Source organism: Micromys minutus, assembly GCF_963924665.1.
Source record: "Micromys minutus genome assembly, chromosome: 1".
In the NCBI taxonomy this organism is placed as follows: Eukaryota; Metazoa; Chordata; class Mammalia; order Rodentia; family Muridae; genus Micromys; species Micromys minutus.
In genome coordinates, this window is record NC_137969.1 from 46,541,540 (window position 1) to 46,613,628 (window position 72,089).

Here is a 72,089-nt window from a genome sequence, read left to right on the forward strand (position 1 = left end):
TCACTCTGCTTCTGGCGAAACTTGTCTGTGTGCCTTGGGTGCTCAGGTCTCTCTGGATGGATATCATAACACCCTTCCACTATGTCTTGGAACAATGCCTTGCAGAGAACAGGCGATTGTGAGCATCTCATAAATACCAGACATTAAACACCACCCAGGGGCAGGAAAATGACTGAGCCAGGACTCCTAGGGAAAGTCCTTTGCGCTGGAAGTCTGTTCAGCAGAAGGACAACACATTATTGACATATGAAGAGCAGTGATCACCTCATGGAAATACCCTATTTCACCAGGGACCGAGATTTGAAGTCACTAACTTTATATCTAAATGTCATTTACCTCTTCAGTGTACCCAAGGCTCTGAGAAACAGAAGCACATGACTATGTGCTAGGGGATTCAATTCCTGTTTTCCCTTCCTGTTTGTTCTCAGCTAAAGCAAAAGAAGAAAAAAAGACACCTCAAGAAACTTCTTGGTATTATTATCTTAATACAAGTTACTACTGTATATATAGAAATGAGATTAAATGAAACAAGTAGGTTTTGGGTTGTTGTCATTAAATGACATTATTTTTAAAAAAGAAGTATTAACAGCGGGGCCCTAAATCTAAGTTTCTAAAGGCAGATCTCCTTTTGAGGGTAAGTGTAGTCTCATATCTTCCCCACTGATATGGTTGAAGGAATTTCCACCGTTGGCATCAGTCAGCTTATGTGTTTCATTCATCAACTCATTCTTTAATTCAATCAATATTTATCAAAACTGTGAGCCCTGTGATTGGACAATAGACACAAACTCTGTGCTCAGGGAGTGCTGTTTAATCTGATATCTACAATTCTATGTTGTAAAAACTGGATAAGCAAGGAACGGCAGGAACATAGGTACAGACCTTTATCTTAGGACATTGGACAGAGATGGCTCTAGAAAAGTATCATTTAAGGCATAATTCAAGTATAAGAAGAGGTTGTTCCACATTAAAGGAGGTCGAGGTCTAGGGGTGGAGAAGCAGGGAGAAAGAGGATGGAGAGGGATTATTCTCATAACGAACAGTTTAGTTACATAAAAATTAGTGCAATTTTCTTCCCTGCACCAAAATCAAACCCAGTGCTTTGTGAAAACCACACAAATGCTCTATAGCTGAACTACATCACCAGTGTGGGGGCCATTATTGTCTTCAGTTACAGATACTGCAGCTGAAGTGCCAAGAGGTGTAGTCACAGATAATTAGTAAAGAATTACTATTTTATGTTAGTAGAATATATATATATATATATATATATATATATATAATCAGTTGGTTAATTGGTATTCAGCTACTATAGAGTAGGGTCCATCTCAGCCTGTACCCATAATGGATATAATATTGTCTGCCATTATGCCTTTCCAAAATCTTCTTTCCCCAATGTCTGCAGCCCCTGAAGATAAGGGAAGCACCCTTTTAATATTCATGGGAAGTCTGGGTAGAAATGCCAACAGGAAACCTCTAATTCCTCCACCTGCTATCTTCTGTCAATCAGATTGTGAAAAAAAAACTATTGCTCTTCAGAGAGACAGTCATTCAAAAATGCAGGAGCAGGTACCTACAAGTTTTGAGGAACACTGACTGACAAGGTAATTTGGAGGGAGACTTTTAGAAGGGTCCAGACTACGTCCCATCAAGGGGAACAGACAACATGGAAGGGACCAACCAGTTCTATCCTCAGTCATCTTTTGTTGCCTGTAAAGATTTGTTGGAATCTCTGTATTTTTTTTTTATTTCTAAATGTTTCTTTAGCTCTGTAAAGCTAAGGATTAGAAGGCCCTCCTTTCAATCACTGACAACATAAGCGAAATTACTCAAGGTGACTCGAGGAGTCACAGCTTATTCAGAGGCACTTGGGCTGATGTGAGACAGAAGACAAACCCCACATGCATGCGAGCTGTGGGGCAGGGCTTGATGCTATACAATTTGCAAGCAAAGATGTCAAAGAGGTGACGTGTGCAGACAATTTGCTCAAGCATGGGGCATGCTGGTGACTTCTCATTACTGGACATTCTCTCAGGGGTAATTTCCCCCAGTTCAGTGAAACCCGTGGCAGAATCTTCCCCTAAAGAATAAAGATTTCAGGGGACCAGTCACTGGGTGAGTAGGGAGGACTTCCAGGTCAGAGAGAGGATTAGGGGAGGCAGGAGAAAGATACTTGGCTTTTGGGATAGGAGAGAGAATGGAGGCCAAAATGTAGGTAGTAGAGGCCCCCTTGTTCAGATGGCAGATCTGCTGGGATCCTCTAGCGGAGGATTTATAACTTAGAATAGCTTGCAAATTAAGATGCTAGTTGTTGAGCCAAGTGATTGAGTTACCTGTTGATTCTAAACTAAGACTGTGTGGTGTTTTCCTTGATGAGGCGACTCAACTGGGTTTCAGAGAGAAAGGTACAGCAACAAAGCATGGGTTTCTGAGAAATGCACCCCAATAGCCATGCAAATTTGGAAGTGTGGGGCTGGTGTGGCAGTGGCTGGCCATAGGAATTTAGCAAGCCATGTAGAAAGAAGTCAGATTTCAGAGTCAGCGTCTGCTGGGCTGAGAGCAGGCCCACCTGTCCACTAGCACCTTGCCAGTGGTAGTGTGGATTGCTTTTTTAAATATTTCCTTGAGTCAATGAGAAACAATGGATTCTTTCTAGAATAGAATATTTAGATTTGAGAAAGACCGCGTGTTACTACTCTTCCCAAAGCGTATGCTCACTTGTCCACTGTCTTTCCAGTTGACAAAATACTATCTTACCTGCCGAGACTGGCTAGATTAAGATGCCCATTTCCAAACATCTTGTAGTAACATGGATGGAAACATGGTTATGCACAACAGTAGTAGAGTTTATAGAATACACACACACACACACACACACACACACACACACACACCAGATTGGATAAAACTATCGATAACTATTGATTTTTAAAATCCCATTGTGTATGGGATTCTAGGTCAACATTTGGATAGATATTACAGCTGTACTGAGTATGTACAGACATTTTGTCATCACTATTGGCCGAACAGTACATAACAACTGTTCACATTGCACTGACATTATGTTATATATTATGAGTCATTGGAAGATATGCTGAAGTACAGTCATCTCTGTGTTCAGGAGGCTGAGCCCAGGGTCTCCCTGGACACTAAAACCCCAGAGTTTGTGTTTCTTATTCTTGTTTATACTTATATCTAGGGAATCTGTCTGCAAATCAGACACTACCTATCAGCTACCTCTCCTACTTGGTTTCCCATCCTGCTGCCAAAGACTAGCCAACAGTTCCATTAGTTCTTTCCCTAACACTTGAAACCCCTTCCACTTGGCTAGATGTGATTCCTCTTGAGCAAATGGACATTTGTCAATTGGGTCCATTCATCCAGCTTGTTAAATTCCTGTGTTGATATTCAGATGACTCAACACCGTGAAGATTTAAAAATGTCACTTATAAAATGATTAATCTTTTTCATTTGGACACAGGTTGTCTCTCCCCTTTGGGCACAAATTGTGGTCAGAAATAGAGCAGTTAGCAATGTGCCTTTATCCTTGTTTGTCTTTCTGTTGCTACTGGTCTACTTATTACAGTGGCTAGAAAGCCCATGCTTGGCCTCTGGCTGGGGAGTCATCGGGAGACTCACTGAGTGGAGGGAGAGGTGGACAGTACTAGATGAACCCAACTTGGGCAGGCATGTGGGCCTGCTTCACATGGAGCCTGTCACGAAGCCTTTCAGAGATTGCATTTAAGATTCACTCTAAAGTGGGCCTGTCAACTTACTGTAAACATTGATCTTTCCCTTCACCCAGGAGGCGGTTTGCTCTTCTCATGAGCACAGTGTGACGTTACCTTCTGCACCCCACAATCCATGGATGTTCAAAGCTCCTATATACAATGATATGATATTTAGACTCTGCAGAGCATCTCCTCTATGCCATATCATCTGTTTACTTACAAGGCCTAATGTGAGTGTCATATAAATGGTTGCAATACTGCTGTATTATTTAGAGAGTAATGACATGAAAGAAGTCTGTACACATCTAATATGGGCAGATTTTGCCAAATACATTTGATTTGAGCTTAGTTGAATGCATGGTTGTGAATTTTGTAGTTATGGATGGATGGTTGTATAGTAAAACTCCAAGAGACTGATTCAAAATAGCATGACAGAAGCTTTCTCTGCTGAAAGGCTCATATAATGAGGATCTCTCTCTCTCTCTCTCTCTCTCTCTCTCTCTCTCTCTCTCTCTCTCTCTCTCTCTTTCTCTCTCTCGCTCTCGCTCTCTCTCTCGCTCTCGCTCTCGCTCTCTCTCTCGCTCTCGCTCTCTCTCGCTCTCTTACAGTTGTAAGAGCTGCTTGAGCCTCTATCCTGGAGCTACTTCCTCACTTACAATTGTCTGTGTTTACAGCTTCACCCCTAACCTCTCTGTGTCTTGAGAGTTTCCAAATTTATTCTTCAATACAGACTTTTCTCAGTTTCTCAAACTACAAATGCCTACCTGGAATCTATTCTTGAGTTTCCAAATGTATTCTTTAATACAGACTTTTCTCAGTCTCTCAAACTACAAATGCCTACCTGGAATCTGTTCTTGGTATTACTTCCTACCCCATTTTTGGACAGGATCTCATGCTATAGCCCAGATGGTCCAGAATTTCTTCTTTACCCCAGGCTGATTTCACACTTGTGGTTGATCTCATGTTAGATGTGGCAATAGAATGGACTACATTTCCCAGCCTCCCTTGCAGTCATGAAAGGATAAGGAGATGTAAACAGAAGTAATCAAGCTGAGCTTCTGAGAAAAGCCCTTTAGAAAAAGACTGATGCAGGTAGAGTTTTTCCATCTTTGTGTCTTTTCTCTTCCTTCTACTTGGAATGTGAACACTAGTCATCTTGAGACTATTCAAAGAATCCAAAGAAGGAAGCTAGTGTGAAAGCAGTAGAGAGGAGGAGACAGCTTTGTTTCTATCTCTAGATAACTTTTAGGTTAAACCTGACATTTCTATCTTATTTATTCTTCCTTACATGTCCCTATTGGCTAATCACACTTTCTGACAGATAGAAGTGCCTCTTCCAGCCTTCTATCTGTATCTGGTACCAGACTCTGCCTGCATCCCACTCTCTACTTACTGACTCTTATCCCTTAACACTTAACTGCATTCTCTCCTGCCACTTAGTCTTCCCACACACCATTTCCAATGCCCAGATCCCAGTCATCTCCCCCTTGATCTACTTCTCGGGCCCATTAAACCTAGTACAGGCTCTCAAAACCTCTCCTCTGCCATAACCGTCTTTACAAACATTTTACATTTATTTGTGTTGTATCTGGACTCAGTATGCGTTGCTCTCACAATTTCTTATCTCCCCCTCCCCTTTTCTTTTTTCGATACAGGATCTTACACTGTAGTCAGGTTAGTCTAGAACGCACCTTGTAGCCCAGGCTATAGGCATTAGCCTCCTAGTCTCAAATCCTAAACTCAGTCCTGCCAGAGTCTTGGTACCACTGTTCTCTTCTGGCCAGAACTCTGTAGATCTTGGTAAGGCTGTCTACGAAGCCAGCAAGATTGCTATGAACACATCTCCAGTTTATGTACTGTAAAGATCATGGGCTGCATGTTAGTGAGCCTGAAATTCAAAATGTTTTCCTCTGCTTCACAGGCCTTGAGGAAGGGGCACATGTTTCTTTAGCAAATGGAGCAGGGTCCTTTGAATGGCACCTTTGGGTGCTCTTTAGCTGTGTTCATGCACCACAGAAAGTGAGTGGTGGTCCGTGATAGAGAGCCTCCTTTTCAGAGCTGGACAGGTTTCTTCTCTGCTGGCTGATGCGCCTGTGGTAACTCAAGCAAAGGTCAAACCAGTTAGCGCATCTGACAGGTAGAAGGAGAGAACTTGTCTTAAAAGCTGACTCTGGGCTTTGTCCTGTCCCAGTATTCTTTTGGTTCCATTCCTTCTTGACACCAAGCACTTCATTTTCCTGTAAGGAGATTCTGAATTCAGGGAGTTGAAAGCCTAGAGGAAGACAAAAACACAATGAGCGTCCTAGCAAGAAATGGTCACACAGTTGGGGCCAGGAAGGGGAGGTGGATGGGGTCCTGAGAACTCTTAGTGCAGTAGGAGTATGTGTGACAGTGTGTATATGTGTGTGTGTGAGAGTGTATGTGTGAGTGTGTCTGTGCATGAGTGTATGTGTGTGACTATATGTGTAAGTGTGTGTGTACAGGTAACTGTGTGTTTATATATGTGTATGCATGAATGTGTTTGAGTGTGTGAGTGTGTGTGTGAAAGAGAGAGAGAGAGAGAGAGAGAGAGAGAGATGGTGGGGGAGGGAGACACCTGTGGGCAATAAGGGGAGGGTATGGATCAGTGGTCACAGAAAGGGTGAAACCTAGTGGAATCTGGCCTGGCTCAAAGAATCATAGAGTCCTGGTGTCTACGTGTGACTAATTTATTCCCACAGGTGTTTCAAACAAGGCTTTTGGGGCTCTAAGGAAAGAAAGTCTGTTATTCGCCGCTGGGATGACTTTTGTAGACCCTTGTAGAAACTTACATTTCAGAGTCCAAGTAGAACACAACTTGTTGTGTGTTGAAGCGGGATCCTCTTGCTCTTGAACGCTCTCTTCTCCAGCTCAAAACGCACTCCCACCACACTGCGACGAAATGTTTACCAACATGCCACCGAGCATGGGCCACCTCTGCCGTTTTCAGACAACACAAGGCCCCTTGCAGAGGTTGACAGTGTGACAGAGTGCCAAGATGATCCTGCCTGAGGCAGCCACAAAAAGAGATCTTATTGACCCGCCTCTGCTCCCCCCCCCCATAGGAAATGCTCCCGAAACTGGGTTGAGGGAGTCCAGGGTGGACTTGGTCAGCCATGTCTACTGGCTGACCCTCTTCATGATCATATACTCTTGGCAGGTTCTGGACACCCAGGACCTCAACAGAGGACAGGCCCTAAGGCCATGCATGCGTCCTACGTCTGAGTCACTTCGGTGCTTCAGAGAGATGTTCTAGTCCATCTTGTATCTCTTAGAATCAGGCTTGGTGCCTAATTCATAGTCAGTCTCTTTCAAATCAGAATTGGTTGACTTCTGAATTAACTGAGCCCATGAAAGAGAACCCAGAAAGTCTACCCAGCTGGATCCCATCAGCTCTTACTTTGTAACTTTCCTTTCTGGAATTTCCTATTTACCCTAATAGGCTCAGCTCAGGCAAGCACTGGGAAAATTTCCCTAAAGCCTGGAGGGGTGTGGCACTTTCTTTGTTCTCCAAAGGTTTTGTGCTCGCCTCATCCACCATAAATGCCTGGCAGCCCAGGTCCCTGTACAGTGTTAGGCATGGGACAGGTTCCTACTTAGGATGTTCTCTGTGACACTGGAACAGAGAACATAAATCCCAGGAGACTGGGGAAGCCACACTTAACAAGCTCCTTTCATAGGTGACTCTTGGGGCCACCGACAGTCAGCCACTCCCAAATGAAGGGCAACACTTTCTTCAGCAGCAGGAAACTAAGAAGGAACAGTTCTCGCTCCCCATCTTTGACTCAGTGCAGGTCATCAACTTTTAAACATGTTTCTTTATCCTCCTACAAAGGAGGAGAGAAGTTGATTCCCAGAGGCAACATGGGTTGAGTCCAAGGGAAGAACAGAGAGAACCATTATAATGCAATTCTCTCTCTCTCTCTCTCTCTCTCTCTCTCTCTCTCTCTCTCTCTCTCTCTCTCTCTCTCTCTCTCTCTCTCTCTCTTTCCCTGGCTTCCTCAGTGCCTGTCTTCTACAAGTTTCCTCCTCTAGTCTTGTATTAATTAAACTTTTAGTATTGCTATGACCAAATATCCCGACAGAAGCATCTTCAAGAAGGAAGGGATTATTCTGGCTCATGGTTTGAGGAAATACATACAGTCAATCGATTCTCAGTTACCATGTCTCTGTTAAGATGCCAGGGAAGCAGGTTCTGTCTTCCACCTTGAGTCACTCAGCATGACCTGTTCTTGTTCATCATTTGCCAACTTAACTGACAGAAGTAAGGGGAGGGAGGGATAAATTTCCTCCTCTAAGTATTGCCACCCACCCTCCTCTTCCAGCTGTGAAGGCAAGCTCTGTCATTGTTCAGAGGAAAACCTGAAGACCAGATTAGTTAAGCGTCTTAAGGAACACACACACACACACACACCCTTAAAACACACAAGTTTTAGGGTCCATGTAGGATTCTTCCATTTTACAGTGAATTTGGGGAGGCTGGAGCTACAACACTCAGTTTCAGCGATGAAAAACTATTTATCTTAAAAATCTGTGTCTCTAGTTCTTATCAGCAACCTTTACAACCAGTTCCCTGATGGTAAGAAAGTGCCTGAGGTTGGGCACTCTATGGTTTACAATTTGGGAGGCTGAACGCACAAATAGCAGGACACCAGCTCTGACTACATTCTGCTCCACTCTGGACACCTCCACCCTGTGATCGGGAGGACTGTGTCAGAAACACGTGAGAGAGGGAGAAACCAAGTGGCAAGGTGGAAGCCAGTGAGCACCTCAAAGGTAGGGCTCCCTGTCACGTAGTAGCACTCTCCTGAGAGCTACCAGAATACTTCAGGGGCCAGAGCCCTCAGTGGACCACTTCCTTCCCAACAGGCAATGAGCACCGTATGCCTTAGAAACACCCCTTAACATGCCTCCACTTAGTACCTAGGCTCTAGAACGGGTCTGTCTGGGTACAATCAGACCACTTCTAGCATGGCAGCAGTAAATTTCAAACCCCAAAGAGGACTGCTGCAGAAGTTAGGGAGGAGAAGACAGCTTTGTCCCTGCATGTGGCAGCTGGGGTGGCCTGGGGCAGGCACCCAGAAAGAATTGAAGGAGCCCTTGCTGGAGTCAGCACAGGGACCAAATGGCCCAGGAGAGGAAAAGAGTGTCTTTTGTTGAGGGAGGAAGTGATGAATGTCTCAGCCACCACTGCCTCGGCAGATCAGATCTCCCATGGAGGAAACTCAGGAACCACAAGACAGCCACCACACTGGAGGCTCACTACGTGCCTTGCACCCAGTGTTCTCCTGTACCTCATGTGCGATGTTTCCGCCCCAGCAGACATTCCCTTGAGACAAGTGGAAAGCTAGCTTAAAAAAAAAATCTGGAAAGAATGAATACAGCAAAGCAAGAGCAGATGCCACCAGCCGAGCCAGAGGGGACACACTGAGCCCTGGACACAGGCTGGAAGAAGGGGCTTCCTGAGGAGGCCCTGCAGTGCTGACTTCTGAGAAGTAAGTGGTCGGCTGTGAGAAGGGCCACAGGGCAGGTATTGCCTTCAGCCCTAAATTACACACGGGCAATGTGGTACTCTGGCCAAACTTAACTTATAATCAGAGTGACCCCAGCAAGTCTCATATCCCTTCTTAACTTCCTGCGCCACAGTCTGCGTTGATGAAAGGTGGGATTGTTAACAATGGCGTGTAAACTAGTGCAGGTATAGAACACGGTCAGAAATCTCCCTGTGTGAGCACACTGGCTTCGATTTCTGCAGCTGACACCTATCCTCAAGCTGTTCCTACAGGGAGGGCTCCACCCTATCACTTAATACTTAAGTGAAAGGTTGATATAAAATAATGATTTTAATAATCTAGCCTGTTCCTCTCCAAATCTCCACCAAGAATATTACCGCTCCATGGGGCTGTGGCTTCTTGTTTTGTGTATCTCCTTGTCTGTTTTTGTTTTTGTTTTTGTTTTTCCTCCTCAGCCATGGTCCAGAAAGGATGTGGAAGCAAGCACTGTCCTTGGGGTAGGGTGGGGTGGAAAGGAAAATCTGATGGAGCCCCTGGTGACTCACAAGCTGCTCATGCTTAGACAGAGAACCCAAACCGGAGTCTTTTGGCCATGAAATGAAGCTGTTTCCACCTGGGGCAGATATGCCCCCCCCCTGAAAACCATGGTCTTGTCCTTTCTGTTCCCAGGTCATACAAATGCAGGCAGCATTGGCTCATCTGGTGGCAGTTGTAGCCTTTGGGGGAACCTGGCTAATTTGTCTTGTTTCTGGTTTTCTAAAGATCCTTCCTTCCATATTTGTGGAAAGCCATGGGGTGTGTTATTCTGAATGCCCCCAGGTGGGGACTGCTCAAGGTGAGAACCTTGCTGGAGGGACCTGGGGTAGACAGGAGAAGACAAGCTTCAGCTTAGGTTGTCACAAAGGCAGCACTAGAAGCCTTGGAGTCAATGACCACTTGGAATGAAGAACAGAGCCCACTTCTAGTCCCTGTAGACACTGCCAGACAGTGCTTGCCCTGGAATCGGGCAGTGGCTCTCAAGTTGGGGCAAATTCTACAGATGCTGTGGCTGCAAGCTGCAGCAGCCAAGCTGTCTGGCATCTGGGATGAGCCCAGGTGCCCTGGAGCCAGCCACCAGCTGAGCTATGGACTCCTTCCTCCTCTCTCTCCTTTTATGTACCTTTCCGTTTTTTACTCTCAAAGGTCCCACCAGTAGTAACGAATGCTGGATCTTAGCAGCCTGTCAGGCACATGCTCAGATCTCACCCTCAAACTTCTGCCTACAGTTGAGGCACACAGTTGTTTACAGAGTGCAGAAGCATTTTGCCCCGTGAAGCACCTCTTAATAAAGCTATGTAAAATCAGAGCCAGTATCTGACTGGGGACAGGGCTGTGTGGGGTCTGGACAGGAGGTGTGAGTCTCTGCTAGAAAAGACAGGAAGCTCGACCAGAGGCTTACAGCGAATGACTGGATTTGCACTCGAAAAGCATCTTTTAGCTCTGTGCTGAAGGGGCAGGCGTGGAAGCAGGGAGCGGCTGTTAGGCTTGGCTCCTAACAGTCTTAGGGAAAGGTCATGGTGGCTCCCAAAAGGTGCTGGAAGCTGAGAATGCAGTGTGTGTGTGTGTGTGTGTGTGTGTGTGTGTGAAAGAGAGAGAGAGATAGAGATAGATAGATAGATAGAGAGAGAGAGAGAGGGAGGGAGAGAGAGAGAGAGAGAGAGAGAGAGAGAGAGAGAGAGAGAGAGTGTTGGGGATGGGGGATGGGTTGATTTTTGGTACTAAATGGTACAGTCTCCATTTACCAGAATGGAGAAGGCTGTGAGAGAAACTCCTTTGGAACTGAAGCTGAGAGCTTGTTTTGATCTGTGAAGCTTGTGAGGTCTGAAGATGCATCTCCTAGGCAGGCCAGTGGTAGTTGTGTCTAGAAAGCAGGCTGGCTAGAGATGAAATCTAAGGTCACTGGCGTATTCGTGCAGTATAGTCCTGAGACTGACTAGGTGAGGCTTTGAGAGTACAGATCCAAGTTCAGGCCTAGGTCTGGCCCTTTGAACCTCAGGTACCAAAAAGGGCTACCTGGCAAAACCGGTGTTGTCAGAAGCAGCAGACACAGAGCTCTTCTGAATTTCCACCCCAGACCTCTTTACAAATTTTGCTCAGTCCACTTGATCTTAGCATCTTCGGTGATGCTATGTCCTGAACACTGGTTACAGATCAGCTGTTTGGCCAGGAATACCAGATTCCTACCAAAGGTCTGGCTACCCGTCCTGCTTTCCTGAGGAGCGCCTCGCCCTGCCTTCGGGGCCAGAAGAGTATAGTCACCGCCTATCTAGAGAGATTTAATCTTTGCTTCTCTAAGTGACTTTCAGCAACTGCCTCATCAGGGTGAGGGCAAGAGGGAGGGGGCTGGAAGCTGCAGTCTCTATAATCTACAGCAGAAGGGGCATGCCATTGCTTGTGCGACACTGTTAGAAGTGAGTCAGCAAGTGTAACTCTTCCAGGGGATTATACGGAGCGCGAAGACCAGGAAAGAGATCATTGCGCAAGTCTTGGAGATGGCCCGCACATTTTTACCTCTCCCCATATTGCTGCTGCTCTTCTGACCTGGTCCCTCACCACGTGCGTGTGTTTCTAAAACACCTACCATCGCTCAGTCTTTGAGGCCCCGAGTTCAGCTTTAAGGCATGTCCAGAAATCTCCTAATTTAAAGATAAATCTTCCACCTTGATCTGTGTGACCTTTGATCTCTCTTCCTTCCTTCCTCCCCGTTCTTCTTGAGAATGTGACCTTTTATTCCTTGCGCAGCTTCCTCCTCCACAGCGAGCTCCTAAATGCCAGGTCGTGTGGCTGCTGCTTTCTTCAAGTTGACCTCAGCAGCATTTCCTTCTTTTTGCAGTGCTGAGGATGGAGCTCAGAGCCTCGCACATCCTAGGCAGGTGCTGTGTGCTCGCCTTAACCCGCCCTCTGTCCCATGCAGGTGCTGTTCACACTTTAGTCTCAGCAGCATTAACGTCATCTTTTCAACCTCCCCAGTCACTGGCGTTGTAGGGTTAGCTGGGTCTCTGGCGCCTCTCATGGGTTAGGCTTGGCCAGCTGCCCTCAATGGGCCAATTAGACAGGTGATAGAGATGCTCAGAAGAGAGACATTTTTTTCTCAATGTAGACACATTAGGTAGAGATACATTAGCAAATAACCAGGGCCAGGAAATCCCCAACGCCTGTCTTCTGGGTCCTGATGAATGGATTTATGCTAAGCGTGAGACCGGCTGTCCTGCTGCAGGGTGGTACTGCCCATGGCTGACTGGGCTTCAGGCTGTCTCTCCCAAAGGTAGCACGTTGTGAGAACTCATCAAAATGTCTTCCTTGGAACCAAAATCCTCCTTTGGTAGGATGGGGTTCCTGGGGGAAATTTCAGCCCTTTGGGGACCATGGCTTCAGGAGTTGATGGCCACAGAGATTCTACAGAGCACAATGTCTCCTCAGAGTCTCTTTATTGCTGCCAGGATGGTTGAGTTCTTTCTTTACCTACCCTGAGTCTGAGATAGCCCAGGCTCTGCGGGCTGGCCCATGCTTCACGGCTTCTGCCCCTTGCCTGCACCCACCCCAGCAAGTCTATGTTTTGTAAATGTTACTGCAGCTGGGAATTTTAGTTTTCCAACTCTGATGTGAAGGAAATAACAGTCTTCTTAACTATAAGTCAACTTCAGTCAGACACTGAGCTGGCAGGAAATTAATTTCAGTAATTGTTGAATATCCTCCTGTATTATTTTCTTTTCTTGTTTCTGAGATTAAATATCTGACCAAACAAACAAAACAAACCAAAAACCACCCAAGCCCGGTTTTTTGTTTGTTTGTTTGTTTTGTTTTTTTGACTTCTGAGCAGATTCGGTAGCTGGAGTTTGGGTTTGGCTTATACAGTTGTCTCAATAGGCACGAAGAGCCATGACCCCTGGTACTTAGCTAGCTGCTCTCCTCACTCAATCCCTGGGGTTAATGCTACCCAAATTCTGGGTGGGTCTTTCTCTTCGGTTAAACTTTTTGGAAGCATGCTCACAGGTACACTCAGGAGTGTGCTTTCATGGTGATGCTAAATATAGTCGACCTAATCACGAATATTAACCATTGTACCTCCTTTGGCCAGAAGTGTGCCAAGACTAGCTCCCCCTGGAATCCCTGCTAGGCTTTGGTGCTCGCTGCGGAGATGTTCCCTAGTCCAGTTAAGTCCAGGTCCACAGGCCAATAACCTTGATGATTGGAGCAAAGGCATTTTCTGCAGAATGTGTGTTCCTGACCGTGGGTCAGCCCTCCTAACTTCATCTGTCCCCGTGCCCTTTAAGTAGCACCCAGATCTCAGCCCTTGGGGACATGCTCATCTCTCAGCTCCAGGGACAAGTCTCTCCGTTCTTCTCTCACAGCACCCACCCAGGAGTCCGTAGCCGCTGCTTTGACCTTGTGTTGTAACCACCTCAGAAAGGACAGCGCAGAATGCACCTGCTCAGAATGCAGAGGGAGTACAGCAAATTAGCACATGCCAATGCGGGCGCAGCAAGCTGCCGATCAAGAGTTTAACTTTTTCTTTGCCCCTCAGTTTGTAGGAGGCAAAGATCCACATTCAGTGACTAACATAGACTTGATTGGAGACATGATTTTGGGTCAGCTTCAAGTGGGCTCGCTCCACAGTCCAGCGCATCTAGCAAGTTCCAGAGAAGGTACTGAGGGCGTGGCCAGAAGGATCTGATGAGAAAGGCCAGGGGAAAGACTGGACATGCTCTGCTCTCCTCTCCGAAGTGTTCTATCAGGTAAACCCACTGTGGCTGTGGGTTGCAGTGAGGGTTCAACCAGCCAAGAGATTTTTCAGCAGAACTCCTTTCCTGGAGCTGGGAACCCCCTCAACAGCGATTTGGAGGGATGGTGGCTGGTAGTGAAATCTAGAGGCTCCGGACCAGCGTTTCTCCTGATCTGTTTTACCACAAGGGGGCGCCAGGCAACGCTGATTAAACTCCACCAATCTCAAGACCCGAGCCTTTCTTCCCAGCCTCCTCCGGTGTTCTCAGCTTTGCTTAATGATCACAGAATATGCCTAAGAAAGGCGCGCGTTATCCTCCACTCGTACCGTCAGGTAGTTTCCTTCCCTTCTCAAAGTCTCTCAAACCTCGTTCTGCCAGCCTGCTTTCCTCTTCCATCTCTTAGGTGGATCATAACATCTCTGGGCCCCTCTTTCCCTCCAGCATCCACAGAAAGTGGAGCTCTGATTACTTTCCACCCTAACACGTCCAGTACTTTCAACTGGTCCTTTCATTACTGCCCAGTTTCCAGAACATTCATCCTAAACATATATGGAACGAATAGGCTGGTTGACTACTGAATCCCACCAGCTCCAGCAGCACAGCTTTCTCAAACCTATGATACCCTCTCTTCCCTTCTTCCCTCTCCCCACCCCCTCACCTGCTGACATGGTGCAACTGATTGATTGGTTGCCAAATTTATAGGGAGTTTAATGGTGCTTTCCCTCTGGGTGTTCAGCTGGAGGCAGGCTGGAGGCAGGCCATGAGTGGGCCTTGCTGGGGGAGCCACTGCTTTGTACAACCTCAGGGCCTCCTGCAAATCAGACTTGATCGCCTTCATTTCCTGTGCTCTGGGAGATTAGATACTGCCTAATCAAGGTCGGCTTTTTTTCTTTTCTTAATATTTGAAACTACTAAATACCAGTTGCCATCCAAGTGGGCGGTGCTCAGAAATCCCCACTTTTCTGATGTTTGGCTTGGTGAGTTTCAAGAAACCAAACTATTTGGAAAGAACCTGCACTTAGTTCTTTGAACTATAAAAGTCTAGCAGGAAGTGAGTTGGAAACAGGGTTAGACAGTCTTGCCCCATGCCCAGGAGAGGTGGGAGGAGGAAAGACAGGTGCAGCTTGTATGGGTGTACGGGTGTTGCTTTACGCTGTGGCACCGTCCCCATGCATAGCTGCTTACAGATCTGGTGGGATCAGAAGGGAAGCCGTCAACATACAGATGTTTACCCTGCAGAATGTTAAACTCTGGCAGTGCTGTGCTGGCTGGCACAGGTGGGTTTGCTAAGTTCTCTAACCTGCTGTGATAAATATGTGAATGTCCTAATAATCCATAAGTCCTATCTTTCTCCCCTACAAATACAGCAGCTTTTTTTTTTTTTTTTTTAAGGCTTGGTTACAAGGTGTTCAGGAGTATCCTCTAGGCTGAATGCCAGCTCAGATGTGCCCGCTTGGCAAAAGAGCATCACAGCTGGGCCTGTTGATCGTTGTTTCTACATAGAAGATTGGGAGGCTCTGTGTGTGTGTGTGTGTGTGTGTGTGTGTGTGTTGGGATCCTTTTTTTAAAGATCCTCAGTATTTTTTTCTAAGATTTATTTATTTTATGTGAATATACTGTAGCCGACTTCAGACACACCAGGAGAGGGCACCAGATCTCATCACAGATGGTTGTGAGCCACCATGTGGTTGCTGGGAATTGAACTCAGGACCTCTGGAAGGGCAATGATAACCACTGAACCATCTATCCAGCCCGTGTCATGGGATCCTTACCAACCAATGTTAGAAGAGAAGACAGACACATGAGAGATGAAGTAGCTGTGCAGTACTTCATAGTAAACAAGTGGATCTAGATCTGAGCTCCAGGGCTGGAGAGTGGCTACAGAGGCCTTTAGATCATTGTACGGCTCTCATTTCAACAGAGGCACCGTCTTCCCACTGCACAGTTTAGTAAACTACAGTCATCTCAAAGGCACTGTGTGCTGGCATTAGACATGGGACGCGGCTACAACTGCTGTGATGTGGGACTCGGGATTTGAACTCAGGCCCTCACACTTGTGCAGCAAGTGCTTCACCCACTGATCCATCTTACCAGCTTCAGAATCCAGTTCGCTACCGAAAACATAAGCAAGCATATTTATTCCATTAGTATGCAGATTTGCTTTCATCTTTAATAAATGGTAAAATTATAATGTGCATCAAGAGTTGTTTAAAAACATTTATGATTATCAGTAAATATTTTGTGTACTTATTTTATAGGCTTACATAAATATGACACAGGGTCTTGCTATGTAGTCTGGGCTGGTTTTGAACTCGTGTCTTCTGAGTGTGAGTATAGATGTACCCTTCTAAATGACATCTGTATGCTAGTGTATACTGTGTTTTAGGTATGTCCTGGTTTTCTACTTATCACCACAGATGAGGCGTTAACTCACATGGTGTCCTCCCTCATTTGGGGGGTCAGTTCAGTATTTACATTAAGATTGTCTAGATGGCTAAGCTGGTAAAGCCTGAAGACCTAAGTTCTATTCCTGGGGCCACACAAACACATCTACACGTTTATCTGGAAGTATCTGAGGGTTAAGCACCAAAGTCACACAGCTTTTAGTGACAGAGCAGGCACAGCCTGCCGTCATTGGTCCTGACGAGGATGCTGAAGGGTAGGGCAGTGTCATTAGGATTTGACACACTTGTAGCTTTCTTCCTAACTTGGAGCTATTTCTGGAGTGTGCTTTTGGAGATGGTCAAACTGTCCCATCGGCCTTTAGTTTCCTCTTTTGTATGTAACATAGTAGTGCTTGCTGCCTCTCAGGATCATAAGGATTATCAGGGTTGTAAAGCCATTGCAAATGCTTAATCATGACAGTTATACAGTCTAGAACTAATAGTACATAATGTTTACTGCTAGAACCCTATAATCTAGCTTCTGGACTGTGTTGAAGTATATGAGCCCTGGGTAAATAGGATTTTGAGTGAGTTTATGCCTCTCGCATGAGCAAATCTTTAATAATTTATGTACATTTGTGTTTTGCTTGCGTGTGTGTCTTTGTGAGGATGTTGGATTCCCATGAAGTTACAGAAAATTGTGAACTGCCATGTAGGTGCTGGGAATTGAGCCAGGGTCCTCTGGAAAGCACCCAGTGCTCTTAACTACTGAGCCATCGTTCCAGCCCACTTGAGCAAATCTGAACACACCATTGTTCTTCAGTTCAACCCAGACCCACTGAGCACTGATGTACTCTGACCAATATGAAAATGTCCCAGTTATAGTTTTTGTTGCATATTGGCTTTTGAGCCATTTTCCCTGTGCAGCCTTGGCTGTCATTGAGCTCATTCAGTAGACCTGCCTGATGTGTGCCACCACTGGCACACTAGGACTTTTAAAGACACAGGAAATAAAAATAACCGGTGTCCCAATAGGAAGGAAAGCTCTTTTTCCAACCTAAGAATATCTGCATATAAAATATACATATTTTATATGCAGATATTCTCACATATGTATATACACAGCCATTAATTACATATGAAACATACTTCTAAGGGTTACATTAGAGACACACACTTTAATGGCCTCCATGTTTTGTTTGCTTTCTTGCATCTTAGTCCATTAAAGAGATTGTGTTAAAATTAAACTCTGCTTCCTTTTTCTGCTTTCTCAGGGTCCTCTAAGTTTTCTCTAAGAGAAGGCTATTGTTTTTCTCATGAGACAAGGATGTAGCCCAGGATGGCCTGGAACTGTATAGGCAAGGATGACTTTCAACTTTGATCCTCCTAGTGAGAGGATTGTAGGCATGTGGCACTAGGCCTGCTTTATGAAGTGCTGAGGACCAGGCTCAAGGGTTCCTGTGTGATAGGCATGACTTCATCACAGTACATTCCCAGCCAACCTCTACAGAAAGATTCTTGGATAAAGGCATGTGTCAGTTTGTTTTTTATTGCAGTGAAAAACACCATAACCATGTCAGGGTAAACAATTATGTGAACTGAGGTTACACATTTTGAATCACTTAAGTGTTGAGGTACAATAGAGACATGCATAATGTCAATTTTACAAGGGAGATAGATGTAAGAACATATGAAGTCCTTATGTAACTTGTGACTCTGTCTGGTACTGACACTTCTGTTTTCAGCTGGAGGCTTCTGGTTCCCAGAGTGGACCAGAGTAGAGTGACAGCATCTTCAACAGTTGGCAGGATCCCCTGATCAAAGTATGCACAAGACCACCCAAAAGGACAGGAAGCTAGCACTTCTTTAAATTTAGATCATATTTCCAGATTATTACAGCTTGCTACTAAATATTGCTAATAAGTGATTGTGTGTGAGAGAAACTGAGTCTGAGTTTTGCTTTCCAATTAAGTGGCTAGGAGCTACCATTTTCTACTGTAAACAACCTGAGTTGTAAATGACTTCACAGTTTGAGAAATAAGTGTAAGGTCTTCTGGCCCTTCTGAAATACTCCCAAATAATAGCACTCAAACACCATCTATTTATCAAAGAAAGTTTATTTGGTTCCTTATTCCAGACAAATGCAGCTCATGTGTACAGTTATAAAGTAAGACAAAACTAACATGTACCACACAACTGTGGAGAAAAGAGCAGCAGCTGCTGTCGTTTTACAGAACACTGTCAACGATGCAGCACCCCGTACATCAAAGATATTCTATACAGGGCTTTCCAAAAAGTCAGTAATGGTTTAAAACTGTAACAAGTGGAGAGGCTAGAGAGGTGACTCAGCAGCGAAGGGTTCTGGCCGATCTTCCACAGGACCTAAGTTTGGTTCACAGCACTCCCGTTGGGCAGCTTACAGCCACCTATTACTTCAGCTGCAGGGGTTCCTCAGGCCCTCTTCTGGCCTCTGTGGGTACTGCACTTACATCACACCCACAATCACAGGATCAAAAACAAGTCTAACAAATCTGATAATCTTGTGCTCAATTAACTTCAAATATAAAATTATTAGATTATTTCCAAAATAGAAACCTTGGAAAGGACCCTTAGAAAATCCTAAGGAAAAGTTGTCATTATTTAGACTGATTTCCTTCGATCATTTGCACAAATCCTAAGCTTTGTATGATTTACTAGGTAGCGATTGATTTAAACATAAATTTGTTTATAAAAAATATATATGTAAAAACCAGATCATTTATATTATTGGTGTGTTTAGTATATTCTGGCTTTAATGACAAACTTGGAAGCAAGTGAGAATTTTAATGCATGGAACTCAAAGCATTCAGATGTTTTTCTATTATCTTAAGGGTTATTCTAAGCTACTCTATTCTGAGTGATCTTAACAATGAATGTAAGTTAGCACAGGAAAGTTGGTGATAAATAGTTTTCTAAATCCCAACCACATTGTGTAACCCAGGGTATATAAAGTACCTAATGAATTCAGTGTATCTGAGGCCCCTCAGCCTACCTTGTTAAAGAGCCACATTGCATTAGGAATCTGCAGCAATATCAAATGGAGTAAATTATAAATACTCTAGGACTCCTGTTGGTTTCCACCCTTGGCCTCCTTTTTGAGAGCACGGATGAAAGCTAACTTCCCTTGACTGGAAAAATGCACAAAACCCACCCTATATTCAATTCCAAAGGATTCTCAGCTACTCATGACCCTGAAGCTAGAGATTCCCAATTTAAAACTAAGACAAGCCAGGTGCTGAGGAAGGAGGATCACTCAAAGCTGTAAGCCAGCATGATCTAAATTGAGTTTCAGGCCAGCCAGGGTTACAAAGTGAGATCTTGGGGGATGCTGGGAAAAAATGCTGGCCCATTAGACACCACTGTTTTAACTTAATTGCTAAGTTAGTGAGCATTTTACTAACACTACTAAAATTTCAGACAAAATTAGTCTTATTTTAAGCATCAGTAAGCTTTAAAAGTTCTCCCAGTTTTACAAGATGTTAAACCAAGTACTTTCTACCTCAAATTGGTTAAATTCTCAAAGCTGAAGCTTCCAGGCATGTTTTTCTTTGTTAGTCTCCAGAGCACAGCCACTGAAAAGCGGGCAGTACCTTAGGAAAATGAACATTTATCTAAATGCTGCAGTTATTTGGCTTTGTAGAATACATTTCTCTCTATAGTTACACACCTGAAAACAGCCAGCAAACATAACACTGAGTCCCATACCTTTGTTCTTACTTGGAAGCAGTCCAATGGTAATGAAATGTATGAAGTCTCCTCCCGGTCAGGGCAGCAGTTCACTTTTGAATAACCCACCCCCCACCTCCGTGCCAGGCTAGCTGATGAAGGAAGTCCTCTGTAGATTCTGGTGCTGAGCTACGGAGCATGCTCAAAGACCCCACCAAGTCATCTCCATTCTCAGTCAGGTGGTGGTCCTCTCACGATCATCCAGCTCCACACTCAAGGGTATTTGAAGGACAATCCCAAACACTCAGATCCAAGGGAAGCTTAACTTTGAGAACGGCTTTGCTAAGGAAGCTACGACTCCCCGTGGGCCTGTGACAGAGAACGTGCGCAGTGCAACAGCTCCTCGCTCTCAGTCCTTGCTGTTTTCTCTCAGCAAGTTTTTTCCACTTTTTTGCATACATTAAACACGAGAACCTGTTTCAGGCACCCCCAGATCAGGAAAGGGAGGATACAGCACTGACAATCTAAACTTCAGAATTTAAAATGGGTGGTAAAGATTTGCAAATGAAAATGAACTGCCATTTTTTCTTATTTCTCTACTGACTCTGCGGCTTCCCATGTGTCCTAAGGAAAGCACAGCCAGGTTACTTCTCCCGCATACTCCATGCCCCGACCCGCCTCTGCACCCGCTGAGCACTGAGCGAAAGCTGAAGGTGGGGTACACAGCATTCCTGGATATCTTCGGCATTCCATTTTAAATATATTAATTAGGTGTAGTTAAAAAATTAAAGACAGACAGTAAAGGTTTTCAAGTTTCTCTTTGAAAAGATGTTATCTTACAGTACATACAAAAATACTCTGAAATACATACGACTTCATTTACAAAACACGGGAGTCAACAGATTACAAGAATTACATGGTTGTGGAGTTTTAATAAACTGAGCATGCATTCATGAAACTTAAAAAATATTAAGAAATGCACTGAAAAAAGCAGTGTAAAAAAAGACAACTCATATAGTTAAATAAAAACTACAAAGGTCCTGAGCCAATTAATGGTTGGTAATAATATAATTCAAAAATGCCTTGAGGTTTCAATAAAATCCACTGCTTATTTCTGCATGCCTAATCCATGAAGAAACTGTTGGCAACTGTGGGAAGTTATGGTGAGGATTATCATGCTGAGTTACTTTATACTTCAAAAATACAAGTCTGCTATACTTAAAGGGATCTTGTTATTGATGGTGGAATGAATTCTTCCTCTGTAAAAAATACCAATCAACTAACCAGAATGTCATGAGATAGTAAGATATGTAACAATTTCACCATTCATATACTGACTTTCAGTATCCTGGTCATAGTTTGATTTTTAATAAAGATGCATCTTGAAGGCCTCCATAGGAGGCAGAACACTATGGTGCCCAGCTCCTGTGTCGTCACTGGACCAGTCCTCCCTGGTAACTATGCAACATCCAGACAAAAGCACAAAAAATAGCTTAAATATTTATGTGCTAGTTTGGAAAAAATAATTTAAATAAACAAAATAGATATCTACACAAATGAAGGAAGCAGAAAAGATATCTCACATTCATTAATCTCGGGTTTCACAAGGTGGCTGCAATGCTAAAGTAAACACATAAACATTTGGAAAATTACAAGACAGGGTTTTTTTTTTTTGGTTTTTGTTTTTAACTTTTCAGCTCTATACAATGATTACAAAATAAGACTTGAGGGGAAAAACAAAAAAACTAAACAAAAAACAGTTCAGGACTTGTTTTTATCAGAGTCCAAGTGGCCCAGAACTGTTTCCCAAACAGAGAAACACACATCAAAAGTTAAGGCAGTAAAACCTCAAAAATGCAAAGCCATAATATTGTAGGTGACGTTTACTAGCAGGCATCTTCAGAGTGTGCGCAGCAATCAGTGAGAAAACGCTACGTCATCTCAGGTTCGAGTACGAGAGTTCAAAAACCACTCCACGGTGATTAGGCTGACAATGGTCCCTGTCACCTATCTGTATGGCAGCTGGTTCTACTCTGCAGACGGCATGCTCACCGAAGTGAAGAGGCACTGCTATTACCGATTAAGGGTCAGGCGGATGGAGTTCTTGATGACACGGATGTTGGTGGCGGGAACTGGAGATAATGAATCTGGCAGCTCTTTACTGGGTAGTCTCTGTTAGAAAGAGAGAGACAAAAGTGTGTGCATGCCCATGCACTCGAGCGAGCATGCACACGCACGCGCGCGCACACAGACACACACATCCTCCCTCCCATAATGGCTCCTACCACTCCTACCACTCCCTGTGCTCTCCTTCCTCTTCCCCTAGTCACTCTAAGTAGGCTTCTGCTCTCGGGCATTCTTCTAGATAGAGCTGAGAGGCAGAGGGTAGGGAGATGCAGAGGTGTGGCAGTGAGGACCTGGGGAGGAGGGCTCCGCTAGCTCAGTCTCCACTGAGAAACACAACAGTGCAGGCCTTCTCACAGCTGGGCAGTGACACTGAGCAAGTGATGGTGACTGCCCCAGGAAAGCCTGGAGAATCAACAGGAAGATCTGCCCCCTGAGAGCTATGTCCTCAAGTAGCTTTTGGATTGTATAATATAAACTATATAAACCTTGTCAATAATTAACTGCAGAGGATATAGTCAGTGGTGAACCACTTGTGTGACATGCATGAAGTTCTGGGTTTAACCCCCAGTACCATAAATAAAGAAGTAAACAATTGGTAAAACGTTCAGGCGTATAAAAAATAGAGTAGGGCAGTAAAATGTATATAGCATAACCAAGCCTACAACTCTGCTCACTTATACTTTACCCTTGAATTTTTTTTTTTTTTTTTTTTTTTTTTTTTTTTGTTTGAACACAGGTTTCTATGTATCTGGGGCTGGTCTGGAACTCAGATGCTGGGAGTAAAAGCAAGCACCACTTCCCAGCTGGACTTGAATGCTTTAAAGCATAGCCATGCATTCACTGTTCTGTATTTTAACATCCACTCCAATACTTGCCTTCTATTTAACATATTTACTTATTTAATATATACTTCTCTAACAGTCTGACATCGTGAGTTGTGTAGCTGAAACCACCTGTAGAGATACTACTGTGTTTTCAAAGGGTCTGACAGGGTAAAAGTTGATTATATAAGGAAATGCACTTTCCTCTTTGGAGATGTGAAAACACATCTCAGAGAAGTACTTCCCATGTTCGTACCTTTCTTAGCTTCCCATGCTTAATAATATTCTATTTATTAGTTTTAATGGTAATTCTTCAAAAAGTAAGTTTTAAAATTCGATGCTAGAATCTATTTGGCTCATGTTCTAAAGGTCTTCTCCATATTGCTACATTTGGCTCCTCTAAAATACAAATATATTTAATTCCTTTTTTTAAAAAGACTTATTTGTTTTATGTATATGAGTACACTGTCACTGTCTTCATGAAGAGGTCATCAGATCCCATTACAGATGGTTGTGAGCCATGTAGTTTCTGGGAATTGAATTCAGGACCTCTGGAAGAGCATTAAGTGTTCTTAACCACTGAGCCATCTATCCAGTCCCAATATATTTGATTTCTAGTAATTTAAAATTTGAAAGCCATGTATATAACAAAAGCTATCTCTGGTATTAGTAAGATACTCCTGTGCTGAGTGAACAACTATTCATAGATAAATAAGACAGATTTAAATCTAAGTAAGTCATGAGTCTTTCTAACCCGTTTTCTCTTTTCTCGACTTTGAGGAATGCCCATTGAGAACTGTAAACTATGTCATCTGTAGTCCTAACCAACCACATTGCCTGTCTCTGAGAACAAGGACATAATCATATCCTTTTCTTTTCTTTTTTTAAAAAAGATTTATTTATCTATTTAATGTATGTAGGTACACTGTAGCTGTCTTCAGACATACCAGGAGAGGGCATCAGATCTCATTACAAATGGTTGTGAGCCACCATGTGGTTATTGGGAATTAAACTCAGGACCTCTGGAAAAGCAGTCAGTGCTCTTAACCGATGAGCCACCTTTCCAGTCTACCATACCCTTTTCTGATCCTAGGTTTCTGTTTGTTTGAGACAAGGCTTACTCTATAGCTCAGGCTAGACTTAAACTTGAAACAATCCTTCTGCCTCAGACTTCTAAATTCTTGGATTTAATTTTAGTGTCTTGTTTGTACCCGTGTTTAACTATGGAGATACTATCTATCGTCTATTACCTTTTTGCGTGATGTATCAATAGTTGGAATGGGCATAGATTCTCCACCAATCGCATCCTAAAAACAGCAGAGTTAAAAACAGGTTTAAATTTTCTTTCTGTATATAACACTTATTCCTACTAAAAAACCCAACACCTGAAGACTGAAATACTTCCTCTGGTACTTCTCACACTACTGCTCTTTAAGCTCACGTTCTGAGACAACACCAACTCATTTACCATTGGCTTTCTCTTCCTGTCCTCGGCAGCACGGGACTCCTTAAAGGCTGATTCAAGTCGAATGAACTAAAATAGAAACAATAAAAATGAGTTGCTACTGTGTATCTGCAAAGATCATACAAATCTATGTAAATCATGAAACTCATTTATCTACCATCAGAAACTACAATAATTACACTGAAAGGCTTCAACTAAATTGAGACTGAGTTCAGCTGCTACCCTTACTTTTTGCAGCAGAAGTAATCTTTTTGGTTAAATCTATTTAGATTCTAACAAAATATATTTTATTACCACCTACTGGAAGCAGAGAAGATCACATAACAGAAGAAACGGTTTAACAAGCAGACTTTCAGACCTCAGTGATTTGAATTTGAGATGAACAACAATTATTGTTTATTAAGGGTTTAAAATACTCCTTTAAACAACACAACAAATTGTCAGCCTCTTTACTATTATTTTAACTTAAAAAAAAAACAAAACAAAACAAAAGGTGTGGTCACCATTGAGGGCATAATGTTACCTTTTCTATATCTTTCAACCTCTTAGCAGTCCCATCTGTAGGTGGTGAGTGGGATCTTTTGGGTGTAACATTCTTAGTAATATTTGATATTCCATTTAGATGTGGTTGTCCCTGGACTGGGTTGTGGGGTGTTGTGATTCTAGGAATAACATTCCGTCCTACCACAGTAGGAATGGTGCACACAGCTGGGGAGGATACAGCTATTACTGTAGGGTCAACCTCTGAAAAGACCAAAAACCCAAAGTTTAATCATCAAGTATTTATGTAGTGGAACTGTTAGTGGCAGAAGCTGAGATACCTACTTGCACCAATGACTGGAATGGATAGCCCCTGAGCTGGGGGAACACTTGGCAGCTTCTCCACAATCACAGCCGTGGGCTCAGCACTATTCCTAGTAAAAGTGTAAAGTTATCAGTATTAATTTCTTTCCTATTATGGATTTGAAGCTCTCACCTTTAACATAACTTCTTTTAGTATTTCAACCTCACTAGAAGAACAAAAAGTCAGATAAGGTAGCAAAAATCAAGAGAAAAACCTAAGCAGAGGGCTGAAGAGATGGTTAAGAGCACTGACTGTTCTTCCAGAGGTCCTAAGTCCAATTCCCAGCAACTACATGGTGGTTCACAACCATCTGTGATTAGATCTGATGCCCTCTTCTGATGTGTCTGAAGATGGCAACGGTGTACTTATATATATATAAAATAAATAAATTCTTAAAACAAACAAACAAACAAACCTAAGCAGATAATCTGTACATCCACTAAATCCTTAATTGTGGAGCAACTGCTGCAGCACTACACAGTGTCAAGCATTCCTAAACAAGAAGCTAGACGCTAGCCAGAGACAAATCTCTCAAGGATGAGAACAGGTCTTTCAGCAAAGGCACAGGAAGTTCCCATCATCCTTCAGTAGACAGACTGAATGGACAGTTCTGACCCATACCTTTCTGCTTCTTCTGTGGGGCTGCCTGGGTTGGAAGGCTTATTTGCAGACACTGGAGAGTTAAAAGGTGTTCCACTGTCAGTGTCTCTGGAGCTATCCAGACAACTGCTATCCAAAGATGATCTTTTGGACTGAAGGCCCCCTGAACTCCGACTGACATCAGAAAGACTCTGCGAGAAGAGGAAAAGGCTGTTTAGGGTTTTAAAAACAAATGAGACTACTGGGACTACCTTCAGTTCTGAACCACACAGAAGCAAATTCTCTGTGATAAATGAGGTTTCAGATCAACTGTCTATACACCTTTCCAAACAGGTTTAAAGAGGTGCACTTCAAATTTGGTCTCAAATCATCTGCCTCAGTGGATCCACACTGGAGAATTAGGGTCGACCCACCTTTTTCTTCTTTTGAAGAATCTCTGCTGGTAGGTAATTATGAAGCTGCTTTTTCTTTACATGAGTTGCTTCAATTTTCATTCCATCCTTCAGCATATTTATATTATTTGCCTGCCTGTACACTGTAAACATGTTAATATGATAAATGAAAAATTTATGAACCACAAGCTGTTTTCCTTTTCTGAAATATATAGACCACCTATGCCCCAATAAAACCACACCCTCCTATGGGAACACATCTTTCTAAAATACTTCCCTTGTGCCAAAACACTATTTAAGAACTGATTGGTTCTATGTGTGCCTCTTCTAAAAGTTTTCTTATACACAATCCTTATTAAAAAAATAAATATGCAGTCAGATTCCCCCCAAATCTATTTTCAAAAAAGCACTCTTTCTACATGATTACATGTCAGAGTGTAAGGTATTCTTTTTCTTAAACACACACACACACACACACACACACACACACACACACACACACACACACACAATCTCTAAACTGTCTCTACAGCCAGCTACCTAAGATAATCTTCTATCAAATATCCAAATCCAATTTAAGTTCTTTCCTTCTATCCTGAGCCTTTTTTTTTTTTTTTTTTTTTTTTTTTTTTTTTTTAATTGTAGCCCACATTAGATATAGAACATGGGAGTTCAGAGCTACCTGCAAATCTATCTTAAGTGTATAGGTGGGAACATTTATTGTGTTGTAGTGCTTTTCGTTACTGGTAAAGACCAGTTGTATTACCAAATTAAGGTAGTTTGTGTCTAGCCAATTATATTTTAAGTCCACTCAAGACAGGGAGAGAAGGGCTGTTTCTCAAAGTAAATACTATGACATTTGGCAAGAGTGTGCACATGTGGAAAAGAATATATGAAGAATCTTAACAGACTTTCTCAGCTTTCTCCTTTTAAAGACATATGATCCCTGAATTATATTCATAATTTCATTGTATATTGCTTATGATTATTAGGGAGTATTTGATTAAATTGCAGATTCTCAGGTTCTTTCCTGAGAATGTTATTAGGTGATCTGAAGATGAAGCAAAGAAATTTGCATAATCATGATAAACACTAGCTAAAGAAAATCTAGAAAACTCATCTGTGTCAAGACTAGTAACAATATGAATGTGTGCACTACTACAGATCAATACCAGCTCAATTTATAATGGATATTTTAGAGAGATGTGGCTGGACTAGTTATGAAGGGCAATTTCTTTTTCTATTAATCTTGAAACATTTTCAGCAAATCTGTATCTCCTGATGATTATTTAAGATGAAAAACGTAAAAACAACTCATTTTTATGGACTGCAATTATAAACTTTGGCTGAACAAATAAGAAAGTTACCCGAGGTGTTTAGTTTTATTTTAAAATGGAAAACACATTAAGATGGTACAACATATAACTGATTTAGAAGTATCTAGGGTCTTCTCACTCTTGTCCCCTAGGCACATTGGCTGGTTCCTAGACTAAGCAACCAGCAGTGCTAAAAAAAGAAAAAATCCTGGGTTGAAGAGATGGCTCCATGGTTAAGAGCACTGACTGCTCTTCCAGAGGTCCTGAGTTCAATTCCCAACAACCACATGGTGGCTCACAGCCATCTGTAATGGGATCTGATGCCCTCTTCTGGTGTGTCTAAAGACAGCAACAGTGTACTCATATAAATAAAATAAATCTTTAAAAGTCCTGCCAGAGATATCCTCTGCATTTGTAAGTTTGTTAAGTATGACTCTTTTGTATAAATGTAGCAACTCTTTCTAAGACCATTACTCTGCAATGCCTTATTACTAGAAAACTGCTTCATCATTTCCCTCCTTTTCCTAAACAGCAGCATCAATTTCTACAATAGGGGTACCATTTAATTTAACCAAATCGATGAAACTGAGTTACAGTCAAGGTTGAGAATCACAGCCCATGATTAAAAAGTCTTACCTGTATCAGTAAATGACTGTATATCATATGTCAAGTCTATGTTAACACTTTCTGCATTTTCTACTCTCCGAAAAATTATCCCGAGGAACCACATTGATACATAATTGTTGCTATAAAGTAAAATTTAAAAATTTCCATTAATTTTTCAATCTAACAAATGCTACTGGACAAATTAAACTTGGTTTCTATTTTTCTATCTTATTAATAGATTTCAAAGATGTGACCAAATTCTTAAAACTACGTCCAGAATACTGGTGTAGCTGCTTAATATTGTTTTAAAAGAAGATTAAGTTGTATTGAAGAATGACTTGTTGAACATTTAGAAGATGTTCCGAAAACTAATATGGAGTTTTTGCTGAAGTTTACTGACTACTGCAGTGTATACTTATATAATAATAAATACATGATCACTCATAAAACATTCATTATTTTTCCATCAATGTCTGTTAAGGACAGTCTTAAAACTCATTTGAAACAATGCATATATCAAATAATATTTAACAAAATTATTTAGGGACAACTTACGCCTTATGATGTTCCTTATTTCCTGGGAATGATTGGGGGTTCACATGAGCAAGAGTAATAAATTCATTCCGTTCCAAGTTTCCAACAAGTACACGGATTTTAGATTCTACTAATCCAACCCTGAGATATACAACAAGATTTGTATGAAGTCATATAAAGTTTGACAACTATACTGAAGTAAACCAAGTAATATATGAAACTTTCTATGTTCATTTAAGAAGGTAGTCTATTTATAGTAGGGATTTACTATAGTATGAGCAGTGTGGCTCATAACGGGTTAAAGCATTTGCTACACAAGCAATTTGAATTTGCTACACAATCGGAATTTGAACCCTGGAGTCACAGAGGAAGGAGAGAGCCACTTCTGAAGGCTGTCTCATATTATCCATATGCATGCTGGGGCATGAGCACACTCTCACACACAGTGACAGTGATAATGATAATAATAAAGACATCAAGCAGGCAAATGTCAAATTTAAATGACTTTATGCTTACAAAAGAACTGATCTAAATTTCATGCATTTCTGACTCTAACAATACCTAATCTTGGTTAAGGCTATCATAGTCAGGACTTGAACATAAACAAAAGCTGTTATTCAATGTGGTCTTTAATCTTTTCTTACTTTCATATCTTTACATGCAAAACACTAAGGCTATGCTACCTTTTAATAATACGAACAAGAAGAGTTAATGTAGGCACATAGTTCCTGGAAGAAGCAGATTCTGACTTTCACAAAATACTGGATTTTGCATTTCAAAAAGTCACTAAATTTAAATCAATTATTATAAAAACATACAGGTTTTACCAGATTTCTACAACTTAATTTTCTCTTACTTAAAATATGTAACTGTCAGCTATGTATTTATTAATGACTATTAAGTCAGAATAATTTCAAGAATACTTTTTAATATTTTACTTATAAAAGTTGACATTATAATTGTGTTTCAAGAGGAGATGCATGAAAAGCTGAGTTATTGCAGTGTTGATACCTAAATGAGAAATAAACTTTTAAAATTATATACCAAACAGTGGATTTTGAGTGGTATAGTCTCTGTGAAACCACTTTCTTTGCTATATAGCAAAGAGTAACATTTAGCAACATGTTAATGAAGGATTGCCCTGTACTAGTAAGATCTCATTACAAGTGGCAGTTTAAATCTGTCATACGGTGTAGTGTCCTGATTCCTCACCTAGACAAACATGTCATCGATAAAAAGATTAAAGTACCAGAGAAATAAAAACCCTTAAAACAAAAGGTCAGAATGGAAGAAATTATGGTCGCACACCTGCCCAGTAGGCCCAGGAATGTGAATACACTGACAGCAGAGATCATGGTTTACATCATGGTGTCAATCTACTGTCAGAAGATGTACAATCTACGAAGGTGCATAAAGCATCTTCTTCCCTTTTGAGTTTGATGGGAGAACAATAATAGTGAGCTGCAGACTACTTCGAAGATTTCCTTAAATCTGACTCTGAAAATTAGCAAGAAAAATCTGCTTCCTCTGCCTTCTATCCTGCTGACACTAAACTTAATGACATTTTTAATCCCCAAAGCTCTATCATGTATATCAGTCACTAATAAAATACACTGACTTTGAAAGCCAAACAAGACACTACTTATAGTTGGTGGGGCACCATGTAGCCATTGCGATCATCAGAGATAACGTAGGAGCATGTGAAATCTAAGTCTTACCATTCTAGATGATGCTCTTCTGTTGATGCACTGGCAGTCAGTACTATGTAATGTCTGTAAAGGATGCATAACAATGATGAATGTTAGTCTGAGTTTTTATCTGCTTTCTTTCTTCTTTGCAAAGAACTAAACTATACAACTACACAGTTTCTGAAAACTGTTACAGAGTGCTCTATTTTTACAAAACTGTAGACTACACAATTAAAAAGCATTTTAACAACTATCACTGGTGCTGGACTAGTCACTGCTAGAACGAGGCCCTGAGAACTCAGGATTTCTATGGCCTATTCTCTACCTTGCTTTAGAAATGTGAGTTACACTATCATTCATCATAATTCATTCTTTTTTTTTTTTTTTTTAATATTTAAAGCCCTATTGTACATGTGCTGGCTCAGACATAAATCCTACCACTCATGAAGCTGAGGCAGGAGAATCACCATAAGTTCCAGGCCAACCTAGGTTACAAAGTAAGTTTGAGGCCAGCCTAAAATAGAGTGAGGCTCTGCAAGGGTGCAGCAAAATGAGTTAATAGGTAAAGAAAGGCACTTGTTACCAGGCCTGATGACCTGAGTTTGTTCCCTAAGACCCACACCGTCTACAGAAGGCAGATCTAACTCCTGCAAGTTGTCCTCTGTCCTCCACACGAGTATTATGGCATGTATGCCTACAGGCACACACAACCTAACCCCCTTAAAATAAGAGATGTAAAACAAAAAACCATAAACACGGCAAAAAGCTAAGATTTTCCCCCAGATACATATATACAAAGATTACAAAAGTTTAAATACCTGTATTTTTGAAAAAAATTTGGTGGCTCTAATAATTTGGACCAATCTGATTTCCCTTGAAGAATTTCATCTGTAACTGCAAGACCTACACACACACACACAAACACACACACACAAAAAAAAGCAAAGGGTTTTTAGAAACTAGGTCTCATTTTAAAAAGTGCCAAACCATCTAAGCAACAAATGCCTGACTTAGAGAGTGTAAGCACATTGTGCTGTTCCTGAGGATAGGAAGGCTAATCCACCATATTGGACTGGCTCAAATTTTGGCCTTAATATTATGAATTTTAGAAAGCATTTGAAGTTTTACAAAGAATTAAGAGTTATAGAATTCTAACTGGAAATCAATAGCTACCAATGTAGAATAAAACTGTCTACTAAAACCTTGGAAATATGTAATGGACAACAGAACCAAGCATATTTACCTTGTTTAAATTCTTCTACCATTACTGTTCTAGTTGATGTTGACACATTATATGTAGAATTCTGTTGCGGGTAGGCAGGGGTAATTATTGGCATAAGATGATACCTGTCTGACGGATTTACCTGTGAAATTAGAAGCAGAATAATTACATATTCCTCTACTCAGTAGTTCTCACCTTATTTTCCCCAAATTATAAAGAATATGAAAAATAAGTTTAATAGTAAACACTCTAAAACCTAGGAACTATATTTCTCTTCTGAACTTCATTTCTTCCTGAAGTCAGACATGTTTATTTGTCAGAATTCTGTAGAAGTTAATTTCTCCTCAGTAAGGCTATTAAATAATACATCTTAGAAGCAATAGATTTTTAGAATTATTGAAATATAATAACTACAGAGACATTATCTTCGATTTTATATAGAAATGAGTGTCTACTCTTATTAAATTGGAAGCTATGTGAGAATTATGAGTCTGCTTTAAACTGAACTACAAAGTGTTACTTTTATATATTTCAATACTTTATTAAAAGCAACTACTTTTGAGAGATTTTTACAACGGGTAACGATACTGTTTTGATACAACCATTTATCTGGGCATATATAAACAATTTTTAATGATATAATATTTGAACTATAATTCAGAGAAAAGATTAAATAAAATTCCATACTAAATTCTCATACCCGAGGATCCCAGACAGGCAAATTCAAGTTGCTTTCTTCTGGTTGCTTCAACAGCACAGGATTTGGCCATTCCCTAACATGAATAAAGCAAATCAACTCACATACACTCTCACTTCAGATGCCATATAAAAATATTAAAAGTATTAAGCTGTCCCAATCTTCACACGACAACATATACTGTACAAGGACAGTCTGTTTGCCCTTCCTCAGAAATGCCAACCAGTCTTTGTTAGTTACAGCAATCTGAACCTCCCTTCTCACCTGCTTTCAGATCTGATTCTGATATAGTAACAGGAGTAACTAATATTTGCTGAAAACACCAGCACACGAATGAGAGAGCTATGATTATCATCTCCATTTTCCTAGGTAAGCTTAATGTACAAAGCCCAAATCTAGGGCCACGTTACTCTTTTAAGATAAGGCTCTCATTCCCAAACTCAAGTGCCACCTTACTGAGTTACTTAGGAGAGGTACAGGGGTTATGAGCATTGACTATTAGAGAGCATTATGGTACAGACCTAGGCTCTTTGCACATATGTAGCAGATGTGCAGTTGGGTCTCCATGTGGGACTGGTAACAGCAGGAGTAGGCTCTGTCTCTGACTCTGTTGCCTGCCTTTGGATTCCTTTTCTCTAGGTGGGCTGCCTTATCTAGCCTTAATAGGAAAAGATGTCCCTAGTCCTACTGCAACTTAACATTGCCAGGGCTGGTTGATATCCATGGAAGGCCTCCCCTTTTCTGAGGAGAAAGGGAGGAGGGGTGGATGAGATAGATGGGTGGTAGGAGGGAGGAACTGGGAGGAGAGGGAGAAGGGGAAGCTGTTATTAGAATGTAAATACAGAACTTAATAATAAATCCTAAAACAAAATAATAACAAAACAAGCCAGAGCACTGATTGCTTATCCAGAGGACCCAGGCTCAATTCCAGCATCCACACAGAAGGCTCACAATTTTAACTCCCGTTCCAGGGCATCCTCTTCTGACCTCTACAGGTACCAGGCACACAAGTGGTGAGTAGACATACACTTAGACAAAACAGCATACCCATTTACATAAAATAAAATCAAAAAAGGGGGAAAAAGAGGCAAAAACTAGGTGTGGTGGTGCACATCTGTGATCCCAATACTTAGAAGGTTGAAGGAATTCAAGTTGTATAAAAGTCTGAGCTACAAAGTTAAGCCCCTTTTCCATAACACTGGTGGGGAATGGAGGGGAGGGGCAGCCAAGGAAGTCACAACAAAATTATGTCATTTGTGACAACATGGATGGTACTGGAGGCCAGCCATTACATTTAACTGAAGTAAACTAGGCACAGTATTTTCTTTCACTCAGTTGAGGAGTCTGAAATGCTGGCCCCATCAAAGGCAGAGAGAGGTAGGAAGTAGCTAGGGAGACTAGGAGAGCAGGGTGAGAGAAGGACAGGGCAATGTCAGGCAATGGATGTTAAATTAGGTAAGCTCTGCTGTTCAGGAGGATGGCTACAGTAATGTTAGCTGTACTATGGACTTCAACATGCTGAGGGACTATTCAACATTAAGAACTGATAAAGGTTTGAGGAGACACACATGCTAACCTTGATCTGACTGTTTAATGCACATTACCAAACTATCATGGGCACCTCATAAGTATCTACAGTTTTATTCATCAGTTATTCAAAGAAAGGAAAGAGTGCTGTCTAGACGCCCCATTCTCGGATAAATGCATTTTAAAGCTTTTAATGAATGTAAAATAACACAAGTATCTAAGCATAGGTTTCTTTTCTTAAGGTCTCTATAGCTAGGACTAAAATAGACTATGGAGCCCCAGGTTGTCTTCAGACTCATGGCAATGGTACTACCTAAAGCTCTTAAGTGCTCGGATTGCAGGCAGAAACCACTATACCTGGATATAGTTCTAAAAATTCCAAAAAAAAAAATTTTTATACATTCATAGAAATTATTAGTCAAAAAACATATGCTTACCATTTAGAAAAAACTAAGAAAAACTTGTGAACTAAAGTGGAGGCTGCTGCGTTTGGGTACAGCTGGCAAGTTCTGGCAACCAGCATTGCCCAGGAGACTCCACCAAGGAATCCCAGCATATTGGAATAAATACCGCGACCTAGGGATACAAACATTTGTTAATTATTATTCAGATCTACTATGCTTGAAATATAACAGTATAACTTCATTGATGAGACGGAACACAAAACTGAAATAATTCCAGTGTCCTAACACTAGGCTCAGAGTCAGTCAGCAAACCTTGTTCTACTTCTGGTCTGCTTTGTTTCCTAATGTACTAGGACCTCAGTTCCCTGCTTTACTGCCAACTCTTGAATACTCTACGGGAACCATTCCTAAGTCCTCTGCCCCCACACCCCAGACATATCTGGAGTTAGAGAGGTAAATAAACAGAAGGAAAGAAATCTGTAGGTAAGTAGGTAAAAAGAACATTTCACTGACAATCATATACGTGGAGTATTTTAAAACCAAGCATAAAACTGGCAACAAACATCAGTATTTCACAGATTTAGATAAATCTCCATCGTGAAGAATATACCAATAATATCAGACTCACCTGTGAAATGAATATTTTTATAGAAATCTATGAAAAACTATTACCCTATCTCATTAAGCCTAATATTAATATGCCCTTATTATACAATGTGCTATTATTATTTTACATCCCACATAGAGAGAGCGAAATACTACAAAAATATCAGTTTAGACATGTTAAATATAAAAACTATGCACGTAAAAACTAAAAAAATACCGTCTTTGGTTTATAAGGAGAGACAAACTGTTCATGCTATCCTTTCAATACAAATCACACTGTCCTGACTATTTAAGGCCACAGACAAAACTCGCCTGCTTAAACTCATTTATGTCCTCCACTGTCCAATATGGTGGCCACAAGCAACATATGGCTGTCCTGTCCTGCAAACTTCACATGCCATAAGACTGACTCATTTAAACCATACACACCTATTAGTATACTCAGAGTTGTACAACCCCTACAATCATGTCTAGGACAGTTCATCAAATCCAAAGAAACCTAACCAGTCACACCACTATCTTCTCTGAACCTAGAGACCTAAGCAACTATTTTTCCTATAAATCAAAGCATATACATGTTGACTTTTAGGTAACTTCTTTCACACTTAAAGTGATGTTAACATTCATTTATGCTATATCATTTACCAGTACTGCATTCCATTTTATTGCAAAATAGTATCTGACAGTAAGGATATAGCATGTTTTTATATTCATTCATCAGAGTATGAGTATGTGACTTGTATTTGTTTGACTCTTTGGCTATTAGGAATGATAATATGACATATGTGACAAATTTTTTAAATGAACATTATTTTACCTTTCTTAGAAGTTATTTAATTTTAATGTCAATAAAATAAAATATAAATTAAAAAATGCAGTTCCTTAGTTGGACATTTCAAAAGTCCCAATAGTCACAGAGTTAACTGGATTTGACAATCCCATATAAAGCATTTCCATAATCAAAGTTTTATGGAGAGATGCGTTTTAGGATATGTGAAACCTGGTACTGAAGTGCAGTACTGCTCAGTGTAGTCATGAGCCAAATGACGGTGCCAGGCAAGGAACAACCACATCCATAATGGCAGTCTCTTAAAATTAAAATAATGGAGATGAAAAGATGTGCAGCTGAAGAGTCAGTAAGAGGAAAGCCAACACCAGAAAGAAAAATCAAGAGACTTGAGAGCAATGCTGTACTGGAAAGGAAGCTAAGGAAGCTGGCTTCTAACTCACGAGCTGCTCCCATGATCATGCTCAGCACTGAGCACCAGGAACACTGGAGGGAGCCATCTTCTGTCTGCATGAATGGGTTTTATTTTTTAAGATTAAGTTTTGCTATCCTTGAATATGTGACCCTCCAACTTCAGCCTTCTGGACACTGGAATTATTGGTGTGCCACTATGCCCAATTTGTGTTATTACAAAGGAATTAAAAACCTCTAAAAACTTAAGTTTTAAAAAAATACAGTAAGTTAAATATATTATCGAAGAAAAAAATTTTTATAAGTCAGTGAGTCAAAAAGTTTATAAGTGGATAAATGTCCCAGACATTCACAATCACTCACTGATTCACTCAGATCAACTTCAGCAATTTCCATTTATTATATGTATCTCATCTAGACCATACTTTGTGTTTCTGCTGTATGTTGTTATGTCTAGGTTTTTTCTACATCAAAGTACTTAGCACTGTGTTATTAAGACCTACATGCAACAAGTGCTCTAACCACTAAGCTACTGCTTCAGTCCTTACATCCCCATTCTTAAGCAGTGTCTGACTAGTTATAAATAATATGGAATGTCCTATATCAGATCAGAACTAGGCAGAGGGCATTTTAGGAGTTATATACAAACACACTCACACTCTCATATATATGTATGTGTATGTGTACACAGACACACACATACACACTCAGAGATTCACATGCCACTACACCTAAGAAACTGAGAAACAGCTTTTCTAAGTTTACAGACCATCAACCCTCAAAAACATCAATAAGATCAGAGTTTTCATATGTGTTTCAATTACTGGCAACAGGAAATTGGAGTTTTATAAAAGACACGGGATACTTACGCTTTGCCCATAATTTGACTGCTCTTAGGGTAAGTCTAAAAGTTTCTTTATTTGGCACTAAGTGCAAAATTTCATCAGTAACTCTACATCCTGAAAAAGACAAAACATTGATTTTTTTTTCACTAAGGAGTAAAACTCAGTTAATTCAAATGGACTCCTAACCTTCAGACTCTCAAATGTTAAAATCTGAATGTTAAGTCAGGATAAATTTAAAACTTTGAAACACACATGAAAAGGTCTTTTACTTTTGAGGGATCGAAAGACCATGGGGGTAAACTCCAATGCTGAAGAACAGATGGGTCTGAGTTCCTTACATCTGATCTAATCACAATGCCTCCAAATTAGAAAACTTTCTTCTTAGAAACATTTCCACAAAGGAGTGTAATTTATTATCACATTACATAAAACAAACTACGCTGGATATGGTGGTGCTTGACTTTAATCTCAGCACTCTAGAGGTAGGGGCAGGTAGATCTGAGTTTGAGGCCAGCCTTGTTTAAGAGTGAGTTCCAGGATAGCCAAGGGTACACAGAAAAACCATGTTTCAAACAAACAAACAAACATGTAAAGGAAGGAGAATAAAAATATAAATCAGTGGCTCTCAAACCTGAAGAACCCGTGAGGCTAAACTTACTTTTATAAGAAGGCTCCATCTTTCCTCACCATTTTCAGTGTGCTACCATTTGTGTTGATGGAGTGCTGGCAAGCACAGTGTAGGAAACACCTCACTACTCTCAAAGGAAAAAGGTGTGTGTGATTTCAGCTATGCACTAAAATAGCCTTATTTTCCAGGAGTACTGGGTTGCTTGAAACTATGACTAAAGATAAAAATGTTATTCGGTAGATAGCCTCTGAAAAATAAACTAAATTCCTTGCCTCAAGAAAAACAATGATAATATTTACTGTGGATAGGAGGTAAGTTTTCAAGTTAAATTAATTATAAATCACTTTTATCTACTATTGTGAATACTTTAAAGAATCTCATGACAGAACTGGTGCTAATATTAATTAATCAATATAATTTAAAACCCATTTTATAATGAAATCTGCGTCAACATTTGGAAGATAAAAATAACTTTGTGAACTAACATTTTCCAAATACCCAGAGTATGTTTGTAGTTAAACAAACATCCAAAAACCAAAAACCCAACAACAGCAACAACAACAAACCAGGCAAAGGCAAAAAGGTACATTCAAAGGATAAGAGAGATCACTAGATATTAATGTGACAGAATAATTCCACTTTTTATATTTTAACAAAAACAAGATACTAGATAATACACTAACTATAGAAGCAGGTAGGGTAATCTGCTTTTATTATATATATAAAATTATTAATTTACAATTGCTTTATTTCTAGTGAATCCTAAACATTTTTTATTCATACTATGGTAAATACTGACATATAATCCAAATAAAAAATATTTTGGAGTTCTTAATAAATCTTAAGTTTACAGGGCTTCTGAGACCAGTATGTTTATGAACCACAATTCTAAACATAACCTTTCAAATAAGTTAGGCTTTTTAGAATATTAAAAATAATTAATTATACTATTTTTTATGAAGAAAATCATTTAGAATTTCTGGTGTTGGTGATGAAATGCAAAGCCTGTGCTCTAACACTGAGCTTACTCCATGCTGGTCTCAAGTTTTTTAGTTTGTTCGGGTCTTAAAATAGTCCATTAACAATTCCACAAAAGGTTCTTGTTGTGGATTTGGTTTAATACTTGTATTATGTTAACTGGGTTCCCAAAATTGCACGAGAATTCCGCATGTAAGATGCTGAGGGTCTCTGACCCCAGTTGGTTCTGACTGGTAAATAAAGTTGCAGGTGGCCAATGGCTGGGCAGGGAGACAGGCAAGATTTTAGGATTCCTGGGGAAGGAGATGGAGAGAGAAAGAATAAAACTGCCATGCCTGGGAAGCACAGAGATCAGACAGAAGTACAGGACAGAGAGGCAGCCAACATGGAAGAGTCATGGATCGTGGCTCCAGAGAGCTGCAGGCCAGGGCAGCCAGGACGGAATATAGGTTTTAGTAAGTAATTCAGGAATATCAGAGGGGAGAGTGTGCTGTGTGGAGTTTTGTGAACGGTCCTACCATTGAGCTGCTTAGGGCATATTAAAATGTAAAGCTGTATGTGTGTCTTTCATTCAGGAATCCAGAACACTGGAGCAGGTAGTGAGGAACTCCCCCTGCTGCTGCTGCCAGGACAATCTTTAAAGTACATTGATCATTTAACTGTCTACAACCACAGGCTCTATTTGCCAAACTGTTTTCAAGCAAGTATCTAAGATTTCTTTATAGAAACTTACCATTTAAACTTCGAATGCACCGGATATCAAGGCTTCTCAGACGAGAGTCATCTCTTAAATCTAAATTATCTGATATGGTTTGTATTGCCAGTCTTGCAAAGACCAGATCAATCTTTGGAAAGAGATAAAGAAAAGAGACTGATCTAACTTTTCCTGGTCCATTCTCCCCAACCCCAACTCCAAATAAAAAGGTTCCAATTCTTAGTTTTGGACAGTCTACTAAAACATCAGGAGGCCTATGTAGGTGACCTAATTCGGACACTCACTGCACATCTTGAAACAAACATGGGAGGAACCAACACACATTTACTTTTACTCCCTCTTGAAACTCTATTGAGGTATTAAGAAATGTTTTGGTTTTGGTTTAGTTTTTTTGAATTATGGCACAACCCACTAGGAAACCAAGACAAGAAAATCATCAGCACAAGTCAGAGAGGCTGGAAAGCAGGTGGGCAGATGCTAACAGACCCAGTGACCTAAGAAAACAGACTTAAGCATTTTATTTGGGAAACAAAAACAGGTAGCTATGAATAAATACATAAATAAATTTAAAAGAACATTTAGAAAATATAATTAATATTTTTATAAATCAATAAACAGGGCAGAGGATATTATTACAAAGCTTGAAAGACAAGGAAAAAAACAAGAATAAAAATATTAAGATGGTTAATTAAGAAAGAAATGAGAATTGTGTGTGGTTTTATTTATTTATTTTTAAAGTGATGTTCTCTGGAGACTCAACACATAAATGTTAGGATTTCATAAAAAGATCTGTGTTAACAAAGGCACGAAATCCAAAACAACTCAATAAAAGTTTCAAGAACTGAAGGCCTTTCCAGTCTAAAAGAAGACTATTGCATGCCAAGCACATCAGTTAAAAACACAAACCAAAGCATATTATCATCATGAATTCTACAAGTATGAAGACAAAATAAAAAACAACTAAACAAAGACAAAACTGACCATATACACAAAGAAAGAGTCAAAATAGTAATATGCTTTTCTGCAGTACAGAGGCCACAAGAAAACTCTGGCCTTAGAGGACATAAAATATCATTTCCTACCTAGAATGACCACTCAGCAAAATTATGAATTCTGTGTTAAGTATGCAAGATAAAAAGAAAACCAACTCTTATTTTCTCTCAAGATGCTGATGACTCTCGTCTTAAAAGAGACTAACTATGACAACCACAGAAGAGTGGCTTTAAATTAGACATCAGTATAACTACCAAACAGAACTAACAGTCACTAACTCCCAAGGGAAACAACTGTCATAGAGTAAAAGAATTCTAGTAAGTCAGTATACTTAGTACCGAGCTTTGGAAACTGTTTGTAAGATAATGTAAACAGAACACTGCTCCAAACAAAATTATAATAGTGTAATTATTTTAGATGATGATAGGAATGAGAAAGTTTGTGTACAAAAAGCATGAGGAAAGAAATGGAGGTTTATAAATTTTCCACAATGAGTGGTCAAAAGAGAACCAAGAGAAGGGGAGAAGGCTACTATTTAATTCTTTAAACCATGGTTAGTACCAGGCAAGCACTCAGGAGGCCAGCTAGACTTACATAGTGAGATTATTTCAAAACCTAAGCCCAAAACCAAAACCAAGCCAAATAAAACATGCCCAAGCTGCGTCAGATTTGAAACAAAACTTACAGGTTAAACATTTCAATTATAAGATTAAAAATATATTAAGCACTTACTTCAATACCATCAAATTCAAATTTTATAACCGGTACAAAAGCATCTTCTACAGCCTATAAAAGAGGAAGACAAACAAGTAACCACAGGCTAGCCTTTTACTTAGGTTACACACAGTTCCTGTGCCTGCTATTGAATTCCTGTTAAGAATATCTGTCAGAAACTGGGAAGCAGAGCTACGCTGATATTATTTCTGGAGTCTAAATTGAAAATTGATTATTTAAAAAAGTATTAAGTGTAAAATGTATGGTGACCAAGTCCTATAGTCCTGGTACTCAGGAGACAGATCAAAGGTTCAAGGTCATTGGCTGATAATGTTTCAGCTTCAAACTGATGTTGGTAGAGTTGAGTGGAGAAAGAATTTGACAGGCTACTGTCATTAAAGTGAAAGCACCTGACCATGTTTTTCATTAAAAGGCCTTGTTATTAGATTATAATTAATAAGCAAAGTATATTTATTCAATGACTATTTTAGCATGCTATTCTGATGTAAGTATGCTGAATGTAAAATTTCTACATTCAAGCTGATATGCTGTCTGTTGATTTTGTGTCAAAAGAGAACATAAATTTTAGATCCCCAATACATTATTAACTACTCTACTATACTGAAAATTAAAGTGATTAATTTCCCCTAAAATTAACACTTAAACTTTAAAGTTAAAATTAACTTCCCTAGAAGAATGTACCCGATTTTCCATATTCCCAATCCTTATTGTTTGATACAGTGTTACACTGGGAGAACGTTCTATTAACTGAATAAGAAGTAACAGAAAGGTAATTACTACATCATGTCACTTCTGTAACACAGCACATAAGGAGAGACAACAGGCATTTTCAAATTGCAGTTGAATGTTTGCAGGTTTTTCTTCTTGAATACAATTACAATAAAAGCATTGATTTTTAAATTTAAAAAAGTTTTAAAAAAGTTTTGATCCTCAAAACTATCTTATGAACGTTATCACCAATTCTCTACTTTTATAGACAGGAACCAAAGCTCAGACAGATCAGATTGATGCTTGACTGAGATCTCAGAGCTACAGGTATGTCTATAGACCTATAAAATCCATGTGCATGATTTCTATGCTTGATATTAACAAGAGACAGCAATGTAAGAGATTTCAATGATCCTAAGCCCTTGTTTTTATAGTTGTTTCTAAGTTCAAACTATTAGATGCCAAGGATACTCACTCTTAAGTTTCTGACACCATCTTGATGTTTCAATTTTTCAAAAAAAGACTGAAAAAAATCTGATCTTTCCACATGTCTTGGAGCTACACAAAGTGCATCAATATCAGCTCCTACAAAAATAAATTATTTATTAAGAATGATAAATTATATTTCACTAAAGTTCACATAAACAGAACTAGGTATGAAAGATGAGTATAAGATAATGCTAACAATATTTATTAATGGTAGTAAGATACAGGAGCTGTTCAGTACTTGCTAACTATGAACAAGTAAAACAGTTTCCTAAAAATTTTTATCACTAGAACATAACTAAAAAGTAGTTACCTTTGGTGTGTACTCCAAGTCTGTAAGACCCAAATGTGAAAATTTTACCACCAACAGTAGCCACAACAGAAGGTGGGAGATTCTAAAATAAAACAAAAGGCATTCAATCATTTAAGTTATTTTACATAAAGAGCACATAAAAGTTTAGTCTCTTACTACACAACTGATACACTGTCCATTTGCCAATCCTGTTTAAGAGATGTGTAAAGGCACTTTAAAGCTCCTTTAAGGAACATAGCTATCAAATTAATAAACTGCAGCTCGCTCCAGCAAAAATCTCAGCCAGTCCCCGTCTTCCCTTTAGTTTTGTCACATGCATATTTAATTGTTTGATCTTAGCTTTTTAGCCTTCTTCAAGAGTAAGGTCATTCTTGATGGGAATATTTTATGAGAACAAATGGAAAGACTTCACTTTTATTTCTTTGACTGTATCATAATTAAAAAGCTACGTTTTTAACCTCTTTCCAGAGCCAATTCCAAGTACTTATTAGGTATTTGTTCTTGTTTTCTGCTTTACTTAATAACCATGCTTTAAAATATTCTTCTATGGTAAAAGCCATATAGTCCTTCTAATTCATTATTTCTGTTCTCTAATGGCGTCACTGTCTCAATGTATCATCATTATTGTTTAATGGGTGAGTTTTCTGTGTTTGAGACAGGGTTCCCTGTAGCCCTGACTGGCTTTAAACAAACTTCTAACATTCCAGTCTATACTTCCCAAATGCTGGGATCATAAGCCAACATTACCATACCCAGTTTCATTTACAAATTTTTAGTGTACATCTCTCACATACTGCTTCTCAACTCCTACTCACCTTATTCTGGAGTTTATAATAATTATCCTAAATTACACACTTGCCCCTAGTCCTCTCTTACTGTTGTAAATACTTACCTATTCTATTTTATGAGCCAGTGCATAAAGGTGCATTTTTTTCTCAATTACTGAAGTAACAATTCTTGGGCTTGCTAGTAAAAATCTCCACCATGTGCTCCTACAGTCTTCCTTTCCTCAAGTTTAAACAGTTATTTCATGACCTAACCTTCTTCCTACATCACTAATCATCGTCTCTCCCTTGAATGCTCACTCTCTTATCCCATCAGTTCCTTACTATCCAGTTTTTTTAAATTCATTTTATTGTATGAATGTTTTCCCCAAATGTATGAATGTCTGTTCGACATGTATGTGTCTGGTCCCTGTGAAAGTCAGAAGAGAGCATTAGCTCTCCTGGAAGAGGAGTTACAGACAGGCGGCTATGAGCCATTCTAAATGGGTACTGGGAATCAAAACAGGGTCCTCTGCAAGGTCCTCTGCAAGGACCATTCACCATGATCAAGTAGGCTTCATCCCTGGGATGCAGGGATGGTTTAATATACGGAAGTCCATCAATGTAATCCACCATATAAACAAACTCAAAATAAAAAACCACATGGTCATCTCACTAGAGCTGAGAAAGCATCTGACAAAATTCAACACCTCTTCATGTTAAAAGTCTTAGAAAGAACAGGAATCCAAGACCCATACCTAAGCATAATAAAAGCAATATACAGCAAACCAACAGCCAACATCAAACTTAACGGTGGGAAACTTGAAGCAATCCCACTAAAATCAGGGACTCGACAAGGCTACCCACTCTCCCCCTACCTATTCAACGCAGTACTGGAAGTCCTGGCCGGAGCAGTTAGACAGCAAAAGGAGATCAAGGGATACATATTGGAAAGGAAGGAGTGAAAACATCACTGTTTGCAGATGACATGATAGTGTATGTAAGTGACCCCAAAAATTCCACCAGAGAACTCCTACAGCTGATAAACTACTTCAGCAAAGTGTCTGGATATAAAATTAACAAACAAATCAATAGACTTCCTCTACTCAAAGGACAAACATGATGAGAAATAAATTAGGAAAAAGATACCCTTTACAATAGTCACAAACAATATAAAATACCTTGGTGTGACTCTAACTAAGCAAGTGAAGGACCTGTATGACAAGAACTTCAAATCTCTAAAGAAGGAAATCGAGGAAGATCTCAGAAAATAGAAAGATCTCCCATGCTCATGGATTGGAAGGATCAACATTGTAAAAATGGCCATCTTACGCATACCAATCTACAGATACAATGTAATCCCCATCAAAATTACAACCCAATTCTTCATAGAGTTGGAAAGAGCAATGTGCAATTTCATTTGGAATAACAAAAGACCTAGAATAGCGAAATCCATCCTCAACAATAAGAAAATATCTGCGGGAATCACTATCCCTGACCTCAAGCTATATTACAAGGCAATTGTGCTGAAAACTGCATGGTATTGGTACAGAGATAGGCACGTGGATCAATGGAATAGAAGATCCAGAAATGAGCCCTCACATATATGGTCACTTGATTTTTGACAAAGGAGCTGTAAACATTCAAGGGAAAAAGGACAGCCTATTCAACAAATAGTGCTGGTCCAACTGGCACTCAGCATGCAAAAGAATGAAAATAGACCCTTTCTTATCTCCTTGTACAAAGCTCACATGCAAGTGGATCAAAGATCTCCATATTAAACTAGGTACACTGAAACTATTAGAAGAGAAAGTAGGGAAAACCTTAGAACACAGAGGCACAGGAGAAAATTTCCTGAACAGAACACCAATGGCTCGAGCTCCAAGGTCAAATATCGACAAATGAGACTTAATGAGATTGCAAAGTTTCTGTAAGGCTAAGGACACTGTCAAGAAAACAAAACAGCAGCCAACATAGTGGGAAAAGATCTTTCCCAAACCCACATCAGATAGAGGCCTAATATCCAAGGTATTCAAAGAACTCAAGAAGGTAGATACCAGAGAATCAAACAACCCTATTAAAAAATGGGGTACAGAGCTAAACAAAAAGTTCTCAGTTGAGGAATATCGAATGGCTGAGAAGCATCTACGGAAGTGCTGACATCATTAGCCATCAGGGAAATGCAAATCAAAACAACCCTGAGATTTTACCTCATACCAACCAGAACGGCTAAGGTCAAAAATTCAGATGACAGCAGATGCTGGCGAGGATGTAGAGAAAGGAATACTTCTCCACTGTTAGTGGGGTTGTAAACTGGTACAACCACTCTGGAAATCAGTCTGGCGATTCCTCAGAAAATTGGACATAGTACCACCTGAAGACCCAGTTATTCCACTTCTGGGCATATGCCCCAGAGATGCTCCAACATACAATAAAGACACATGCACCACAATGTTCATAGCAGCCCTATTTATAATAGCCAGAACCTGGAAAGAACCCAGATGTCCTTCAGTAGATGAATGGATACAAAAATTGTGGTATATTTACACAATGGAGTACTACTCAGCTATCAGAAACAATGACTTTATGAAATTATTAAGAAAATGGAGTGTGACACTGCTCTGACCCTGCCCCACCCCTGTCATAGCCCTCTGCTGCCCCACCTCCCACTACCACCCCAGCTCCAAACTTCAGAGCTTCCTCAACTTGGACCCGAACCTGCGATGCTGTTTTCTAGCTCAATCTCTGCTTCCTAAGTAGTCTATTTCAGGAACTAGCTACAAGGATGAGAAGCTAACTAATAAAAACCTTTACCACCTAGTTGAACATGCCCAGTCTCATCTTACTACAGTCAGTTAAACACTCATGAACAACAAAGAAAACGCACAATCCAAAACCCTCTAAAAGGCAGAAAACCAGGTAAGTCCCATGAGTAAGACACTGCACAAGTATGAACTAGGACTTGCAAACTTCTATGTTGGAGGGTCCAGCAAGTGCAATTAAATTTCAACACAGGAAACACAAATAAATGGTAGTCACCATGTGACAGAAGAGAGAGATCCTGGGGGCTATGAGGCACTGGAGAACAGGAACCTGATCTCATTTAATCCTGTGTGTTCTCCAAAGCAAGCCCAGTGTCAGATGGGATACACTGTAAATGTAAAGTCTGGCTTTTTAAGTAAAATCTTCTTAAACTGAAAATTCTAGCCTGGTACCTATGAGTCAAACTAAACATTTTTATAGACTACAGTTGGCTAACTCTGGGTTAAAAACCTCATTTACTTAGTAATCCAGTTGTCTAGATCACTTTATTCCCAAATATGTCAGAGAGCCTGTTTTTGTAGTTACTGATATTCAGTTTGGAAGCCAGTGGCTAACTTATTATAAACCAAAATGGCAAGCTACAAAATTATAATACCTATTTAAAAGAAAAATATTTCTATAAAGATTTTGGTGTAATTGTAGGATATGAAAGTCAAAACTAATGGACTGAACTTGTATTTCATTTGCTTACAATCTGGCACATACTACTATTCTGCAAAAAGACAATCACAACAAAGGAAAAGAAAGCTGCCCTTTGCAAGCAAGGCAAAAAGCATCCTTCCAAGGATACAAAAGCAGAAAGCTAATATACTGTTAAGGTTATATTATTCAGAAATGCAGAATCTATTTTAAAGTATTTCAGATAATTTGACTCTATCATATCATTGCTAGGATGAATGGCTAAAATATGAAACAGTGAATTAATTCTATGCAGTTTCAATCTTACCTTACTTTCACTGATGTCAGAAATCCATTCTTTTACTAAATTGTTCAATTTACCAAGAACAACCAGCCTATAATAAAGATGAGAACTTTAAACTTTTAGGACAAAAACAAAAACTAAACAACATTAAAGACAGAAGTATATAGGTAGAAGCCCACTGCTGATGCTACGTTAAATCGATATCGTATATATGCTCATGCTATCACATCTGTTGATACACAGCATATCTGAGAGATCTAATAATGCCAGACATAATGTGATGATAATAATTTGGTTTTTGAATTGTCTTCAAAAATTAAAAAACCTAATATAAATCACCAAGTTACCTTCAATCAGGCTACAGAGACAAACTAAATTGTCAACTCTGCTCTACAACAGAATTACATCAATTTACTGTGATACTAGAGACTAGCACTCTCTCTGGTACTCATGAAGTTTTCTATAATTAAAATAGATAAGCTATTTACCAGCTAATTTTTATAAGACAGTAATTAATGCAGTTTGAAATTATTAAACTTATTGTTATTAAACTTATTAAATTATTATTAAGCTTAAAACCAATGGCATAAACAATCACATTAAAAAATAACAATAAAAAAGAGATGAGTCTTGGCATCCTATAAATAGAAAACTATCTCCTGATTCTTCCAAACTTTCTTGTGTCTCAGTCTTCCCCAGAAAATAGAGTCCCATCCAGTAAGATGCAGGCACTGAAAATCTTGGACTCGTCTTCGGAAACTGCCTCTCTCGTCATAAAAGAACCCTTCCTTTAAGACTACACGACTTATTCCCACTGCCATCCTCAGATTGCAGGGATTAGTATTTCCAACCTAGGTTGTTATAGTGACCTTTAACTCTCACTCCGTTTCTGCTCTTGTCCTCCAACCCCTCTGCCCTTCTACACTATGCCCAACACAACAGCCAGAGCAACTGCTAAAACACGAATCAGATCATGCCAATTCCCTTCTCAAAACCCTAATGAGTTCAAGTTCTAAAAATCTTATAAGTGCCTTACAAGGTGCCCCTGTCCTAAGCTCCTTCCTACCCTCAAATGTACCAACTACATACTCACCCTAGACTTTCTGCCCAGAACACACTTCCTTTAAACATCCACATGTTCCCTTTCTCTCAGTGAGGTCTTCTCTGAAGACTTCTACCCTCAAATCTATTTTTCCTACCAGTACTTAGTCGTGTTTACCATTGTACTCATTTGACTGCTACTTTCCTTTTCTAATCCACATTAAACATTTAAGCTCCAAGAGAGCTAAGATTTTCCTTTGGGGGAAGCATTTTTATACACTTAGGCAGTGATCACTGCATTCAAATGCATTAGTTAGTAACTAAACAGTATACTGTAAAAATATTGTATAGTTTCAATGAGATACCTGTGGTTCAATTCTTCCTCATCTTCAAATACTCCAAATGGTTTCATGGCATCTATTAATTTCTGTGTATAAATATGATCAATTTCTTTAGGACATGCCAAACTAATTGGAGAGGTAATTCCATAATGCTTTTGTTGACGCTGGCTGTCCAGCATAGTGTTTCTGTTCAAGAAAAAGAAAATAGTTAAAAAATTTGAAGTATCATTTCATATAGACACATTGAACCTCTTAAGTTATTTAAGCTACCTTAAAAGTTTGTGGAACATTACCAGAGAAGTCATTAGAAAAAAAAAAAAAAGGAAAGGTGGGCACTCTGTCTTTATGAAGTGTTTTTCATACAGCTTCCAGCTTCTAGGATCTGGATGTCTTTTCAAGCCCAAAGCAGTAAGTATAGGCATCAAGCCAACTGTATCAACACCACTCAGTTCAAATGCAAAGAGCCCGAAGAGGCTCTACACTAGGGCTCCCTCTACTATTCCCTGCAGGCTAAGTCCAGAACCATCTAGGTTATGGAATCTTTGAAAAGCAGTCAACCACTTGAAAGACACTATTAGTAAAACAATGGTCTTCCGACCTTAAGGGAACAAAACATCCCTTTACAAGGTCTCTAGGAGATAGAAAATCTAGCCTTAAAAAGAAACTTTAAGGGCTGGAAAGATGGCTCAGTAGTTATAATTCTCTTCATTTTAGACTGGAACTCATACCATTTTCACACTGAATTATTGTCAAATTCTTTACATTAAATACCAGATTTTGAAGGATACAAGTGATCCTTAATTGCCCTTAGCCAATATAAAATTACAATCTTGAATAAAGCACCACAGAATTTCTAAGTACATCTATGACTAAAAGATGTGGGGTAAATTTTGTTGCAAAAGTAAAATTTAGTATATACTTTCAACCTAACCACCTTTCTTTATTTGCACAAATAACTATTCCTAATATTAAGAATATAATCTCAAAATAAAAGGCAGTCTTTTAATGAGTAAATTAGCTCTTTAAATCATTCAGAAGGCTAAAGTAGAAGAATCTGAGTACAAAGCCTGGGCTACATAGCAACACCTTTTCACCGAAGAAAGTTATAATTGGACACTAGGATTTCTTTCTTCTTGAGACAGGCTCTCACTATATAACTGTCCTGGAACTTACCAGACTGGCCTTGTGTTATCATGCCTGGCTCTAAGATGAATTCTAATATTCTATAGTACAGTAGGGCAACTATGATAAATAATAAATTACAGCGTACATATTTATATAATCAGTATATGGGAAAGACAAGCCAATTACTTTAAACTAATCACTGTATAAATTATGTACAAGTGCATTAATTCAAATTTTAAACATCACAAAAATATAACGGCGGTTAATTCTTTTTGCATTTTAACTGCTTGAAAGCTGGCTTGGGGTTGGAGATATACCGCAGAGACAGACTGTTTCATGTGTAGGGTCCTGCATCCCACCTCTGAACCAAAAATGAATTAACAGAACAACAGTGGCTTATTACTATAAGTCCACAGACTAACACATGGTTTTCAGCTGGAGGTTTTATGGAATGGGGAGAAAGAAAAGATAGTACAGAAGATAGCTTAGCCAGGTTTGGTGGCTCAAGGTCTAACCCTAGCAGTCTGGAGGTAGAGGCAGAAGCAAGCTCATGACGAGTCTGGACCTTATGGACCATGATCTCAACAAACAGGCTATATACCTTTAAAATGACTCAATGAAACATAAGGGAGTATTAAAAAATACTTTAATCTCTCTTCCATTTTTATCTTGCTGTAGAACAAACAAAATTTCAATTAATTACTTCAAGTTGTATTTCTCCTTAAAGATCTACCTACCTACCTACCTATCTAAGAGAGAAGGTTGTCTGGGCAGGTTTGTGTGTGATAAATACATGGCACAGACAGACTGTCACATAATCAATCCCAACAGGACTCTGAGCAATAGGTCTCAAGAAGTGCTATTGAGTGTCACTTACAAGAAAAAACCTTACAGAAACCTTACTGCAGGTACAGACAGGTAAATAGAATGTTTATTGACATTCTATAAAGAACTTTTAAATAACCCAAAATAGTCACTAAAAGTACTACACGGGGCCGTGTTTATATATGGAATACATTAGTTAATAAAAAAAATAGAAATGAAAATATTAACATAAGAAAGGTCACAGAGAACATGTTCTAAAGAACCAGTCTGCAGAGTAACAACTGATAATACCCTATAAACAGTTTAAAGCCACCACAATGGGTTATGGACACGGGAATATGTAGTAACATTAAGAATGCAGCAACAAGAAACACCAAATTCAGTACTCAGGGGTCTAGGAAGAGCATCGTGAATGGAACGGGAAAAGGGATAGGCGAGTCTTCAGATGTATTGGAATGCTTGACTTCTTTTAAAAGAAAGAGGAAAGATTAAAGAGGTAAGAACACACCCCATGTTAGTCTTTGGGAAAAACCGGGTGGTGGCTACATAAATAGTGTTTTTGTTTTCCTGTGCATTTAAATTATTTCCGGATAAAGTGAAAGGTAAGAAATTCTAATAAATTCTTGGCAAGAACAGAAACTGCTTCTGACTTATCAAAGTGTGAGCAGGGGTTAGATAGAGCCCGGTAGATATTGTGGGTCGGTGGGAAGGAATGGGGTAGGGGGTTTAGCCTTTCTCCTAGGAGCAACCGCAAACATAAGGGCTCCGCTAGGTCAGTCCCTTTCCGAAAGACCTGAAAGACAGCGGGTCCGGCCGGGAGGAGGGGAGGCAGGGGGATGGTATATGCGCCAATGCAGACAGGAGCAGACGGCTGAGACAAGGCTGGGGCAGGAGAGTGACCGACCGTTTTTCTCCTCAGCCACACGCGCCTTTCCCCCTCAACCTGGTCTGGGGGCGTCCTCAGAGGCGGGCGGCGGGGGGCTGACGGCGACTCCCCAATCCCCGCAAGGCGGCCAGGTGAGCCGCGGCTAGGGGAGGTGCCCTTGCGGAGTGGCGGGCAGCGGAAAGCAGAGGTCCCGGCCGGCTGCACAGGATGCGAGGCGCAGCGGCTGGAAGCCGCGGGGCTGCCCACCTCAGCGCACCTCTCCACCTAGCCCTCAACCGCCGCCCCCACTTACGCAGACATCTCTTTCATCGCTTCCTGCGTCTCTCTTCAGCGAGTGTCTTTCGCTTTGGAGTCCTATTCTTGCCCTCTCTTCCTTCCTCTGTCCACTTCCCTTCGCTCGCTTGTAGCTCGCTTGCTCGCTCACTTCCCCACTCTCTATAGACGAGGCATTCAACCGAGTAGTGAAAACACCACGAAACCGGCTCTATTTATGACAATACAGCGCGGCCGCCGCCAATATGGCGCTGCTTCCCAAGCTGCCTCTCGTCCTCCGTGGCTCCGCCCCTGGAGCCCTGGGCCCGCCCTCGGCCACACCCCCAGCTTTGAGCTCCTGGGGCCCGCCCACCTCAAGTGTATACACTTGAAGCAAACGCATCTCTCAGTGTCAGGTCACCCCGGTCTGTGAGATTGTCAATTCAGGCAAACCTCTGGGAAGGTTATTTGCCAATTTTCCCTTGTTGCAATAAAAGCATCTAGAAAAGACCACCGCTTTCCCTAACACCGTTTTAACGCTTCCGTTATTCCACATCTTAAAATCATAGATGTAATCAATGCACATTGAGATTTTTGTCGCTTAGCATCACACCCAAGAAGGTGCGACCGACTTTAACGTAACCATTCCAGGGAAGAAAACTTATAAATAAATCATCTTAACTTGTATCCTTCTCCCTCGCAGTGCCACCTCCAAGCTCCGATGTATGACTTTGTGGCATTTAGCTGAGATGCTGAACATAATTGCTACCAGTTAGCCGTAGGGTAAACCCAAGGATTTCCACGTTTCTCGCCCCCCCCAAACCTCGCATTTTCTAATAGCGAAAATCATGTGCTGTGTGATTACGAAGGTGAAAACGAGGGAGAAAGTGACCAATTTTTAAATGTTAAAGGATAAAAGTAATTTCAAACCATGTCTCCCCCCACCCCTGTGAACCCCCCTTCCCCCCTCCCGGCAGTCAAGCACACTTAGTACACACCTTTGATACTCTGACTGGCATATCGACATCCCCTTGCCACACAGTCTTAATCCCTATGGCTGGAATAGACACGCCTTTAACACACACCTTTAATCCCAAACATTGACATCTAACTGAAGGGCAGACAAAGTAACAGATCAGAGAAAGCTCTGACAGAATGCGTCAGAGGGAGGACACACTCAGCTCTCAGGAGAACACACAGAAAAGAGAGGCCACTTAGGAGCCGTGCAGGAGAGAAGTGGACTTAAGTTCAGCTGAGTTCTGCAGTTCTATTCAGATTGGGCAGTCAGTGCGGTTCAGAGTGTGGCATTCAGATGCAGTTTTTTCCAAGCAGAGCAATTCAGTCACAAGCCAAGAGAAGCCCTACTTGAATCAGATCTGAATTAAAAGTGAGTGTTCCTGCCTCAAGATCTGGATTAAGAGTTTTTCTTCTTACTTCAAAAATCCAGTTTAGAAGCATATCTTTGGGCTGGAGAGATGGCTCAGTGGTTAAGAGCACTGACTGCTCTTCCAGAGGTCCTGAGTTTAATTTCCAGCAACCATATGGTGGCTCACAACCATCTGTAGTGAGATCTGATGCCCTCTTCCAGTGTGTCTGACAGCTACAATGTACTTATATATAATAAATAGATCTTTTAAAAAAGTACTTAAAAAAAAGAAGTATATCTTCTCCCTTCAATTTAAGCAGAAGTCCCTCACAGATATGCCCTTCATTTTGGGGTTTTAGTTAATTCCAAAAGTAGTCAAATTGATAACCAAAAATAGCCATCACTTGTATTTAACATTATTATAATCAAACTGATAAATACAAGTCCTGAGTTCTGTGATAGTATCCTACCAAATCATATAAAAGCCAAGGAGGAAGCTGCAGGAACCTGGTTGTTTCTGATTAATCCCTACAACCTGAAAGATCTTACAGTGTCCAAACAGCATCTGATAGTGTTCAAACAACCCTGAGCTTTAGAACACCGTGCAGTGGAGTGTGTGTGTGTGGGGGGGCCTGCAGGGGAAATCCTCACACATTTTGGTGATGGAGCCCATGGGAGTGTTTGTATTGACTATGAAGCCAGAAGAGAAATGGTTTGTGTTAAACTTGTTACAAATTAGTGCAACATGCGATTCTAGATTTTATATTGGATTCTGCGCCAGAAAAAAACAAACATGTAAACATTTTTCCTGCAGGCTGTTTTGGAAGTAGGTGGTAAAATTTGAATGAGGTTGCTATGGTTTGAATATCAATGGCCCTAAAAGGCTCTGCATGCAAATGCTGTACCTGATAACTCGTGGCCCAGAAGTAACATTCTGGAAAATGATTAATTGTATTTATCAGGGTTCTGTAGAGTTACAGAACTTATGGGTAGTCTCTATATAGTAAGGGAATTCGTTGATGACTTACCATCTGTTGTCCAACTATCTAACAATGGTCAGCGGCAGCAGTGAGTGGAAGTCCACGGATCTAGCAGTTGGTCAGTTCCACAAGGCAAGCAGGTGAAGAGTCTTCTTTCTTCCAATGTAGGTCTCCAGCAGAAGGTGTGGCCCAGATTAAAGGCTTTGTCCCAGATGACCTTGAAGTCAGAGATCCAGGCATGCTGGCACACACCTTTAATCTGGGACAATAACCATTAAAGCTTTAATCCCAACGGTGGAGTAACCCAAAAAGGTGTTCAAAATTGGACTGATTATTGAGAGGTGGGGAAACTATGGGAGATGAGGCCTCACTAGAGGAAGAAAGTTCCTGTGCACATGCCCTGAATGAATTTATCTTTCCTCTGACCTCACCTGGCTGCTTCTTGCTCTCTGCACTGTGGCAGAGAGCTGAACACGAATCCCCTCTCATAACCTCCTACCACAGGTCAAGAATCAAGAGAACCAAGTGACCTTACACTGATTTTTCTCAGATATTTTGGAAAACCTGTGGTTACAGTTTGGACATGAAGTATTCCCCTCAATGAGATTTATGACGTGTGAACTGGGTTCTCAGCTAGTGGCAATATTAGGAGATGGTTGGATCATGTGGGTATTAGCTTCATCAATAGGCTACTAGGAGATGGGAGCTGTCTAGGAAAAAAGAGTCAATACCCAATTAAACACACACCCAAGCCAGCCATTTCCCCACCATGGATGTGGCCTGACATTCATAAATGTCAAAAGGCACACAGACGTACTCTCCACAATCTCCCCAGACTACATACAACTCCAATAATCTTTCCAGACTAGATACAAATCCAAACCAGAACACATAAAATGACTTCATAAAAAACATGGCATAGGCTGCAACAACACAAAACAAAACAAAACAAACAAACAAACAAAAAAAACCCCGTGGCACAGTCATGTAATTGAACATTAGTAGAAATAAAAATATTAATTATTTCTTAACTTTTATATTAATACTATTATATTAATAGTAAAAAACACAGTTAAATTTTCCAGACAGTGTTGAGCAAGATACAAAAGAAAGAAAATATGATACATACATTTGCATATAGTTCAAAGCCAGAAAACATTAACTTATTAAAAAAAATGAGAGGGTGAAATACATCTTTAATCCCAGCATCTAGGAGGTAGAGACAAGAAGATTTCTGAGTTCTGAGGCCAATGTAGTCTACAGAATGAGGTCTAAGACAGCTAGGGCTACTCAGAGAAGCCCTGTCTTAAAAAACAAAGAGGCAAACAAACAAACAAACATTTTATTTTTATGGGTACGCACGTTTTGCCTGCATGTATGTATGTACACCACCTGAATGAGACTTTCAGATCCCCTGGGACTGGAATTATGAATGATTGTGAGCCGTCATGTGGGCAACTGAGATTCAGTCCTGGGCCTTCTGCAAGAGCTTCCTGTACTCTTACCCACTAAGAAATGGTTTAATTGAATCACAACGAGTAGAACAAAAGGCAGGAATCGTAAACGTTCAGAATTGTACTTATGGACATCTCCCTCTCCGATAAAATGTGGACTATTAGATTATCTCAACAGATTTGTTCCTCTGCTGGATTATAACTTTAAAACCCAGGAAAAGAGTTTTATAAAATTGCAGACTGCCTGAGTTATATACTTCAATTTTTTTATAGTAACTGTAGAATTTTGGTGGGGTATGTGTATTAGTCAGGGTTCTCTAGAGTCACAGAATTTATGGAATCTATCTATCTATCTATCTATCTATCTATCTATCTATCTATCTATCTATCTATATGAAATTTATTGACTTACAGACTGCAATCTAACTCTGCCAGCTATGAATGGAAAGCCCAAGAATCTAGTAGTTGCTCAGTCCTACAAGGCTGGTGATTTAGCTGGTCTTCTGAATATTCTGTATAAGCCGGAGTCCTGAAAAAGTTGCTTCCAATAGTTGGACTTTCTTCAGCTATTGTCCTTACAAAGGCCTCCAGCAGAAGGCACAGTCCAGATTAAAGGTGTCCCTCATGATTTGGGTTAAAGGTCAATCTGGGTTAAGAGCATGTGTCACTCACCTCAAGATCTGGCTCAAAAGCTGTGTCTCCCAGCCTCAAGATCCCCATCCCAGGTGTGCCCTCCACTTCTGAGTTGTAGTTCATTCCAGAAGTGAAGTTGTCAACTGAGAATGGCCATCACAGTATGTTCCAAGCACTCCTCTGCCCCATTTATTTCTATAGTTATATTTCTGACATGTTTGAAAATATGTATTTACTTATCAGGTGTGTGCATGTATGTGTGCATCACAGTATACATGAGGAGGCCAGGAAACATCTTCAAGGGGCTGGTTCTCTCTTTCCATGATGTCAGTCCTAGGAATGACACTCAAGTTGTCAGGCAGGCAGCAGGGGTCTTTGCCTGCTGAGCCATCTTGCTTGATCCAGTTTCTTTTCTCATAGAGCATCTCCCTGAATAGTCCAAACTCTCCCTCAAAGTCAACATGTAGACCCATAGAGGGCCTTGGAACTCTGAAAACCTTCCTGGCTTGAATTTGTGCCTCTGTTTATAGAGGATAGGGATGACAATCATGAACTCTCATGCCTAGTTTTCATGATTATTATTACACATTTATTCAGAGAAAAAAAGTTAAGATAGGAAGGTGGATAATCACTTAAAATTACCGCACAAGAGAAATCACTGCTTTGGTGAGAACTAAGACACTCAGCCTGTTTTTTCCCACACTTTCCAGTTGTGACAGCTAATTTTGGCTGTCAACTTGACTGCAGGTAGGTACAATCAGCCCAAGCAGCTGGGTACATCTGTGAGAGGGTTTCTTGACAGGGTCATTGGAAGTGAGAATATTCCCCTTCAGTCAGAATCATTTGGCCCTAAACCTGGGCCATATCTTCTGGTGGTCCTGATAAAAGGACTTGCAACAGATGGGGAGCATCACAGAAAACCACAACAACCAAAATGCAGAGCTGTGGAGCCCAGTCCTCGTGGACACCCCACAGAAAAGTTTCCACGCCTAAGGCTCAGGGAACATTGTAGAAGAGAGGGCAGAAAGATGATAAGAGTTAGAGGATCAGGGAGCTTTGCTGTAGAATTGGGTTTCCTAGCAATGTCAGAAGCTACATCCACAGTCTCATAACCATGTGCAGAACAAGGACAAAACAACAGACATACCGAAGTGGAAGGGAGAAAGCCGAAGAAACCTCAACCCTATACAAAGAACTATAGGCAACTGAGGATTGCTGGGATAGGGAGAGATACTCTTCCCCAGGCAAGGCACACCGATGGATTATCCAATAAAGTTGGTCAGCTCTGACAACATACATATAGGGAACATTATACAGACTGCATGGGTTATATTTAGGAATGTGTGTGTGTGTGTGTGTGTGTGTGTGTGTGTGTGTGTGTGGTGTGTGCATTCATACACACACAAGTGTAACAATTAATGAAGGGAGAGATCATGAATTTGAAAGAAGGCAAGGAGGAAAGGTTTAGAGAAAAGGAAAAAATGGAAGAAGGAAGTAAGTTTTGGTTTTTGACTGTTTGCCCTCACTCTTTTTTTTTTTTTCCATTTTTAAAATTAGATACTCTCTGTATTACATTTGAAATGTTATCCCCTTTGCACACCCGCTCCCATCCCCCACCCCCCTCTACTTGTCTTCACAGGAAGGTGCACTAGCTCCCAATCACCCTCTCCAAGTCAGTGCCTGGGCTTTCCCTACACTGGGAAAACATGCCCTCACTGGACCAAAGGCCTCTTCTTACATTGATGCCAGACACTGCTATCTTCAGCTACATATGCAACTGGAGCCATGGGCCTCTCAATGCGTTCTCAATGGTTGGTGTTCTAGTCCATGAGAGCTGTGTTTGGTCTACTATGTTGTTCTTCCCATGAGGCCACACCCCCTTCAGTTCCTTCATCCCCGCCCCCTACCCCAGCACCCTCACCAGGGTCTCCTTACTCAGTCTGATGATTAGCTGCAAGCATACTTAGCTGCATGACTCTGGCAGAGCCCCTGAGGAGGCACCCCTATCTGGCTCCTGCTAGAAAGCACCTACCAGCTTCAGCTATAGTGCTTGGGTGCAGTGGCTGCACATGGGGTAGGTCCCCAGGTGAGTCAGCTCCTGAATGATCCCCTCTTCAATCCCTGCTCTTCCACTTGATCCTGCACCTCCTCCTGTGAGTGTTTTGTTCTCCCTTCTCAGAAGGACTGAGGCTTCCACATTTTGCCTTCCTTCTTTTTGAGCTTTGTAATATTTGTGAATTGCTTTTGGTAAGATAGCCATCTTTACAACGTTGATCCTTCAAATCCTTGAGGGATCTTTCCACCTTCTGAGGTCTTCTTCAATTTCCTTCTTCAGAAATGTGAAGTTCTTGTCTTAGCAATCTTTCATTTGCTTAGTTAGGGTCACACCAAGGCATTTCATATTGTTTGTGACATTGTGAAGGGTATCTTTCCCCTAATTTCATTCTCAGTATGTTTATCCTCTGAGTAGAGGAAGGCTACTGATTTGTTTGAGTTATTTTTATAACCAATCACATTGCTGAAGTTGTTTATCAGCTGCAAAAGTTCTCTGGTAGAATTTTTGGGGTCACTTATGTATACTATCATATCATCTGCAAATAGTGATGTTTTTATTTCTTCCTTTCCGATTTGTATCCCTTTGACTTCCTTTTGTTGTCAAATTGCTCTGGTCAGGACTTCCAGTATTATATTGAATAGCTAGGGGGAGAGTGGGCAGCCTTGTCTAGTCCCTGATTTTAGTAAGATTGCTTCAAGTTTCTTATCATTTAGTTTGATGTTGGTTACTGGTTTGCTGTATATTGTTTTTTACTATGTTTAGGTATAGACTTTGGATTCCTGATCTTTCCAAGACTTTTAACATGAAGGGGTGTTGAATTTTGTCAAATGCTTTTTCAACATCTAGTGAGATGATCATGTGTTTTTTTTTTTTTTCTTTGAGTTTGTTTATATAGTGGATTACTTTGGTGGATTTCTGTATATTGAACCATCCCTGCATCCCTGGGATGAAGCCTACATGTTCATGATGAATGATCGTTTTGATGTGTTCTTAGATTTGGTTTGCAAGAATTTTATCGAGTATTTTTCGATCGATGTTCATGAGGGAAATTGGTCTGAAGTTCTCTTTCTTCATAGGGTCTTTTTGTGGTTTAGGTATGAGCATAATTGTGGCTTCGAAGAACAAGTTGGGTAGTGTTCCTTCTGTTTCTATTTTGTGAAATAGTTTGGAGAGTATTGGTATTAGGTCTTCTATGAAAGTCTGATAGAATTCTGCACTGAATCCATCTGGTCCTGGGCTTTTTTTGGGGAGGGGGGGCTTTAGATGACTGCTTCTATTTCTTTAGGTGTTATGAGACTGTTTAGATGGTTTATCTGATCTTGATTTAACTTTGGTACCTGGTATCTGTCTAGAAATTTATCCAGTTTTGTTGAGTATAGGCTTTTGTAGTAGGAGCTGATGATTTCTTCAATTTTCTGTTTCAGTTGTTATGACTCCCCTTTCATTTCTGATTTTGTTAATTTGGATATTCTCTCTGTGCCCTCTAGTTAGTCTGGCTAAGGGTTCATCTATGATTTGAATTTTCTCAAAGAACCAGCTCTTGGTTTTGTTGATTCTTTGTATAGTTCTTTTTGTTTCCACTTGGTTGATTTCTGCTGTGAGTTTGATCATTTCCTGCTGTCTACTCCTCTTGGGTGTATCTACTTCTTTTTGTTCTAGAGCTTTCAGCTGTGCTGTCAAGCTGCTAGTGTATGCTTTCTCCAGTTTCTTTTTGAAGGCACTTAGAGCTATGAATTTTCCTCTTAGTACTACTTTCATTGCATCTCATAGGTTTGGGTATGTTGTGCTTTCATTTCATTAAATTCTTTAAAAAATCCTTAATTTCTTTCTTTATTTTTTCCTTGACCATGTTATCATTGAGTAAGTAGCTCATTGTTCAGCTTCGATGTGTATGTGGGATTTTTGTTTTCTTTGTTGTTCTTAATGACCAGCCTTAGTCCATGGTTAGTCCATGGTGATCTGATTGGATGCATGTATTTCAATCTTCTTATATCTGTTGAGGCTTGTTTTGTGACTGACTACATGGTCAATTTTGGAGAAGGTACCATGAGGTGCTGAGAAGAAGGTATATTCTTTTGCTTTAGGATGTTCTGCAGGTGTCTGTTAATTCCAATTGGTTCATAACCTCTGCTGGTTTGGCTGTCTCTCTGTTTAGTTTCTGCTTCCATGATCTGTCCATTGATGAGAGTGAGGTGTTGAAGTCTCCCACTATTATTGTGTGTGGTGCAATATATGCTTTGAGCCTTAGTAGGGTTTCTTTTATGAATGTGGGTGCTCTTGTATTTGGAGCACAGATGTTCAGGATTGAGAGTTCATCTTGATAGATTTTTTTCTGTGATGAGTAAAACGTGTCCTTCCTTATCTTTTTTTGATAACTTTTGGTTGAAAATCTATTTTATTTGATATTAGAATGGCTACTCCAGCTTGTTTCTTGGGGCCATTTGCTTGGAAGGGGTTTTCCCAGTCTTTTACTCTGAGGCAGTGTCTGTTTTGTCTCTGAGATGAGTTTCCTGTATGCAGCAAAATACTGGATTCTGTTTATGTATCCAGTCTGGTAGTCTATGTCTCTTTATTGGGGAATTGAGTCCATTGATGTTAAGAGATACTAAGGAATGTGATTGTTGTTCCCTGTTTTTTTTGTTGTTAGAGGTAGAATTATTTTTGTGCATTCTTCTTTTGTTTTTGTTTTTGGAACTGAGATAAACCCTTTATTTATTTATGCTTTTCCATTTTGTTTAAAACAACAACAATCTTAATATAACTGATAGCCCTTCCCCCTCACCCTTGCTTGGATTTGGGGTTATTAGTGGGGAAACAGCTCCCAGGGATGGGGCTGACCAAAAGAGCCCTTCAGGGAAGTAATGGAGCCCAAGTCCTTGGCCTCTGGGCAATGGCACCTGTAGTGTAGTAACTGGGGACTTAACAGGGCTCTTGAACCTCTACTTGTACCAATATACACACCCTTGCTCACAAGGGTCAGGAAGCATGTAGCGAGGGGACTCCCACTTTCCTCTGTTCCTACCCAGCCCAGTCTCACAACTTAAGCTGGGAGCAGGAATATGGTGCATGGTTGTTTTTGTTTTTGGTTTCTTTTTTTTTTTATGATTATTTTCTTGCTATATCTAGGGTGTGGTTTCCCTCCTTGTGTTGGTTTTTCCATGTATTATCCTTTGTAGTACTGGATTTGTGGTCAGATATTGTGCAAATTCGGTTTTGTCTTGTAATATCTTGGTCTCTCCATCTATGGTGATTGAGAGTTTTGCTGGGTATAGTAGCCTGGGCTGGAGTTTGTGTTCTCTTAGAGTCTGTATGAAGTCTGTCTAGGATCTTCTAGCTTTCATAGTCTCTGTTGAGAAGTCTGTTATGATTCTGATTGGTCTGCCTTTATATGTTACATGTCCTTTTTCCCTTACTGCTTTTAGTATTTCTTTGTTTGAACATTTGGTGTTTTGAACATATTGGTTAGAAAGAATTTCTTTTCTTTTCTTTTTTTTTTTTTTTTTCCTCTTCTGGCCCAAGCTATTTGGAGTTCTGTAGGTTTCTTGTATGTTCATGGCCATCTCATTCTTAAGGGTAAGGAAGTTTTCTTCTATGATTTTATTGAAAATATTTACAGTGCCTCTTAGTTGGTATTTTTCACCCTCTCCTACACCTATTATCCTTAGGTTTGGTCTTCTTATTGTGTCCTGGATCTCCTGGACATTTTGGGTTAGGAGCTTTTTGGTTTTTGCATCTTCTCTGACTGTTGTGTCTATGTTTTTTGCCCCTGAGATCCTCTCTTCCATCTCTTGTAGTCTGTTGGTGATGCTTGCATCTATGACTCCTGATGTTTTTCTTAGGTTTTCTATCTCTAGGGTTGTCTCTTTTTGTGATTTTTTTTTATTGTTTATATTTCCATTTTCAATCCCTTCACCTGTTTCTTCCTGTATGTCTTTGAGTGATTTCTCCTGGTTCTCCTGTAATTCTTTAAGGAAGTTATTCATGTGCTTCTGGAAGATCTCCATCATCATCGTGAAGTATGATTTCAAGTCTGAGCCTTCTTTTTCTTCTTTTTTTTTTTTGTGTTTGGCAATTCACAACTTGCTGTGGTGGGAGAACTGGCTTCTGATGTTGCCAGGTTGTTTTGGTTTCCATTGCTTGGGTTCTAGCGCTTTCCTCTTGCCATCTTGTCAGTGATTATAGGTAATCTTTTTGTTTCTGAATGGTGCTTGTTTTTATTGTGGGTCTGAAGGTTCATGGGCTCAGGAGGGAGATAGCTCCTGAGTGTTTGGCTCTTTGTGGGCAGGCAGTGAGTTCAGATGGCAGTGACGCAGTTTTGTCTTCCTGGTCTCAGGTGTGAGAGCTCTTGTGGTGCAGTTCTGGGTGCTCAGCCTTTTGTGGGCAGATCCTGAGTCCTGATGGCGGAGGTCAGGCCCTCTCTCTTGCCTTCAGTCTTTTAAAATTATTATTATTATTAATTTATTTACTTTACATCCTGATTTCAATCCCCCCTTCTCCTAGTCCCTCTCTATCATCTCCCCTTCTCTCATCAGCCCTCTCTTTCTCCTTAGAGAAGGGGGGCCTCCCATAAATATCAACCCACCTTGGCATGTCAAGATAGAGTTGGACTAGGCACATCTCCTATTGAGCCTAGACAATGCAACCCAGTTAGAGAAAAGGGGCCCAAAGGCAGGCAACAGAGTCAGAGGACAGCCCCTGCTCCTGCAATTAGAGGTCCCACATGAAGACTAACCTGTGCATCTGTTACATATGTATCAGAAGCCTACATCCATCCCAGACACGCTCTTTGGTTGGTGGTTCACTCTCTGTGAACCACCTAGGTTAGTTGATTCTGTAGGTTTTCTTGTGGTGTTCTTGACCCCTCTGGCTCCTTTGACCTTTCCGAAAGATTCCCTAATCTCTGCCCAATGTTTGGCTGTGGATCTCTGCATCTGTTCCCATCAGCCACTGGGTGAAACTTCTCAGGAGACAGTTATGCTAGGTTCTTTTCTGCAAGTATAGGAGAGAATCATTAATAGTGTCAGAGTGACCTTTTGAGACCTATTGGCACAGGTTTCATGCTGGGCCAGTCATTGATTTGCCAGTCTCTTGATTTCTGCTCCATCTTTATCCCTGTACATTTTGTAGGCAGAAAAAATTCAGGTTGTAGTTTTGTGGCTGGGTTGGTGTTCCCATCCCTCTCCCATTATTGGAAGTCTTGCCTGGTAACAGGAGGTGGCTGTTTCAGGTTCCATATCCTCTATTGCTAGGATTCTTAGCTACGGTCACTCTCATAGTTCCTGGAAGTTTCCCTTATCCTAGGTTCTACTTTTTCCCAGAGATGGCCCTCACTCCACCTGTCCAATTCTCTTTCCCAGCTCTCTCTCACTCTCCTCTTCACTATTCATCTGTCCCAACCCCCTTTCCCATTCTGTTCCTTCCCTCTGTCTACCTCCACTGTCAAGGATCCTCCCTTAGCTTCTTTGGGTTTGTGGATTATAGTGTGGCTATCTTGTACTTTATGGCTAATATCCACTTATTAGTAAGTACTACCACGTTTATCTTTCTGGGTCTGGGTTACCTCAGATGATGATCTTTTCTAATTCCGTCTATTTGCCTGAAATTTCATGATGCCCTTGTTTTTAATAGCTGAGTAGTATTCCACTGGTTAAGTATACAGCATTTTCTTTATCCATTCTTCAGTTGAGATATACCTAGACTGATTCCAGTTTCTAGCTATTACAAATAAAGCTGCTATGAACATAATTGAGCAAGTGTCCTTGTGGTATGGTAGAGGCTCTTTTGAGTATATGCTCAGGAGTAGTATAGCTTGGTCTTGATGAGAAACTGAAAAATCAATTTCCAAAGTGGTTGTACAAGTTTGCGCTCCTACCAGTAATGGAGGAGTGTTCCACTTGTTCCACATCATTGCCAGCATGAGCTGTCTCTTGGGGTTTTGATCTTAGGAATTCTGAGGGGTGTAAACTGAAATCTCAGTGTTGTTTTGATTTGCATTTCCCCGATGGTTAAGGTTGTTGAACATTTAAGTGCTTTTCAGCCGTTGCTCTGATGAGAATTCTCTGTTTATCTCTGTATCCCACTTTTTCATTTGCTTATTTGGCTTGTTGATGTCTACTTTCTTGAGTTCTTAAATATTTTTGATATCAGCCCTCTGCCTAATGTGGGAAGAAGATCTTTTCCCATCCCGTAGGCTGCCATTTTATCCTATTGACTGTGTCCTTTGCCTTACAGTAGCTATTCAGTTTCATGAGGTCCCATTTATTAATTGTTAATTTTAGTGCCTGAGCTGCTGGTGTTCTGTTCAGGAAGTTGTTTCCTGTGCCTTGAGTTCAAAGTTGTTTCCCACTTTCTCTTCTTTCAGATTTGGTGTATCCAGTTTTATGTTGAGATCTTTGATCCACTTGGACTTGAGTTTTGTGCAGGGTGATAGATATGCATCTATTTGGATTCTTCTACATGCACACATCCAGTTAGACCAGCAACATTTGTTGAAGATGCTTTCCTTTTTTCCACTGTAGTTTTGGCTTCTTTGTCAAGAACCAAGTATCTACTGGAATGTGGGCTTATTTCTGGGTCTTCAATTTGATTCTATTGGTCAACCAGTCTGTTTTTATGCCAAATACCATGCAGCTTTTTATTACTATTGCTCTGTAGTACAGCTTGAAATCAGGGATGGTGCGTCCTCCAGAAGTTCTTTTATTATACAGGATTGTTTTGGTTATCCCGGGTTTTTTGTTTTTCCATATAAAATTGAGCATCATTCTTTCAAGGTCTGTAAAGAATTGTGTTGTAGTTTTTATGGGAATTGTGTTGCATCTGTAGATTGATTTTGATAAGATACCCATTTTTACTATATTAATCCTTCCAAATCATGAGCATGGGAAATCTTCCTATCTTCTGATATCTTCAATTTCTTTCTTTAAAGACTTGAGGTTCTTGTCATATAGATCTTTCACTTGCTTGATTGGAGTCACACCAAAATATTTTATGTTATTTGTGGCTTTTAGGAAGGGTCTTGTTTCTCCAATTTCTTTCTTAGCCCATTTATTGTTTGTATAAAGGAGGTCTACTTTTTTAAAGTTAAGTTTGTGCTCAGCTATTTTGATGAAGGTGTTCAACAGCTATAGGAATTCTCTGATAAAATTTTTGGGTCACTTACATATATTATCACATTAATTTATATATATATAAATTTTTGGGTCACTTACATATATTATCACATTAATATATATATATAATTTTTGGGTCACTTACATATAACATTAATTTATATATAATTTTATATATATATACTACATATGTATATATAGTATATGTGTGTGTGTACATGTAAATTAAATGCATTCTGCTGCTTTAGAGAACCCTCACTAGATCACTCTGAAACACACTCTGAAGAGGTGAGAAGAAAGTTTACCAGAGGTAAACATATACATCTTGTTTGAAACCAGGGTCTATCTGAACACTCTCTTCTGCCAGTCCCATTTAGTCCCATTTATATTACAATAATACACAGTATTATTGTATATATTATCAGCAATACTCTGATGCAGAATCTCTTCTTATCTCTAATGGTATCTGTGTCTAGTATGAATTGGTTGGTTTTATATATGCCAGTTGCTTTCTGAGGAAAACTTACAGAAGGAATGAATACCAATAATTATTTAAATTGTAGTTTCATGTACGAAGAGACTTTTAAGTGTTTAATGTCCTCCCTAATCTTACTTCCTCACGATTATAATATTACTGATGATAATGTTAAGGGTTAGTGAAATTGCTCATTAAGCCTGATGACCTGAGTTTGAAAATCGTGTGACCCACATGATGGAAAGAGAAAACTGAATCCTACAAGTTGTCCACCAGCCTCCACATATGTGCCATGGCAAGTTCACACACACACACACACACACACACACACACACACACACACACACACACTTGTAATAAAAATTTAAAAATGATGTTGACTCATTATGATGACTAATTTTAAGAAATATTATTAAACTTTTATTAGCTTATTTATTTGTGTGTGTGCAAAAGACAACTTCTGGGAGTTGATTCATGTGGATTTTAGGGGTTGAATACAACTATCTTTATCTGAGTTAGTTTCAGTTAATCTCCATTTCTTAAAGTTGCTAAATGAATTGATAACTTTAAAAAATACACTTTCAGGAAATAATTAGTTTCGATACTATAAACTCTAGTGAACATAAAATTGAAGCTTATGGTTGAAAATTTAGAATAAATTAGTTGCACTCAAATCATGACACTACCTTGATAAATTCTGTAGACTAAAATTATTAGTAACACTTGATAAATGGAAAAGCAATTGTTGAAATGAATTAAAAATTCAGTGAAATTAGAGCCAGAAAATTTTGCTTCCTATCCTTGCACTAAACCATAGACCACAGGCAACTTTTAGAATTCAGCCAAGAATTGTTAACCTAACATTCCTAACATAACCTAAATTAGTTAATATACAATATTAATATTCAATCACCTTTCACATTTCATGAAACCATTCAATATATTTAAGTTAAGGTATAAAAACACATTTCCTAAGCTAAGAAATCAAATACAGGTGAGAGAACTAAGAAAGGAAGAAGCCAAATTATCTATTTGTAGATGACATGATCTTAAGTTTAAAAGACTCCAGAAGGTTCTCAGATCTAAATAAAACTTTCAGGAAAGTAGCGGGACACAGAACCAGAACTCAGTAGCATTTCTACAGACCAACAATGAGTTCTTCAGGCAGGAAATCCCATTTACATTACCTTCAAAAAGACCTAGGGAGGAACCTACCTAATGAGGAGAAAGACTTCTCCAACAGAAACTTTTAAACACAAAAGAGAGACCTGAGTTTGATCCCAAATATCACATAAGACTAGGGCATTAGCCATGTCCTCTGAAAGTACAACCATAGCCCCAGCCCCTTTTGGGGAAGCTTTGTGCTGAAATACTACACTCATCCACAGTTTCCTTCTTATGTTATCTTTGGTTTTGTATCAGAGCAACATCACCCTTGTGAAACAAGTTGGGGAATATTCCATCTTGCTTTATGCTGTAGAAGAGTGTGAGTATATTTGGTATTAATTCCTTAAACATGAGGTTGAATTTTCCACTGGAACCTTCTAGAATGGGTGATATTCTTTCTCAGGAGTTTTTATAATCACAAATACTTTAAAGGTTCTGTATTAGTCAGGGTTCTCTAGAGTCACAGAACTTATGGATAGTCTCTATGTAGAAAGGGAATTTGTTATGATGATTTACAGTCTGTAGTCCAACTCCCCAACAATGGTCAGCTGTGAATAGGAAGTCCAAGGATATAGTAGTTGCTAAGTCCCACAAGGCTAGTAGATTCTAACAGATGTGCTGGTAAGTAAATGCAAGCAGATGAAGAAAAGAGAATCTTCCTTCTTCCAATGTCCTTATGTATGTCTCAGCAGAAGGTGTGGCCCAGATTAAAGGTGTGTACCACCATGCCTGGATCTGGGACTTGCTTTGTCCCAGATGACCTTGAACTCAGAGATCTTCTTGCCTTAGTCTCTTGAAATTCATAGCCACTGTGCCTCAAGATCTCCATACCAAGATCCAGGTCAGAAACTTGTATCTCCCAGCCTCAAGATCAGGATCACAGGTGAGCCTTCCAACTCTGAATTGTAGTTCATTCCAGATGTAGTTAACTTGACAACCAGGAATAGCCATCACAGGCTCCAAGATGTCTTTAGTTGTTTATTTCTTCTTGATTGGGTTTTGGTAGTTTTTGAGTTTCATTTTTTAAAATTTTCTCTTCTTTTCTTTCTCTTCTTCTTCTTCTTCTTCTTCTTCTTCTTCTTCTTCTTCTTCTTCTTCTTCCTCCTCCTCCTCCTCCTCCTCCTCCTCCTCCTCCTCCTCCTCCTCCTCCTTCTTCTTCTAATTCTCCTTCTTCTAATTCTCCTTCTCCTTCTCCTTCTCTTTCTCCTTCTCCTTCTTCTTCTTCCTCCTCCTCCTCCTCCTCCTCCTCCTTCTTCTCTTCCTCCTCCTTCTTCTCTCTCTCTCTCTCTCTCTCTCTCTCTCTCTCTCTCTCTCTCTCTCTCTCTCTCCCTTTCTCCCTTTCCTTTCATTTTCTCTCTCTTTCTCCCTTTCTTTCTAAAAACAGATTCTCTAAGTAGCTCTTGCTCTCCTGGAACTCTCTACGTAGACCAGGCTGGCCTAAAACTCAGAGATATCTACCCACTACTGCTTCCTCAGTGCTGGAATAAAAGCCATAAGCCAACATACCCTGCCAAGTTTTCAAGGAATGTATCTGCCTTTTTTAAGTTGTCAAGTTCATTCATAACCATTCACAGTAATCCTGTCTTATACCTTTGGCAGCTGTAGACTCTGAAATGACAGTCCTGTTTCTATGATAAATTGTGCCTTCTCTTTATATTTTTGTGATTCATGTTACTGCCTTCAATTAGACTGATTGTTTTCAAAGCTTGAGTTGTTTAGTTAATTGATTTTGTTTTTTTCCTACTAAACTCTATTATTTCTGTTCTTGATTTTCCTCCCTACCTCTTCATGCTTTCAGTTAATTTTTAAAATAAAATCTTTTATGTATTCTTTGATGATACATGCTGACAATACATCTTAATTCTATGTTTCCTAACTGCCTCCCCTTACTGTTCAAGAGGATCACAAACTCCTTTTGCCTACTTTCCTACGGTACCCCAGCAGCCCTCCTCTGCTCTGTGTGCACCCTACTGAGTCAGCCTGGTGCTGCCTCTTGGAATGCAGCCTGATCTGTGTACTTGATCCTGTGCAGGTCATCATAGATGCAGTGAGCTCAGGGGTGCAGTGGCCATATCATGTCTTAAGGCTCTCCTCCCTGACCCATGACTTCTACATTCTTCCCTCTCTTCTTGTATGATGTTCCCTTAAGCTCTGGGGTAGATTGCTGGGTGTTACTAAAGATCCCTACTTAAGGCTGAACTATCAATTACTCTTATTCTCAGTTATGTGTCTCTGTATTGACTGCTAATCACTGCAGAGAACTTCTCTGGTCAAGCCAAGAAGAGCACTAACCTAGAGGGGGAAGCAGAGCTGGTTGAATGGCAAGTTATCAGAGTGTTCTTTAGCAGAACAGCAGTAATTGGTTCCTCCCTAGGGCTTGTGACCTCTCGAGCCATGGGCTTTATATGCTAGGCTCATATGAATTACTTCCTGTGGAAGAGGCTTCAAATCCAAAACAAACATGGTAAGTTACCCTCTTAGCCTTCATGCCACCGTTGCAGGGGTGGGCACATCTGCCTGGCAGGCCAGTATTGCAGCATTCAGAGTTGGCTGCAGGATCCATTGCTGTCTTTTCTCCCTGAAAGACCCACATAGTATTTTGGTTATCTACATTTTAAGTTAGGAATACTAACTTGAGATTTCTTTTTTTTTCCAATATAGCATTTAGCATTATAAACTTTCTTGTCTAAGCTGTGGTTTCATTAAATCACATAAATCTAGATATGTTGTACCTTTATTTTCATTCATTATATACATTTTTAATTTTTCTTGAGATTTCCTATTTTATTCATGCATTCTTGGAAGTCTATTGTTTAATGTCTAAGTATATGAATATTTTCTTATTATCTTTCTGTTATTTATTTTCAGTTTAATTTCATTATGGTCACCCCCCTAAACCTACCACCAGACCCCTATTTTTCTTTCCAGTGCTGAGAACTAAACCCAGGGAACATGCTAGGTATATATATGTTCTTCTACTGATCTATACCCCAGTCCCGGTTTAAACACTTACATTTGTTGAGTTTTGTTTGATGGCCCAGGACTCAGTTTACCATAGTGAATATCTGAGTGCTTGCCAGAAATGTGTGCACTATTGGCTTTCCTGGCAGTTTGCTTTTGCCAGTGACTGAGTTCTATCTCTGTTGACATTGTATTTATGCAGCTCTGTGAGAATTGAGTGCTGAATTTCCCAACTATCACTACACATTTATGTATTTATCCTTGCAGCAGGGCCAGAAATTGTTGAATGTATTTTGTGGATGATGTATTTTATGTGCTTAATGGTCTTAAATTCACTCTGACAATCTACCTCTCAAGCATGTTTAGACCATCTTCATTAAAGTCAATATTGAAATGTTTGCTGGGTAATTTTATGTCAACTTGACCCAAGCTAGAATCATTGAAAAGGAATGAGTCTCAACTGAGAAAATGCCTTCATAAGATCTGGCTGTAAGATATTTCTTAATTAGGGATTGATGAGGGAGGGCACAGCCCATTGTGGGTGCTGCCATACCTGGGCTGGTGAAACCAGAGAGCAGGCTGAAGAAGTCAATGAGTGCGGCTGCATCAGCTTCTGCCTCCAGCTTCCTGCTCTTCTTGAGCTGCTGTTGTGACTTACTTCAGTAACACATTACAATGTAGAAGTATAAGCCCAATAAATCCTTCCTTCCCAAACTTTCTTTTAGTCATGATGTTTTATCATAGCAACAGTCATCGTAAATAGGATAATATGTTTTGGCTTTTATAAATTATTTTCTATGTTTTCTTTATTTATATTTCATCTAATTCTCTCTTATTTAAATATTTTAAATAATTCGTTTTTGTTGATTTATGATATTTTATTTTGGTTTTTTTACAGATTTTTAAAAGCATTTTGGAATAAAACTATATGAACATATTTTTGTCAGTACTTGATTTTTTAAAGGTTTGATAGTATGCATTGAAATTTTACTAGTTATCATAAGCATAAAGTACATGTAAAACAAAACATAACATGGAAATAGTCAAAATTTTCTTGGCGTGTAAAGATTAGACAATGATTTTTAAATACCAAAAATTGCCACAGGCTATCTTCTTAGCTCTTGAGTTATTAATGATTTAAGGTCTAGGTGTACCCCAATCTGGGTGGGTGCTATACACTTATTGTTGTTTCCTATGGACTGAGGCTTTCAATTTTGGCCTTTTTTCTTTTCTTTTCTTTTCTTTTCTTTTCTTTTCTTTTCTGTTCTTTTCTTTTTTTTCTTTTTCTTTTTTTTTTTTAGCTTCATATGATCTGTGACTTGTTTCTTGGGTATTCAGAGCTTTCTAGGTCTAATATCCAATTATCACTGACTGCATATTATGTCTGTTCTTTTGTGACTGGGTTATCTCACTCAGGATGATATTCTCTAGATACATCCATTTTCCAAAGAATTTCATAAAGTCATTGTTTCTAATAGCTGAGTAGTACTCCATTTTGTAAATATACCACAATTTTTGTACCCATTCATCTACTAAAGGGCATCTGAGTTCTTTCCAGCTTCTGGCTATTATAAATAAGGCTGCTATGAACTTGGTAGAGCATGTGTCCTTATTGTATGTTGGAGCACCTTTGGGGTATATGCCCAGAAGTGGAATAAATTCAGGTAGGCCTATGTCCAATTTTCTGAGTAATCACCAGAATGATTTCCAGAGTGGTTGTACCAGCTTATAACCCCACCAACAGTGGAGGAGTGTTCCTCTTTCTCCACAACCTTGCCAACATATGCAGTCATCTGAGTTTTTGATCTTAGCCATTCTGACTGGTGTGAGGTGGAATCTCAGGGTTGTTTTGATTTGCATTTCCCTGATGGCTAAGGATGTAGAGTACTTACTTAAATACTTCTCAGCCATTCGATAGTCCTCAATTGAGAATTCTTTGTTTAGCTCTGTACCCCATTTTTTAATAGGATTGTTTGCTTCTCTGGAGTCTAACTTCTTGAGTTCTTTGTATATATTGGATATAAGACCTCTATTAGATGTGGGATTGGTAAAGAGCTTTTCCCAATCTGTTGGCTGCTGTTTTGTTTTCTTGACAGTGTCCTTAGCCTTACAGAAACTTTGCAATCTCATTAAGTCCCATTTCTCAATCCTTGGTCTTAGAGAACAAGCCATTGGTGTTCTGTTCAGGAAAATTTCCCCTGTGCCTATGTGTTCTAAGGTTTTCCCCACTTTCTCTTCTAATAGTTTTAGTGTACCTGGTTTAATGTGGAGATCTTTGATCCACTTGCACTTCAACTTTTTACAAGGAGATAAGAAAGGGTCTATTTTCATTCTTCTGCATGCTGAC

General features: G+C 40.0%; 1 protein-coding gene across 1 annotated transcript; it reads right to left on the minus strand.

The window, feature by feature from the left end:
* Positions 1–21,084: 21,084 nt before the first annotated feature.
* On the minus strand, positions 21,085–51,714 carry PAPOLG (poly(A) polymerase gamma). Its single transcript, XM_080924285.1, has 22 exons — positions 51,582–51,714; positions 48,478–48,639; positions 47,096–47,162; positions 42,563–42,644; positions 42,239–42,348; positions 41,053–41,106; positions 39,346–39,457; positions 37,031–37,120; positions 34,391–34,529; positions 32,430–32,502; positions 31,751–31,871; positions 31,326–31,410; positions 30,538–30,591; positions 28,841–28,960; positions 28,316–28,425; positions 26,385–26,506; positions 25,993–26,162; positions 25,353–25,441; positions 25,051–25,271; positions 24,531–24,596; positions 24,313–24,369; positions 21,085–22,286 (listed from the first exon to the last, which is right to left on the minus strand). The coding sequence occupies exons 1-22, from the start codon at positions 51,596–51,598 to the stop codon at positions 22,188–22,190; spliced, it is 2,220 nt and encodes a 739-aa protein (XP_080780411.1). The 5' UTR covers positions 51,599–51,714; the 3' UTR covers positions 21,085–22,187.
* Positions 51,715–72,089: the final 20,375 nt, after the last annotated feature.

Excerpts from the sequence above, each read along its gene's own strand:
- PAPOLG (XM_080924285.1), bottom strand. Across the intron at positions 42,349-42,562 it reads ACTTGGAGTACACACCAAAG|GAGCTGATATTGATGCACTT; the intron begins GTAACTACTTTT and ends TTATTTTTGTAG. Across the intron at positions 39,458-41,052 it reads TTGAATTTGATGGTATTGAA|ATTGATCTGGTCTTTGCAAG; the intron begins GTAAGTGCTTAA and ends CTCTTTCCAAAG.